At 45.6% G+C, this 71919-nt stretch overlaps 1 protein-coding gene across 1 annotated transcript; it reads right to left on the bottom strand.

Moving 5' to 3' along the window:
• Positions 1-16347: 16347 nt before the first annotated feature.
• ADRA1B (adrenoceptor alpha 1B) lies at positions 16348-68441 on the bottom strand. Its single transcript, XM_039245332.1, has 2 exons — positions 67177-68441; positions 16348-16984 (listed from the first exon to the last, which is right to left on the bottom strand). Exons 1-2 carry the CDS (start codon positions 68123-68125, stop codon positions 16374-16376), a joined length of 1560 nt encoding a protein of 519 aa, XP_039101263.1. The 5' UTR covers positions 68126-68441; the 3' UTR covers positions 16348-16373.
• Positions 68442-71919: the final 3478 nt, after the last annotated feature.

The raw sequence follows: 71919 nt of genomic DNA, 5'->3' as shown, positions 1-71919 counted from the left end.
GGGATTCTCTCTCTCTCACTTTCCCTGCCCCTACTCCTCTCTCTCTCTCTCTCTCTCTCTCTCTCAAAATATATAAATAAGCTTTAAAAAAATAGAGAGAGATTGTTAGGTGTTAGAGGGGTTTTAAGGATTTATTAGCATCAGAGTGAGACTTTTTTTTTTTTTAATATTTTTATTTATTTCTAGGATAGAGAGAGACCGCGTGAACAGGGGAGGGTCAGAGAGAGATACAGACTCTGAAACAGGCTCCAGGCTCTGAGCTGGCAGTCAACACAGAGCCCCACGCGGGGCTCGAACCCACAAACCATGAGATCATGACCTAAGTGAAAGTCGGACGCTTAACCGACTAAGCCACCCAGGCTCCCCTGGAGTGAGACTTTCAACCTGATGTAATCAGAAGTAAAAGAGAGTACTTTCTCATTCTCTGGTTCAGTCTTAATGGCCCATTCAGTGTTTTGGCTCAAAGTATTATGAAGTAGACCCAGTGCAAAGCGCACCACCTGAGCAGTTATGGCATCTTAAAAAGTTAGGACCAGAAGAGCATAATAGGGACGGGCTTCCTTCTTGCACAGCTGAGGGGAGATGAAGACAGACAGTGTATCACTTCTGTTTCTCTCTACTATAGACAATGCCATAGCAACACCCTTGTACATCTTTGTGTGCTTGGAGCACTATCTCTGTGGTCGGAGGCCTCCATGTGCTCTGCTGAAGGGATGTTTGCTTCAACTGTTTTAGACATTAGGGGCGCCTGAGTGGCTCAGTTGGTTAGGCCTCTGGCTTTGGCTCAGGTCATGGTCTCAGGGTTTGTGGGTTCAAGCCGCTCATGGGGCCCTGTGCTGACAGCTCAGAGCCTGGAGCCTGCTTTGGATTCTGTGTCTCCCTCTCTCTCTATCCCTCCCCTGCTCGTGCTCTGTCTCTTTCTCTCTTGAAAGTAAATAAACATTAAAAAAATGTTTTAGACATTGTCAGGTTGCCCTCCAAAATGTTTGCACTGACTCACACCACCCCCTAGCCCTGTATGAGGTTGCCTCTGTCTCTATACTCTCAATAGATAGTCATTGTGAAAAAATATATTTCCTGCTGTGCTTTTAGAACTGTCTAGAACCCAGGCCACTCTGCACATGTTCATTTTTTTCTTTTCTTTTGCTTTCTTTTCTTACTTTGAGAGAGACACACAGAGAGAGGCAGAAAGAGGAGAGAGAGAATCCCAAGCAGGCTCCGCACCGTTAGTGTGGTGCCTGATGTGGGGCTCGAACTCACGAAACACGAGATCTTGACCTGAGCCAAAAGCAAGAATCGGACATTAACCCACTGAGCCACCCAGGCACCCAGCACATGTTTTTTCTAATGACACAGTAGCCAACTAGTGAGGTTGTGCTGTGGGCGTCTCCCTCCAGGAATGCCTTCCCTTCCCCTCCTGTTTGCCTTTTCACAACCTTCGAGGTGGGCTGCAGCTCCCTCTCCTCAGATGCTCCTGCCTCAGCCTCTGCCCGGAGGCTGCTGCTGTGTAGTCGAGATTTATCTAACTGCCCATTCCACCATTTGTTCAACATCACCTGTCCTTAATTTAGAACTTCTTGGATCTTCCCACCAAAATGCCCCTAGCTGCAGGGCAGAGTGAATGCATATCTGGAAGCACGATTTCAAGTGGTTAAAGAAGAGGAAAATTTCTTTGAAGTCCCTTATTTTATCTTAAAATCTAGTTTTATATTAAACATGTTTCAAACCTGGTCTTGTCCAGTAAAATAGCTGCTCTGGGACATGGCCCACGTTTACCCTCCAGCATTGTGGCGTCCCTGGCACGTCTCTGTATAACCCGGGCTGGAAAATGCCGCCTGGGCTTTATCTTCCTCCCTAGTCTCAAAGCTCTCCAGGAAAGGGATTCAGATGTAGACCCAGCTCTCTGTCACAAGGAAGAAGTTCAGTATTTCTGTGTTAACTTATACTTTCTGCCTCTTTCACTTGTCTCCTGGAGAGGGTAAAGACCAGTCATACAGAGACCCTCAGCGTTGTAAGGGACTGTGAGTATGAAGTCTCTATCCGATTTTCCGGTGTGATACCTGCTAATGTGTATGTCTCCTATTACTGCTGTAACAAACCGCTACAAACTTAGCAGCATAGAACAACACAATGTGTTCACTTACATTTTTGGATGTTGGAAGTCTGAAATAAGTTTCACTGGGTTAACGTTAAGGCATCGCAGTTCTTTCTGGAAGCGCTAGAGGAAACTGTTTCCTTGTCCTTTCCAGCTTCCAACGCCGCCTATGTCTTCCGACTCTTGGTCCCTTTTTCTTCATCTTCAAAGTCAGCTGTGCAGCATCTTTTAACGTCTTTCTCTTTCCTAACTCAGACCGGAACACCAGCGCGGGGGTTCAGAAGAAGCGGGCAGAGCAGCGCACACTGAATTGCGGTGTTTGCAAGTCCTTCACACTCCGTCACTTAGGCGCGGTGGACAGCAGGTGGCGCCGGGGTCCGCCTCAACGCCGAACTTGCCCGGTTCGAAGCACCTGCTCAGGGGAAGGGAGAGTGGCGCGGTCGCGGTCACTGCAGTGTCTCAAGAACTGGTTTCCCAGTCTCTGCACGTACGGAGGAAGGATGCCCGGCTCTGGGCCCCGGGAGGCTTCGTCTTCTTTGCTGCGTGCAGCTGGAGAAGTCGGGACTCCAGCGCGCTGCGCCCGCAGGAGAGACCCTCGCATCTGGGCGCGCTGCGCCCCCCGCGGGGCTGGGGGTGGGGTGGGGGTGGGGGGACAGCGGCCAGACCTCCAGGCAGTCACGGAAAACGCAGAAACCCAACGCCAAATATTTGTGAGACTGCAAAAGGAGGAGATTGAAACCTCTCGGTGTGATTAAAACTAAAGTGTCAGAACCACTGCTCTTTGGTTTCTGGAAATGGGCTGGAGCTTCTTAACAACACTGCCCCTTTGACCCCAGGCCTGGCTCCTTCCTTGCTTGGAAGCAGGGGTGAGGAGGTCAACCATTTTAAACTTATGGGTCAGGGTCGCCTGCGTGGCTCAGTCTGTTAAGCCTCCGATTTCCGCTCAGGTCATGAACTCACGGTTTGTGGGTTTGAGCCCAACGTGGGGCTCTATGCTGAAAGCTCGGAGCCTGGAGCCTGGTTTGGATTCTGTGTCTCCCTCCCGCTCCCTTAAAAAACCAAACTTCTGGGTCAGATGAGAGGCTTACTTTCTCTGAATCCATCCTGAGTTTCAGGCAGATGGTTTAAGACAGATAGCAGGCAAGTCACGACTGGAAGTCCTCCTATCAGGCCTTAGGGAGAGAGGTACTGGCTCCTTCAACTCAGTGTTTGCAAGCAGGTCCCAGAAGACAGTAGACCCAATGGGGGATCTTGAGGCAGTAAAACACAGTCCTTTTACTGTCAGGTGCATACAGTGCTTCTCAAAATGACCACCTAGGACATTTGCTAAAAATGCAGATTACTGGGCTGTACCTTCACCTACTAAGTCAGCAGGAGGAGGTCAAGGGTTAGTCTGTGTTCTCATTAAGCCCCTGAGAAGTTCTTCTCCTCGAAGTTTGAGAACCACAGCTCCAGCTCTTGATACCCAAAGCGGGCAGTTTCGCTGCAAGAGCCAGCCTCTGAGCACCTTCCCCCTTGCAAAGTGATTAGCTCTAGTCCCACCTGTGGGAGGGTGCAAATTAGGTCACATGAATGTGAAGAATCATTGTTCTTGTCTGGTCCCCACCTATTAAACCTCAAGCCCTCTTTAAAATTAAAAAAAATTTTTTTTAACATTAAAAAATGTTAGAGAGACACAGTACACGCAGGGAAGGGGCAGGGAAAGATGGAGATACAGAATATAAAGCAGGCTCCAGGCTCTGAGCTGTCAGCACAGGGCCCAATGTGGGGCTTGAACTCACGGACCATGAGATCATGACCTGAGCCAAAGTCAGAAGCCCAACTAACTGAGCCACTCAGGTACCCCCAAATTTTTTGAATTAATTTTTTAATGTCTTATTTATTTTTGAGAGAGAGAGAGAGAGAGAGAGAGAGAGAATGAGTGGGGGAGGTGCAGAGAGAGGGAGACACAGAATCTGAAGCAGGCTCCAGGGTCCGAGCTGTCAGCACAGAGTCCGATGCAGGACTTGAACCCATAACTGCAAGATTATGACCTGAGCTGAAATCAAACGCTTAACCGACTAAACCACCCAGGTGCCCTAAACCCTGGGCCCTCTTAAAAAGTCTCCCCAAATATTTCTGGGGGCTCTTGTGAATTCCTCATCTCCTACCACCCCCTTAACTAGCTGCTTTCTGCAAGCTGCTTGAACAAGGAACCACAAGTGTAACCACCACAGCTCAATCTCCTTCCTGATGTGTCACAAGTGGCTCTCTCCCTTGGGGCAATGTCCCTGTGCTCGCAAAGCTGAGAAACCTCAAGGGCCCACTGGAAGTGTCTTCCCCTCAGGTCTCACAGTGCCCCAGCCATGCTTTGTTCCAAGCAGAATGCTCATTTCTGGCTCAGGATCAGATTTTGTCACTACAGCCTTGTTTGGGTTCCCAGGTGCCCCAAAGTCATTTGAGGAAAGAGTTTCTTCAGAGATGAAAAGTGGTGTGCTGGTAAATTGCCTTCCAAAAAAGAAAACCAAAGCCCTGATTTGTAGTATTTGCTGCTATCTGCGGCATAAATATTCCCATGGCAGCAGACTTTAAGCTACCAGTGTGATGTCACTGAGTGCAGAGTTGGAAAGACATACTGATGATTGGCCTCATAGCTGGTAAAGAGCAACTTTAGCACACCACTACTTGAGGCCTGGCCAGGGACCAGATACCAAGACATCATTTGTCTGATGTGGGGCTCAAACTCACGGACAGTGAGCTCATGACTTGAGCCAATGTTGGGCACTTAACTGACTGAGTCACCCAGGCAGTACTCACTCAACAAATTTTTAATGAGTGCCTACTTAGTGCCAATTGCTACTCTCTGACCTGGGGATCCAGAAGTAAATACAATGGATTGAGTTAGTTCTTGCCTGGGTGGAATTCATATTCTAATGGAGGAGACAAACAAACAAATAAACAGATTAACAGTTCATGACAAGTGCTATAAAAAAAAAAAAAGGGAAAGCCAGGTAAGGACCTACAGGGGTAGGCGATCTATTTTAGAGCAAGTGATGAGGGGAGACCTCTCTGAGGTGGTGACATCTGATCACCAAATGAAATTGGGGGAGAAGCCACTGAGGGAGAGAGAGACAAGACATCAGCTGGAGTCTTGTTAAGTTTGAGAGGCCTATGAAAAGGCCTGGACTGTGACACAGTTTGGGAGTGGTCACCATGTGGATAGAGTTTAATGCTACAGGATGGAGGAGGTCACCTGGGGAGTAAACAGAAAGATCCAAGGACTGAGCTGTAGAGGGCTTCAGCACTGAGGGGTTGGGAGGAGAAGGTTCTCCGCTGAGAAGGAGCAGTCAGCTGGGTTGGAGTCTAAATGAAAGAAGTGCTTAAAAACATAGGGGAGTAGGATCCATTGTGCCGAATGCTGCTGAGAGGTGCCCACAGATGATCACCTGTCCAAGCCCTTCATGACCTTGACAAGCATGGTTCCCAGGGAGCGGTGGGGATGGAAGCTGTTTGCAATGGATGGGAGAGGGAATGGGGGCTCAGAGGGGAGACATGGGTGTAAGCACAAAAGAGGGTTCTGTCAAGGGAAATAATGAAGTAGGTTGGTATCTAGGAGACAGATACCAGATCCGTTGGGGGTCAACAGAGAGAGAAAGGTAAAGACTGAGGGTGCTGGAAAAAAGAGGATCATTGTCCCTCTGCTCCCAGATGTCCACCTACATAACTGGCCTTCTTGCGACTCCTTTGATTCTGTGCATATTAATTTATGCAAGCGGATGCTTGGAGGGCCCCTGGACCACTGGCACAGCTGGCCCAGTCACACCACGAGTCCCAGATTCTGTTTGACTGCAGCTCCTGCCACATTCCATCACCGAGGCTGAGTGGCTGAGTGGTTCTGCCGGGTTCATCACCATACCCTGAGCACATCTGGATTGGAGGAGGCCCTCAGCAGTACATGGCAAAAGCTGTTGAAAGAATGAACACCTGTCCCTCTGAGACCCTTAGGAAGGACGCTGAAGGTCCAGTACAACCGTGCTGGAGTACCTGGAGCTGAGCCTTGCCATGAGGAAGATCCTAAAAGCAAGCACCTGGGGCCCTGACATCTCCCTGCAGGTAGTTCCCGGTGCTGGGGGATGAGGGAAGACCTGCCCAAGGTGTCCCCATACAGGGGTCAGAGTGGGGGGCTGGTCCACTCCTGGGGGTCCCTGGGCGAAGCTCTGCAGACTTTGCTGTGTCAGGGAAGCCACCAGCTTCTCCCTTTGGAGCCCCTCCCTGAGAAATCTGCTTAGCGCATCCTGGGATCAGGTGAGGAGGGAAGGAAGGAGGCTGCTTGCACTCTGGATGCTGCAGCAGACACTGCCTTATGAAACTCTGCTCTGCAGAAGCTCGTGAGCCATGGCCTTGAGCTGGGTTAGTTGTGTGGGCCTAGCCCCTGCACACCTGGCCGAGTCAGCATGCTTCATCTTTCATGTATGTGCGCACACAGAACATCTCAGCTGGCTTCACCAGCCGAGATAGACGGTGGCAATAGCTTGGACGTCCTCTGGCTAGTGAGTGGCTGGATGATAATTGGTGATGTTCATCCGCATCTCTGCCCCGCCTATCCCTTCCTTACATTCAAGCGGGCAGCAGGCTCTGTGCTTCCCTCCCTCACATGAGGCCTGGGGGTGGGGTGGGGGGAGCAGACACAGCATGCAAGGTTTCCTGGCTTTGTTTTCTGAAAGCCCCAGACCAGAGAGAGGGCAGAGCTGGGGGGAAGGAGAAGGGAGCTTGGAGGAGCAGACGGGTGAGAGGCACTTCTTCCCACATACAAAGGGGGTGGGGGTTTCTGCAGGCTGGGCATGTGCGGCGCAAGATCAGTGGCTGCCTGATTCAAATCTGGGAGGCCACATCCTTCTGGACGACTTAAACTTCTCTAAGCCTAAAAATGAGGCAATTACAATGCCCACTTCACTGATGTGTTCTTGTGGCATCACAGCTTTCGTCCTCAGGCTCTGGGTTGCTTGCTGTGAGCTGATTTGTATCCTTCCCACTCCCAATTCCTATGCTGATGCCCTAATTTCCAGCACTTCAGAATGTGACTGTATTTGGACATACGGTCTTTAAAGAGGCTAAACAATGTAAAATGAGGTTATTAGGGTGGACCCTAATCCAGTATGACTGGAGTCCTCATAAGAAGAGGACATTTGGACATAGACCTGCATGAAGGAAGGACCCTTGGAGGACACCGGGAGAGGATGTCTAGCTACAAGACAAGGAGAGAGGCCTCAGAGAAAACTAACCCTGCTGACACCTTGATCTTCGATTTCTAGCCTCTGGCACTCTGGGAAAGAAATTTCCGTATTTAGTTATGGCAGCCCTCGCAAAGTCATGCAATACTAAATAAACTTTGGAGGTCCTTGAGGTTGGGAAGCACAAATCCACCTCCCCTAATTCGGATGGGGAAAAAATGAAACCAGGTAGATTTATACAAAAGAATGTTATTTAGCCTTAAAAAAGAGAGAAATCCTGCCATTTGAGACACCACGGATGAACCTGGATGACATTGTGCCAAGTGAGATAAGCCAGAATAGAAAGACAAATACTTTATGATCTCTTGTGTATGTGGAATCTAAAAAGTTGGAGTCATAAAAATGGAAAATAGAATGGTGGTTGATGGAGGGGGTGGGTAGGGAAAAAGGGAGAAGTTGGTCAAAGGGTATGAAGTTCCAGATATGCAGCATGAGTAAGTTCTGGAGATCTAATATAGAGCATGGTAACTCTAGTTGCTAATACTGGATCTTACACTTGAATTTGCTGAGGGTAGATCTTAAGTGTTCTTGACATGTCCACATAAAAAGTAACTACATGAAGTGATGGGTATGTTAATTAGCTTGAGTGGGGTAATCCCATTTCACAATGTATACATGTATCAACACATCAAGTTGTCCACCTTAAATATACACAATTTTATTTGTTAATTATATCTCAATAAAAGCTGGAGGGAAAAGAATGAAACCACAAAACACTTCTCTTCCTGGCCTAATTTCCTATTCTTCCCTCTCATCCTCTGTCTCCTTGGCAAGTTAAGATCAGAAGGTGCAGATCTCAAATCTTGCTCAGCATTTCATTAGCTCTGTCAAGAGAGCACGAACATGTTTTGGGCACCAGTTAGATGCTAGGGATGATGGTTATGAGCAGAGGTTGAGGGTCAGACGGCCTGAATAGAAATCTGAGGTCTTCTTTCCTTTCTAGTCTCTGTTGCTGTATAAGCAACTCGTGGTGGAAAACAGAAGCAGTGGTTTATTATTATCTGTCATGATTCTGGGGGTTGATAGGGCTCAGTCGAGTGCCTCTTGCTCAAGAATCACTTACAGTCTGGTGGTTGAGGCTGGCTGTTGGCTGGGCCCTCAGTTGGCAGAAGCATCTACACATGGCCTGAGCTTCCTTGCAAAACAGCTGGTGGGGTCCTCTGCTCCTGCTTCTTGCTCACCTCTGCGTAGCCACATCTTTCAGACCCAGTTCAGATGCTGCTTCCTCCATGAAGTCTTTCTGATTCTGTGCACATGGATATGAACCCTTTCTCCCTCAAATTCCTGAAGCCCTCTATTTACTTGGCTCCAATGGCATATTCATAATCAACTTGCCATTTATTGATCAATCACCATGTACTAGGTACTGTACTAAACATACCACATGGCCTATTTAAACTGATCTTCACGACACCCCTTGAAGACAGGATTATCCCCATTTTACAGATTGCTAAAGCTGCCCCTCAGAGATGGTAGTGGATTTGCCCTAGTAGACAAAACTAATAAATGGGTGAATCAAAATTCTCACCAGTTTTGTCTGACTTTGTGGTTCTCATGCTTAACCCTTGTGTTCTGGGGCCTCTTTCTACCTGATATATACATGTTTTGAGTCCAGATTCCTCTTCGAGACTGAAATTTTCATAAGGGTAGAACTGAGTTATTTTCGTCTTTGTATCCTTTGGTGCCTAGCTTCGTGTAGTTGCTCAATGATCATTTGTGGAATAAATGGAAGAATGAATAGGTGAGTGAATGATGTGCAGGAGGCAGGAGCGCATGGAGGGTACAGGTGTATGTGGTTACTGGCTCAGGTGACACTTGATGGAGACATAATATGCTTCCTACAGTAGCGGTTGTCACGACATGTGAGGACAGTCACCAGATTTTAATGCTTTCCTCTTCTCCCAAGCAGTCTTCTTATAAAGATGCTGCTTCTCTGAATGAGGCCATTAGCAAGAACCAAAGCTGTTTGTCTTACTCGTCCCGATAAAGTTGTCTCCCAAACGAGCTTGTCCCTAAGGACTGTGCATTGGGAGAGAACAAAAGCTGAAGGCACAGACTGGCATGGCTTCACCGGCTCATCTCTGTTTCAGTGTTCCTTTTTTTTTTTTTTTTTTAATTTTTTAAGTGTTTTTTATTTATTTCTAGGAGAGAGAGAGAGAGAGACAGCGTGAGCAGGGGGAGGGTCAGAGAGAGAGGGAGTCACAGACTCTGAAACAGGCTCCAGGCTCTGAGCTGGCAGTCAGCACAGAGCCCGACGCGGGGCTCGAACCCACGAACCGCGAGATCATGACCTAAGTGAAAGTCGGACGCTTAACCGACTAAGCCACCCAGGTGCCCCTTTGGTTCAGTGTTCCTGACCAGCAGTCTGAGGACAGAGACCTAGAAAGAAGTGGGGGTCTGGGGCCTGGCCTTCAGGTTCCCCTCTCCACTGAGGGGCATGTGAAAGCACTAACAATGGAAGCACAGTGGGCATTGGGTGGTGGGGGCCCAGCTGACAGTCTTTGGGTGTCACGTCCTGCAGGGGACCTTCCCTGATGTGAACTGCCCTTTCCTCCATCACCAGGTACGGATCCCAGCTGTGAGCTCCCACAGTCCCCTGTTCCATTCCTATTATAGACTTCCATACTCATGTTAGGGACATATGTACTCATTCATTCAAAAATATTTGAGCACCTACTGTGTGTCAGGCACCACTTTAGAGGACAAGACTGCAATGATGAACAAGTTGACAAAAACCTCCACCCCGTGGAGTATGTATCTCTAGTGTGTGTGTGAGGAGACAAATAAACATATAAACAGGTGAAATACATAACATGCTAGGTAGTGACAAGTGCTATGAAGAAAAACACGGTGGGGAGGGGCCGCATTGTGTGCTGGGCGGGGAGGTCAGTTTTCATTAGGACAGTCAGAGAAATCAGGTGGCCATTGGGAAGTGACACTTGAGCACAGATGTGAGGGAGGTGAGGGAGGAAGGGACTCTAGGCAGAGGGACCAGAAGTGCAGAGGCCCTGAGTGAGGAGGTGGGCCCCCTCAAGTTGAGGAATGGCAGAGGCAGCCTGGCTATAGGGGAGGGAGGAATGGGGAGAGGTGCAGGGGAGAAGGGTAGAGGGGGCAGTTGCACCCCTGTGCCCTGTCTCACCTCCCAACACCCATACTTCAGCAAATTAACTTGCAAACTGAGACTGACTGTAGCCAAGGCAGCTAGGAGTAAGCCACCCATTGCTATGTAGGGGAAGGTTTTCTAGGGAAAGCCAAAGTAAACAGTGTCAAATTCTTGGCTTTTAATATTCAGAAGGCAGGGCCAGGTATAAGATGGGAAAACAGTAGAAGGATGCAAGTTCTTCCACGTTGACCGAGACCTCCCCCCATATCCTCCCCTCACCCTCAGCCAGACTAAATAAAGATTCCATGGGCTGGCAAGGTAGAAGGGAGAGGGTCCTGAAGGGACCTGCTGAGAGGAGGTGGGGCGGCTAGAGGCCGCCATGTCTGTCCAGGGCCAGGTGGAAGTTAACCCCGAATCGGAGATGAGGAGTGGTTGCTGTTCTATCTCTTGTCACCAAGAGGCCGACAGCAGCCAGGACAAGGCCTGTTCTTCATCTGGAGGAGTGATGCTCAATGCTTTGCCCAAGTGACATCCACCCTCCTTCTAAGAACCCAGGGCACTTAACCATCACCACCAAGCTCCGGATGGAAAGTGGAGCCAGGCACTTGGGGTCTCACCAAGTGAGGAAGGTGCTGGATCCCTGAATCCTGTTATATGCTCACATGGGACAGCCTGGAGGCCTGCCCACTTCCCATCTGGGCCGACTCCCTGAGAGAGAAGACATTCATCTCTGTGTGTACCTGTCTCTGGATTCAACTACTTCTGTAGGTTGGGGAAGTCGAATCTGTTGAGTTTATAATCTGGGTCCCCTGTGTCCATCGGGAGATTTGGAGCATGAATGGTAGCTGAAGCTTTGGTACACTCACTCTTCTCTAGTTTTCATCAGATTCTTTTTTTAAGTTTATGTGTTTTTTTTTTTTTTTTTTAATTTTCAGAGACAGAGAAGGAGCACACAAGCAGGGGAGGAGCAGAAAGAGAGAGAGAGAGAGAGGGCACACATGAGAGAATCCCAAGCAGGCTCCCCACTGTCAGCGCAGGGCCCTCTGTGGGGCTTGAACTCACAAACTGTGAGTTCATGACCCCAGCTGAAATCAAGAGCCCAACGCTTAACCGACTGAGCCACTCAGGCATCCTAAGTTTCCATTAGATTCTTTTTTTGTTGAGTTTATTTATTTATTTTGAGAGAGAGGGAGAGAGAATCCCAAGCAGACTCCACACTGTCAGTGCAGAGCCAGATGCAGAGTCTGAACCCACGAACCATGAGATCATGATCTGAGCAGAAACCAAGAGTTTGATGCTTAACCGACTGAGCCACCCAGGCACTCCTTCATTAGATTCTTTTTTTTTTATTAATCTGAACAGTAACCCTTTTATTTTGAAAACAAATGTATTTCTCCCCAATCTCTTCTTCCCACTAACCATAGTATTTTCTGGAGGTTCATTTCTTTTTTTTTTTTTTTAAAGTCTTGCCATCTATTTTTTTTTTTTTTACAAATAGTTTATTGTCAAGTTGGTTGGTTTCCATATAACACCCAGTGCTCATCCCCACAAGTGCCCTGCTCCATGCCCATCTCTCCCTCCTCCCCACACCCATCAGTCCTCGGTTTGTTCTCATCATTCAAGAGTCTCTCATGGTTTGCCTCTCTCCCTCTCCCCCACCATTAACCCCCTTCTTCTCCCCCATGGTCATCTGTTAAGTTCCTCCTAATCCTCCTATACATGCAAACATGTGGTATTTGTCCTTCTCTGCCTGATTTATTTCGCTCAGCATAACACCCTCAAGGTCCATCCATATTGCTACACATGGCCACATTTCATTCTTTCTCATTGCCATGTAGTATTCCATCGTATAGATAAACCACATCTTCTTGACCCATTCGTCTGTTGATGGACACTTAGGCTCTTTCCATGTTTTGGCTATTGTGGAGAGTGCTGCTATGAACATTGGGGTACATGTGCTCCTATGCATCAGCATTTCTATATCCCTTGGGTAAATTCCTAGCAGTGGTATTGCTGGGTCATAGGGGAGTTCTATTGTTAATTTTTTGAGGAACCTCCTCACTGTTTTCCAGAAGGGCTGCACCAGTTTACATTCCCTCCTTCATTAGATTCTTAAAGGAGTTGCTGATGTAGGAAAAGGGGAGAACTGCTGGAATGCGAATATATAAGGTCACCCACAGGCACTAAAAATAGTGCCTACTCTGGGCCAAAATCTTTCATGTTTTGTTTTATCCCAAACTTGTGGAGTACTAGCTAGCCATATTCTCAATTTACACACCAGACGGTTAGCCTCTGGGAGGCCAAGGGACCCGGTTCAGGTGGTAGAGCTGAGCCTTGAACCCACATGTGTGCTCAGAGCAGCTCTGTGTGTCCCCAGCCACCCACCATTCCTGTCCCAGCTCCCCATCACAGGATGCACAATCCGGCCTTCTCTCACACACATTCTGGCTCTGTCACCCTGGAATGCTCTATAATTTTTATTAAATTTCATTTTTCCTTTCCAGTTTGGGCTAATCTCTTTGAGTAACATGTTTCTTCCTGCTGTAGCACACAAAATTCTTTTGCTCTATTATAAACTGTGTCTTTCTTCTTCAAGGTGGACCTGGAGTCTTAAAACCCTGGACTCTGATGAATAACATTGAATTTGTTTTCTTTGTCCATGTGTTCAGATTTCTAAATGTCATACATCAAGGTGTTAACTATTTAATACCTCTGCTAATAGTAGCTATGGTTCATCGTATGTTTCCAAGTGACTGACGTAGTGCTGATTTGTACTCATGATCTTATTCCATCTGCCTAATGTCCCTCTGAGGCAGGTACTATTATTATCCTTATTTTATAGTTAAGGAAACTGAGGTTTACACCTGTGACGTGAGCTGCCCAAGGTCACATAGCTACTAAATGGTAGAGGTGGGCTTTAAACCTAGATCTGGAGGATTAATTACTACCCCATCTTGCCAAGCTACTTGCCTCTTTGGTTGGCAGATATATCCTTGTGCGTGTCTCAGTGGTGACAATGACCTAGTCACGTTTGGGTGGCTAGAGAGGATTGAGTAGGAAGGCTTTGTTGCCAGTTGGGAGGTCAAAGTAAAGAGGACCTGTTTTCTTCCCCAAGGGCTCTTGAATTTCAGGCCCTCTCTGGGCAGGATCACAGTGAGATGACCTGAAGAGGTAGCATAATGCAGACTCTGGCTGGGGTCAGATCTGGAACCCAGCACCCTATGAGGATGTGAGCCACTGCTTGGCCAACCTTCCTTCTGGAAGAAGGCAGGAGGCTGCTGCTGAGTCCCTGTGTCACCTGGTGGCCTCCAAATACTAGGGATGTGTGAGGTCATCAGAACCGAGCAGCTCAGGAAATGCCTTTGGTGCTTGTGGCTTTAGATATATGTGGTCCAAATGGTAACTTACACCTGCCCAGTGAGTCACAATTCAGGGTCTACACCACAGTTACCTCATTGAATCCTTTGTGCTTTTTGGTAGGCTGTGATGATCATGGTCATTTGATAGATGGGAAAACAGACCAAAAGAGGCAGGGTGAATTGTTCAAGGTTACACAGAGCCAAGAGCTGAACCCAGGTCCTACTGACTTCAAGTTCCACTCACTTGCACTACACCAGTGATTCCCAGACCTCATTCTGTGGAGCCTTAGGGTGCTTGGTGCAGGCCAGAGGGAGGGGCTCAGGAGGATGGCAGTCAAGGGGCTCAGGTTCTGCTTCCCTTTCCTTCTTCACTCTGGGCCTCAATGATGTCAGGATCTGTGTAAGGCCTGTTTGGAAGATTTATGTTGCTAACAAAATGTTTTCAGAGGACTGCTCCAAACTGTTTCTTCTTCCCTGGAAATTGGGTCCAGGCTCTTCTTTTTTTAGGACTCTTTTATCTGTATTGAGGCAAGAAAAAAAATCTGCTCTCTGTTAGCCGGATGTACTCAACCCCAACATGGCAACACAAGGGAGTATAAGAGGTATGGACACAGAGGCAGCAGACTGGGGTCCTAGTCCTAGTTTAGTGTTGCATAGTCAAGTTTTCTACCTCAGTCTCCCTATCTGTAAAGATGAGGGATTAGTTTAGAGAATTCTAAATGCCAATTTTGCTCAAATAAACTGTGGATCTAGGGTATCATGCTTGGTTCATGACATCTGAAGCAGGGATGAGTCACTTGAAATTGTATAAAAATATTATATATCTATATCTATAGATATATACTTAATTTTTTTCCTGGAAAGGGAAAGTATAGCTTTCATCGGAGTCTCAAAGGTGTCTCTGACATAGAATACCTAGCCTCTCAGGACTTCCTTCCTCCCTCCCTTCCTTCCTTCCTTCCTTCCTCCCTCCTTCCCTCTCACTCTTCCTTCCTTCCTCTTGTCAACTGGTGGGAGATATTTCTCCTTTTGGGGGGAGGGGGTTTAAGTTGTAAGAATGGTGTGAGAAAGCTATTTTTCAGAAGCAGGGAGAGATAAGCATAGCTGAAAATTGAAAGCTAAATAAAAGCATCAGAAACTGTGAACAACTGGACAAGCTTGTTTAAACTTCTGGATGCAGCCATGCCTGATACCCCTACATTTTCAATTACATGAACAATTGCTCCTTTTTCACTAAGCCTTTTCTATTTCAATCACCTACAGAATAAATGATTGATGTGCTAACATTGTAAGAGAAGGTTCTTGCCATTTGCAAAAGTATGAAGCTCAGCATAGAAAAACAAAGTGGGAAGAGAAAGGATTGAGGCGAGTGTGTTCCTGTCATGCTTTTTTTGAATTTCAGGGAAGAAGAATGTTTTCTGCTTTGTTCCCCATCCTTTATTTGTTGTTAGCAAACTGGAGGCTTTCAGAGGCAGGAAAGATGTTAGAATCAATCCCATCATTAGAGATGTGAAACCAAGATTCAGAAAGGGAATGGGACTTTCTCCAACTCCTATGGTAAATCAGTAGAAGGCCTGAGGCTAAAAGGGAGGTTACCTTGTCCCAGGTATGTGCCACCTCTCTGTGTGACTTTCCTCAGTGCTTCTCTCTCAGGCAGGCTCCTCAGCAGAGCTTATGAGGGTTCCTGTGCTCACGTGTGTTGCTTTGGTACACCGATCATATCTTATCCAGAACATTCTTCAGGGTTTCTTTTTTGGTTTCATGGACACAGGTAAACAACGGAGTGTTTGGCCTACAGGGATGTGGGGCAGGAGGATTAGATACTGCTAACGGTCAAAAATAGGCAGGCACAACTTATGGGACAAATCCACGGGGTCACTTTCAGCCACAGCGTCAGATCTGTTTAGCCCTGGAGGGCAGTAATGGCAAAGGTGGAAGTGGGGCCGAGGGGCACAGGCCCAATGGTCCTGGCGGCGACAAACCTCAAGGGGAGGAAGGAGATTCCAGATCCTGCCTACCCCTCGGTTCACAAACTACTCAAAGGCGCACAGGAGAAATGACTTTTAATGTCCGGTTTGTTTGCAACCCCGCCCAGGTGCCATCATTCAGTGAAGTACAAGGAGGGGCTTGAGAGGTACGAAGTCACGGAGACAAGGGACGCCCCCCGCGGCCTCCCGGGCGCGCACTCGCTCCGCCCCCGCAGACGGGCGGCCCCACGCACGCACACATGCAGACCCCACGGACACCGCACAGACACACGCACGTGTACCCACGGTTAAATACATGTACAGAGGAACTCCGTCGGGATATGTACAGAGAGAGAGACGGAAATCCCGGCCCGCGTCGGGTCCCCCAGGCTCTCAGCATGCTCGGCCCAGCTCTCCGCGCCGTGCCTGGCACCCATGCCCCTGCCAGAAAAGCAGCTGCCCCTCTCCCCGCCCCCCGCCCCCCGTGCCCCCCGGGGCCCGCGCCTCCGGGCGCCGGCGCCCCTCCCCCCCCTCCGCCCGCCCTCCCCCCGCGACGGTTTCTCCCCCCTCCCCGGGGCCCTAGAACTGCCCGGGCGCCAGGGGCATGTTGGTTTTGAAGCCGGGCTGCCCGTTGGCCACGTCGGGCGCCGCCTCGCAGCCGCCGTCGCTGGCGCCGCCGTCGGCCCCGGGGCTCTCGGGCTCGGACAGGAGCCTGAAGGTGAAGAGCGGGCCCGACTCGCGGCGGCCGCGGCGGCCGGGGGGCTCGGGCGCGGGCAGGCTCAGGAGCGCGCCGGGCGCCTTCCACTCCGGGAAGGCGCACAGCTCGACGGGCGGCGGCGCGCCGCGGCCCAGGTAGCCGGGGCTGGGCGAGGCCGAGGGCAGGGTCCGCTGGCTGCCGCTGAGGCAGCTGCCGCTGTCGTCCAGCGAGTCCTTGCGCGACTGCGAGCGCTCCAGGGAGCCGCCGCGCGTCCACGGCCGGTAGGTGTAGGCGCGGCCGCCCAGGCGGCGGCGGCGGCGGCGGCGGCGGCGGCGGCCGCGGCACTGGCACCCGAGGATGCGCACGAAGGCGCGCTTGAACTCCTTGCTGGAGCACGGGTAGATGATGGGGTTGAGGCAGCTGTTGAAGTAGCCCAGCCAGAACACCACCTTGAACACGGCGTCGGGGGGCTTCAGGGTGGAGAACAGGGAGCCTGCAGGGGGAGGGGTGGGGCGGGCACGGGCAGAAAGACAGACAGCAGCGTGTGAGTAGTCAGGCCCTTTCCTCCGAGTGCTTCGCCTAGACGCCGCGCCCGGGCAGCGCTCCCGCCGCCACGACTGTGCCCAGGTCCCCTTTCTCTGCCTGGAGTGCTCGCCTTTCCATCTCCAAGAGAGAGAATCCGACATTGTTTTTTAGGGCCAACCTACAATCTTTCCCGGTTTAGCTGACCAGCACCGAAACTCCCATTTCTCTAGATATCCCAGGACAGCGCTTACCACTTTCTATTCCAGTGATAATAATCATCACACGCAGCTGCACAGCTCTTGGGTCAAAGGCATTGGGCTAGGCGCTTTAGCTATATAGTTTTGTCCTACAAAAGGCATTGAAGCCGACGCCGATCTGTTTCCATAGCAAATACGAGAGGTATTAAAGACCTACATGTGAAAGGCAAAAGTTATTTAAGGGTAAAAGGCAAAGTAAAGAACGATCTTTTTGATCTAGGGCTGAAAGAAAAACGTCTTAACACTTCAAAAAGATAAACTTGAGGCAAGGGTGGGAGAAGTTATTTATAATATTTAAGACAGTCAAGCGACCGGTATTTAGAATATATAAGGAACTCCTGCAAATCAACAAGAAAAAGAGCATTCCCAGTAGAAATGTGGGCTAAGAAAATGAACAGGCAATTTACAAAACGGGAAACTCTGGGGGCTAGTGAACCAGGCTACTCAAAATATCAGGGAGTCAAAATAAGTAAGAATGAAAACCATGGAGATATATCTGTTAGGTTTGCAAAAATCAGGGAGCCAGAGAGTGCCAAGTGTGGGCAGGGGTGTGGGACATGGAGAGCCTCCTGCCTGGCTGGCGGGGAGCACAGGCTGTGAAGCCGTACTGGAGAAGGTTCTGGCACCACTTGGTCTAATTAAGTATGTACATATATCGCTTAACCGGGCAGTTCTGCTTCAGGTCATAGATCTCAAAGACTTTTCACACACGTCCACAAGGGAATACGTATGAGTATGCTGAGAGCAGTGTGGCTTGTGGTGATGGAGAGTTGGAGAGAACCTTGCTGTCCCTTGCTGAGAATTATGGAAAGGTAGCCTGGGGTAGGTGCCCAGCACAGAGATCATGTGGCACGTAGATAAGGCCCTGGATCGCATGTCCATACAGAAACGTGGAAAGGCTTAAAAACAGCTTTCCTTTCGAACAAAGTAGGAAACAGAATTGAGATTTACAACATAATACTATTTAAGTAACACCCCAGACCACCCCATGCGTTTTGCAAAAAACACTTTCAAAAAAATGTCGAACACCAAATGGTTGCCTAAGGGGGTAGGTAGAAGGAAATGGGAATAAAAGGCAATAAATCAATGAAATAAGAGAGAGGCCTTACAATGAGGTACTATGATGGAGAAACATGATTAACTCATCCCTGTAATTTGAGGTCCAAAAACATTTTATGGCACTGTTAAATTAAAAACAATTTCCATTTTAAATGCAAGGCAGCTAAGACTTGGAGAGGGTAAATGACTTGCCCCAGGTTACACAGTATGTTTGTAGTATAGCTATGATTCAAACTAAAGTCTGTTTGAATACAAAATATGTGTTTTTAATGCTATTAATAATATCCTTGGTGGAAAAATGAGAAAATACAAAAAGAAAAAAGAAGGAAAGAAAAAACATTTTAAAAGCACGCATAACTCTGCAATGCAGAAGAAATCACATTTGGTGCATATACCTTCAGACTTTTTTCTCTGTTGTATATATATCTTTAAATGTTTTGATATATGGAATTATACTTTATAGGACATTTTGCTATTTCAAACCATGTTCCCTAACCCTGCCACTAAGTACAGTGACTTTCATATTCCTGTCTTATTTCCTCTGTTTAAACTGTGAGCTTCCCAAGGACCTGGTCTTCTGGATCAACTTTGATTCCATTTGGTGAATGAGAAGCACACACTCCTAGAATATCTGAATGGGGGTGGAGGGAGATCTTAGCAATCACAAATCCAAGCTCCTCTTTTGCAGATAGAAACACTGAGACCAGAGAGTGGCTGAAAGTGCCAGGGGCTGTGGCATTGATGCCACAGGATTTCTAGCTCTGATTTTGGGCTACACTTGAGCTTCCCTATTGTTTGCCTGTTGTTATAGGGAGCCTTCTAGGTCGCTGCTTAGCAAGTCAAGAATGGTGGTAGTGGTAGGAGAGGGTGGGGAGATGGCTGGGCTCCTGGTGCAGGGCTAAGCCAGGCAAAGGTTTGCATTATTTGTATCCAGGTGTAAGTGCTAATGTTTTTAAGGTTTATTTGTATATTTTGAGAGAGACAGAGACAGCACAAGTGGGGGGAGGTATAGAGAGAGAGAGGGAGAGAGAGAGAGAGAGAGAGAGAATCCCAAGGAAGCTCTGCACTGGCAGCACAGAGCCTGATGCGGGGCTTGAACTCATGAAACCATGAGACTGTGACCTGAGTAGAAATCAAGAGTCAGATGCTTAACCGGCTGAGCCACCCGGGTGCCCCTAAAAAGTTTATTTATTTATTTTGAGAGAGAGAAAGAGAGAGAGAGAATCCCAAGCAGTCTCTGCACTGTCAGCACAGAGGCCGACTTGGTGCTCAATCCATGAGATCATTATTTGAGCTGAAATCAAGAATCGGAGGCTCAACTGACTAATCCACCCAGGTGTCCCTGATGTAAGTGCTCATTATATGTACACTGATTCTTTTCTTCTTTTTTTAAGTTTATTTATTGACACAATCTCCATACCCAACGTGGGCTCGAACTCATGACCCTGAGATCAAGAGCAGCATGGTCTACTGACTGAGCCAGACAGGCACCCCACTACACTGATTCTTTTCCCAACTCAGGGGGAAATGTGGGAGTGGGTTACATTCTGCATCTGCTTTAGGTGAGGCAGTTGAGGGCGCCACTTCTTGGTCTGATTTGTGACAAGGCCAGCGCCATTAGGTTTTCACCCCACCATCCCACATACCCCTTTGGACTATGATACTATACGGAAGGCCCCAGTTGGAATGCACATACATGGCATGTGAACAGCTAGTATCCATTACAGAATGAGTTGTCTCTGTCCATGCGGAAGGCCTTGTTTCTGTCACTGAGTCTGGAGGGGATAGGCACTGGTCTTGACAACATGGAAACTGGAAAATAAATTTTGGGGAGAAGTGGAGAGAGGGAAGAAAAGCTTGGAAGCCTTGCATGTTACCCTAGAGGGTAAATGCTGATAAGTGTGTGTACGGGTAGGCACCTGGTCTTTTATTTATTTTTTCTTAAATAGTTTATTGTCAAGTTGGTTTCCATATAACACCCAGTGCTCATCCCCACAAGTGCCCTCCTCCATGCCCATCACCCCCCCACCCCCATCAGCCCTCAGTTCTCAGCATTCAAGAGTCTCTCATGGTTTGCCTCCCTCCCTCTCCCCAACTTTTCCCCTCCTTCTCCCCCATGGTCCTCCGTTACGTTCCCCCTAATCCTCCTATACGTGCAAACATATGGTATCTCTCCTTCTCTGCCTGACTTATTTCACTCAGCATAACAGCCTCAAGTTCATTCCATGTTGCTACACATGGCCAGATTTCATTCTTTCTCATTGCCATGTAGTATTCCATCATATAAATAAACCACATCTTGATCCATTCATCTGTTGATGGACACTTAGGCTCTTTCCGTGTTTTGGCTATTGTTGAGAGTGCTGCTATGAACATTGGGGGACATGTGCCCCTATGCATCAGCACTCCTTTATCCCTTGGGTAAATTGCTAGCAGTGGGGTCATAGGGTAGTTCTATTGTTAGTTTTTTGAGGAACCTCCACAGTGTTTTCCAGAGGAGCTGCACCAGTTTATGTTCCTACCAACAGTGTAGGAGGGGCACCCAGTCTTAATGAGGACACGTAGGGTCTAGGATAGAGGCTAGGGATGCACAGAATGTCATGGCAAATGTGAGGAGGATCAAGAACTGGGGAGCATGCTTGCTCAAAACAAACTCACAGCTTTGCTTGCCAGCCCCATCGAAGATGACAGTAAAATAGGCAATAAATGGCTTAATGGGGATGCACCCTTAGGGACTGGCTCTTTTAAAGGGTACACAAAAAACAATAATGCTAACGGCTAATATTCACCAGAACTACTGTTTATATTGTGCGTGTGCTCTGTAAAGGACTTGCGCTAAACTCTTTATACCATTAGTGCATTTAATTATCACAATAATCCCTTGTTGAAGGTACTGTTATTGGTCCCATTTTAGACATTAAGACATCAACATATGATAGTGCCTGCTATTTACATTTTCATACACCTGTTCATCTGTTTGTTCATTCACTCATTCCACAAATACTGAGCTCCTGCTACATGCCAGGCATGAGGCCAAGGTGAGGGGGATACTTAGATGAATTGGGGTGTGGTCTCTGCCCCATGGCAGCCCACAGGCATGTGGGGAGAGAGCTGTGTTAACAGGTCATTGCCACAGAACACACATGGCATTATGATAGAGGCATAAATGTCACTCTATCTCCCTATGCCCAAGTGACATTTCTGTCTGGTTCTTCTTCACCTCCATTGTATTGGAAGCCTCTTATCAAGGACAATGATGGGCTGGATCTCTGCCTTTATTTTCTTACAAAGTACTCTTCAAGCACTATGGCTCTGAGAAGTGTTCAACCAAAAGTAGGGGATGATGCTAGATTTTTTCGTAACATTTATTTACAACCACATTGTGAGTTTGGACTCCCCGAGCCACTTGTTCCTCTGAGAAGAAGATCATTCTTTGCCTTCCATTCTCTGGCTGCCTTTTGTCACCCTTCTGCTGATTTAGGCAGTGTGATTCTGTGGCTTGAGCACAGGGTTTGGGATCACACAAGGTTCCGAACCCCCCCCTTTTTTTTTTTGCATGTACTGGCTGTTTGACATTAGAAAAGTTAATTAGCCCTCTCAGACTCAATGTTCTCGTCCATAAATTGGGGACAATATCTGTTCCTTATTCTGAATACATGAAAATATCCCTATAAAATACTTAGCACAGGGCCTGGCACCTTGAAAATAATAAATAGTGGCCATTTTCCAAAAATACTTTATATCCTGGCACAGGCATGAGCCTCCTCCAAGAACTCTTCTCTGATTAACCCCACCCAACTCAGATTGACTTCCTTATTCTGTACCCCACAGATGGTATACAGACACATCTTATTCTGTTATGGTTTGCCTGTTAATGTTGTTAAGCCTTTCTGGGGCTGGCTGAGTCCTTGCCCACACCCAGAGTTTAAATTATTCCTGCCAAGGGGCACCTGAGTGGCTCAGTTGGTTAAGTATCTGACTCTTGATTTTGGCTCAGGTCATGATCGCATGGTTCATGAGATCAAGCCCTGCATCAGGCTCCAGGCTGATAGCACCAAGCCTACTTGGGATCCTCTCCTTCTCTCTCTGCCCCTTCCTCACTCTCTCTCAAAATAAATAATCTTAAAAAAAATTTCTTCTGGGCAAGAACTGCCTCTTCATTTCTTTTCTTTTCCTCTCCAGATTTGTATATCTTTATTACAAAAAAATAACAGATGGAGGGATGAATAGTGGGAGCACAGAGGATTTTTAAGGCAGTGAAACTACTCTGTATGATATCATGATGGTAGATACATGTCATTACACATTTGTCCAATTCCATAGAATGTACACCACCAAGAGCTAGACCTAATGTAAACTATGGACTTTCAGTGACAATGTTGTGTCAATGTAGGTTCATCCATTGTAACACATGTACCTTTCTCGTGGGGGAATGTTGGTAATTGCAGAGGCTGTGCCTGTGTGGGGGCAGCAGGTGTATGGGAAATCTCAGTACCTTCCTGTCAATTTGGGTGTGAATCTAAAACTGCTCTAAAATAATCCATTAAAAAAACCTCATTTACTTAAAATAAAAGTGACATATGCTGACCTTTAAAACATTACATTACAAAAAAATCTATATATTATAAAGTGAAAATTCTTCTCCATTTAGTTAGAGGGGACAAGAGGTCACAGTTTTATTTTTATCCTTTTTGATTTTTTTAAATGAGGTCATACACATACCTTTCCCCAAATTTCTTTCTTCACTTAGAATATATAGAAGACATTTCCCCATGGTCAGGGCATTATTTCCTACCATCTGGGTATATAGTGGTTTAACTTTCTCCAAACTTAATTCTTTTCTAATGATAGTCAAGTAGTGATTTCCAATTTTTGACTGTTACAGATGGTAGTAATGAAAAGCCTCATGCATTTTGCTTTTTTTTTTTATTTTTAATTTATTTCTGAGAGAGAGAGAGACAGCATGAACAGGGGAGGGTCAGAGAGAGAGGGAGACACAGAATCTGAAACAGGCTCCAGGCTCTGAGCTAGCTGTCAGCACAGAGCCCAACGCGGGGCTTGAACCCATGAACTGTGAGATCATGACCTGAGCCGAAGTCGGACGCTCAACCGACTGAGACACTCAGGTGCCCTGTCATGCATTTTGCTTTTTGCATGTTTGAGTGTTTCTGTGGGATAAAGTCCTACACGAGAGTCACTGAGTCAGTGCCACGTTCAAGTGCTGAAAGCTAGCCAAATTGCCTTCTGAACTAATCGTACCAATTTACCTTCCTGTTGGCTGTATGTTTGTGATGTTTCCTTTACATCTCTGCAACTCTGGGTTTCGTCAGGTTTTAAATCCCCACTTGTCTGAGAGCTGAGTAATGACTTCGTCCTCTTGTTCCCTTTGCATTCTGCTTTATTTTGTTGTCCTGCAGACTGTAGATCGCATGCCCACCAGACCCAAACCCTCAGTTGCTTCTGACAGGGAGTCCCTTTCCTTATTAGAATTGGACTCCTTAGGATAGAATCCAGGCTTTCTCACCAGCAGCCATATGACCTTGGGCAAGTTTCATACTGTCCCTAAGGCTCAGTTTCTCACCAGTAAAATGGGGCTAATAATAGTGCCATGCTTCTGGATTATCTTGAGGATTAAGAAGATGAAACGTGTTAAATCCTTTTTAGCACTCGGGATACCAGGAGCTTGCCACCCAGTCAGCTTTGTATTTATGCTAATTAACCAAATAATTCGTATTCCTGTCAGTTGCTAATTGGACTGGAAATCTAATTACAGAAAATCTATGTGTGGGACCTATGTTTCGTAATTTGATATGCCATTCTGAGTAAGCTACTTCCTTTTCTGAGCCTCAGTTTCCCTCTGTTAGTTGAGTGGTTTCATCTGGGTTGTCTCCAGCCTTAAAATTCAGGGCCTCCTTGAAGCTGGGGATGGAAGCCTGCTTAGCCTTGCTGGGGATGTGCCCTCTTCCCTGGACCTGCCGCAGGGGGGCAGTGAGCATCAGGAACCTGGCCGGCATCTAGGCTTCTCTGCCTCTCCGCATCTCGGATTCCATGCATATTTCTGCCGCTCCCCCTCCACTCACCCCAGCTGCACAGAAGCTCCTGGGATGAGGTGTGTTGTTTGCTACCCAGCAGGCCCTGTTGCATCCAAGAAGTTGTAGTCAATTAGGGAAGGTGCTGAGCCTTGTTGGCATGAAAAAGGATCAGTGACAGGCATCTTTCCCCTGGCCATCCAAACAGACCTCTGGAGGCCAGCAAAGCCATGAAGAGAGGGAAAGGGAACATCAACAGGAAATGTGGGTTCCTGGAAGCCTGCGCTTTCTGCTTCAGGTCAGGGTGGTGCCAGGCTCTCTGACATGGCCACCAGCTTATAGGACATGCCCCCGAGCCTGGCTCCACTTCTCTTGCTCACAAAGTGGTGCGATGCATCTTGCCCTGTATCTTACAATCATGGCTTGACAGCGTGCAGAAACCATACTTCATGGAGGCTCAGTGAGGGTGAGTGACTTGCTCGAGGTCACTCAGCTGTTGCAGAGCAGAATGACTGCCAAAAGCTGCCCAAGTGTCATTCATTTGATTCAACAAACATTTATGGAGGGGGTGGAGCTCAGGCGTTAAGGACCTGCTCAGACATCACAGGTAGGTCGATCTGGGTTCAGGTGCTGCCTCTGGTTTCCCAGCTTGAGCCCGGTGAGGTCCTGTTTCCTGGAAAACGTGGATGGCGATAGTTCTGCCTGGAGGAGAGGAGCTTGGGCCTGGCAAGTGCCTGGCATGTTGAAAGCATCCAATAAGTACAGCTGTTCTGACTGCTTCAAACACAACTACTATTACCACTGCCAACGCTGCAGTCACTGCCTGTACCAGCACTGCAAAGATGAGGAGGGTGACGGAGAGGACAGGATCTACTGCGCTGACCAGGTGTGGGAACACCCACCCTACTACTCTTTCCAATGCAGGCCCAAGGATGGGCACCATGTGGTTCCCGAGCATGCTGAAATTGTACGCATTTTTCTGGGGGAGGATCCATAGCTGTCATCATGGGCTTGAGGGCGTCAGCAACCCTTAAAAGGTTGAGGCTCACCATCTCAAGTCTAAGGCTCCAGGCATCAGTTACTCGATTGCCTGGACCTCCAGCTGCTTAATGCTTTTCTCTAGATCAACTCACTTTTGGTGTCTCAACTACAAATTTCTTAGGAAGCTTTTTATCACTATTTTAAGATCTGTTATAAATTGAATGTCATGGCAGAGAAAAATAAGACGAAAAGAGAATGATATTAGTATCTCTGGATTGCTGCGGACAGTGGTGGGCCTGAGGCCTGGTGTCTTTTTCACAAAGGGAGATTGGCAGGGATTGTGGGTATTAACTACTTGCTAAGCTGAGAGGAATTCCCCTTTGAGGAATCTAAAGGATTGGAGGAAATGTGAACAGGGAACAAGTTTCTCATGGAAGAACCCTGCCCCAGGCACATGGTAGGTGCTAAGTGAATATTTGCTCGCTTGCTGATAGACTGGTTGACTGAGTATGTGATTCAGGGTCTCTGGGGCCGTCTCTCACTCTCTGTCAGGCTGTCTTGCACACTAACTCAAATCCATAGTGAATTTGGCCAGCAGTCTAAGAGCCGCCCTGGGAAACCCTGCCTCTCTACTCTGAAGCCTCTTGGTGGCCTTCCACTGAGGCCTTTTAAGCAGATTCAATGGGACAACACTTCTGAACACTTCCACCTGGCCAGGGAGTGTAGGAGCCGGAGCCTAAGCAGGGAGGGGCAGAGTGGCAAGCAGATGGTGCAGTGAGTCCACCCACGCTACAAGGGCGATTTAGAGGGATTGTGAAGTGTAAGGATCAAAAGCTAAGGCTGAGCAGGATCAGCTCAGGAAGAAGCATTTCTTGGCTGGAGATGTGGTCCCAGCGGGTCATCCTTAAAGTGCCATTCAACAAAACTGAACAGTGAACACAAGGTCTCAACCCTCTGGGAACCTCCAGTCTTCAAAACCATGGGGTGCGTTTGTGGAATAGTAGCTACTGTTTGACAAGCTCTTACTCTATGCCAATCACTGGGTAAATGCTTAACCTTCATTTGCCTTCAGTCTGCACTGTTCCCAAGGCAGCTCCGCATGGTTGTGCCGGACGCAGCGCTAGGGGGAGCCATTGCACAGGAGAGTCTACAGCACTGCTAGGTGACTGTGGCCAACCTGCATGTGCCCCCTGGAGGCCATGATTATTACACTCAGGAGTCCAGGAGGTAAACTGTTGGATGTTGCATAGCTAGTGGGTGATAGAATTTGAACCCAGGCCACCTCTCACGGAAGCTGTCAGTCCCCATCAGTACAGTAAACGGGGAAACAAAAGATGCACGTGGATATGGATAAAGGACTGAAGTCTATATATGGAAGGAGACATCAACAGTATTTACCCTCGGGTGGTAGACTCATGGGTGAATTTTCCCTCTGTGCGTTTTTTTGGTGTTTTCCAAAAATTTTCTCCATAAACATGAATTACTTTTGCAATTGGAAAAAAGTCAGTGAATATTATTTTTATTTATTTTTTATTTTTAAATTTTTTTTCTTTCATAGTTTATTGTCAAGTTGGTCTCCATATAACACTCAGAGCTCACCCCAACAAGTATATGCCCTCATTCATGCCCATCACCCCCCTTCCCCTCTGCCCCACCCGCATCAGCCCTCAGTTTGTTCTCAGCATTCAAGAGTCTCTCATGGTTTGCCTCCCTCACTCTCACCAACTATTTTTCCTTCTCCTTCCCCATGGTCCTCTGTTAAGTTTCTCCTGATCCACTTATAAATGAAAACCTATGGTATCTGTCTTTCTCGGCCTGATTTATTTCACTCAGCATAACACCCTCAAGTTCCATCCACGTTGCTACAAACAGCCAGATTTCATTCTTTCTCATTGCCACGTAGTATTCTATTGTATAGATAAACCACATCTTCTTGATCCATTCATCAGTTGATGGACATTTAGGTTCTTTCCATAATTTGGCTATTGTTGAGAGTGCTGCTATGAACATTGGACACGTGCCCCTATGCATCAGCACTCCTTTATCCCTTGGGTAAATTCCTAGCAGTGCTATTGCTGAGTTCTAGGGGAGTTCTATTGTTAATTTTTGGAGGAACCTCCACACTGTTTTCTAGAGGGGCTGCACCAGTTGACATTCCCACCACAGCGTAAGAGGGTGCCCGTTTTTCCACATCTTCGCCAGCATCTATAATTTCCTGATTTGTTCATTTTACCACTCTGACTGGCGTGAGGTGGTATCTCAGTGTGGTTTTGATTTGTATTTCCCTGATGATGAGGGACACTGAGCATCGTTTCATGTGTCTGTTGGCCATCTGGATGTCCTCTTTGGAGAAGTGTCTGTTCATATCTTCTGCCCATTTCTTCAATGGATTATTTGCTTTTCAGATGTGGAGTTTGGTAAGTTCCTTATAGATTTTGGATACTAGCCCTTTATCTGGTATGTCATTTGCAACTATCTTTTCCTATTCTGTCGGTTGCTTATTAGTTTTATGGATTTTTCCCTTTGCCGGGCAGAAGCTTTTATCTTGATGAGGTTGCAATAGTTCATTTTTGCTCTTGATTCCCTTGCCTTTGGGGATGTGTCAAGTAAGAAATTGCTGAGGCTGAGGTCAAGGAGGTTGTTTCCTGCTTTCTCCTCTAGGGTTTGGGTGGTTTCCTGTCTCACACTCAGGTCCTTTATCCATTTTGAGCTTATTTTTGTGTATGGTGTGAGAAAGTGATCTAGTTTCATTTTTCTGCATGTTGCTGTCCAGTTCTCCCGGCACCATCTGTTAAAGAGGCTGTCTTTTTTCCATTGGATACTCTTTTCTGCTTTGTCAAAGATTAGTTGGCCATACATTTGTGGGTCCAGCTCTGAATTCTCTATTCTATTCCATTGGTCTATGTGTCTGTTTCTGTGTCAATACCATACTGTCTTGATGATGACAGCTTTGTAGTTGAGGCTAAAGTCTGGGATGGTGATGCCTCTCGTTTTGATTTTCTTCTTCAATATTACTTTGGCTATTCGGGGTCTTTTATGGTTCCATACAAATTTTAGGATAGTTTGTTCTAGCTTTGAGAAGAATACTAGTGCAATTTTGATTGGGATTGCATTTTGAATGTGTAGATTGCTTTGGGTAGTAATGACATTTTAACAATATTTATTCTTCTGATCCATGAGCATGGAATGTTTTTCTATCTTTGTGTCTTCTTCAATTTCCTTCATAAGTTTTCTATAGTATTCATCATACAGATCTCTTCTATCTTTGGTTAAGTTTATTCCTAGGTATTTTATGGTTTTTTTTGTGCAATTGTGTATGGGTTCAGTTTCTTGATTTCTCTTTCTGTTGCTTCAAATTATTTTTAAAATAAGAAGTAAACCAAAAGATACTGTGTTTATTGGGTCCTTGTTATGTGTCAGCCAAGTGTCCTTGCTGTTTCATTTAATTCCCATAATAGCCAGTGAGCAAAGGGGGATTATCCCTGCTTTGCAGATGAAGAACTGGAGGTACAGGTGGAGGAGGCACTTGCCCAAGGCTCCCCCTGGGTAATAGGAAGAAAGAGGTGTGAAACGAGATTTTTTGTGGTTGAGCCCAGCAGCCTCCTCTGTTAGTTCCTGGTGTACCTGTGGGCGCCCTGCCCTTATCCCCTTACTGCAGGGCAGAAAAGGGGGCCCTTTTAATTTTTTATGTGTTCCTACATCCGTAGGCTTCATTAAACACTGGTTGGAGGAATGACCAAGCGGCAGCCTCAGAGACTGCCCCAGGGCATGGGGACCTACTGTAGCATGTATCTGGTCCACCAAGGGCTGGGTGGCTTGTAACATCCCCCAGGGTGCTGACATTCTGGGACTTGAGGATTATAGATTTGATTTGACTTCTTTCACAGGGAGCATCAGACAAGCAGATGACCTCAGGGGAGCCAATGGGTGGTAAAACCATTTTGATCAGCTTGTAAATGGAGTGGAACTCCTTTTCAACATGGCTCTTTTTAGGAGCATTTAGCTACACCCACAGCCAAGCCACATCTTCCCAGCTGAAACAGTTTGGCTCAATAAAAACTTGAAACATTTGAAATAGTTGCTAATTCTTTCAGCACTAATTTTATAAAGGATGTTTCCTTGGATGTGGAAATTCCTTTTGAGGTTTTTCCATTTTCATTGGACACTTAACCCTGGAATGAAACTGTCCAATAAATATGGTATCTTTGGGGCCACCAGACCCATGTTAAGTTTTAAAGCAAATGAGGAGAACAATAATAGTCACCAGAGCCCCCATTTACAGTGACCTAAGAACCAGCTTAAAAACACTTGCTCAGGGGCGCCTGGGTGGCTCAGTCGGTTAAGCGTCCAACTTCGGCTCAGGTCATGATCTCACGGTTCGTTGGTTTGAGCCCCGTGTAGGGCTCTGTGCTGACAGCCAGCTCAGAGCCTGGAGCCTGTTTCAGATTCTGTGTCTCCCTCTCTCTCTGACCCTCCCCTGCTCATGCTGTCTCTCTCTCTTAGCAATAAATTAAAAAAAAACAAACTTGCTCATGCAACCCTTCCAGCAGCTCTGCTGTTACTGTATCTCATTTATTTTATAGATGAAACAACTGAGGTTTAAGAGATTAACAAAGTCACGTGTCTGGTAAGGATGAAAATCCAACTTTGAAGTCTGGGTTCTTACTCAGATTGTTTAATAATAAGACAAAGAAGCTTCTATTCATTTCCTTAAGCACCCAGCAATTTTTCCCTCAACTGAGAACAATCTCTCTCTTTGCCGAATTGTCAAAGCACTTTATCTGAACCTAAAATATGGCATTTATCACTTCCTACCTTGAATTACTGTCTCCCCTGGTTAGACTGTGAGCTTCTAGAAAAAAGAGTTCATGTCTGATTTTTCTCTTTTCCCCCAGGGCCCAGCACTGTGCCTGACACATGACAGGCACTCAGCCAACGTATGTTATAGGAATGATAATAGCAATACAAATAATACAACTGAAATGTGTTAGCCCTGGCTACTCAAAATGAGGTTTATGGATAAAGAGCATCCATATCATCTGGGTGCATTTTAGACATGCAGAACCCCGGTGAACTGGTGAATCAAAATCTGCTTTTAACAAGATCCTGAGGTGAAAAGCATTGTCTTAGTTTATGTTACAATTTTATTTTAAAAATTGTTTTCCTAGGTATCTTGGGATTCATGGATGAACAGATACTGGGCTGAAAGCCACCTCACCATGGGGATGACAGTCTTGCCCCAAACCCTCCAGCAGCTCCTATGGTTTATAGGATAAAGTTCAAACTGCTTAGGCTGGAATTTAAGACCTTCTCAACTTGGCTGCAATGGACTGCATCTTCACAACATGACTTGACTTTTCTGGCTTCTTTCCCTTTATTCACACTGTCCACTGGTCTGAGATGCCTTTCTCTTTCCCTTCCTCCTCTCCATCCTTTCCAAGCCAGGCTGAGAATCCTCCTACACACAACCACAGCCTACACTGCATCACTTCCTTAGAAGTATGAAAGCAAGAGGAGGGAATGAGCAGTCCATGAAGACCTGCTAAGATCCAGGTGACCTGCACACCTTCCCTCATTTCACCCTCACAACAGGCAAGAGGGAGAGGTGGGTTCTCTAATTTTATTTTTTTAAAGCTTTTTTTTTAAATGTTTATTTTTGTGAGACAGAGAGAGTCAGACGCAGGTAGGAGACGGGCAGGGAGAGAGGGAGACACAGAATCCTAAGCAAGCTCCAAGCTCTGAGCTGTCAGCACAGAGCCTGACTCAGGGCTCAAACCCATGAACCATGAGATCATGACCTGAACCAAAGTTGGACACTTAAATGACTGAGCCATTCAGGCGCCCCTCTAATTTTCAATTCTCAATTATAGATGTGGAAATGAAGCCTCTGAGGGTACAGAACACACCCAATGTCACCACAGCCATTAAATGGTAGAGTTGGGATTCAAACCCAAATCTTCCTGGTCCCAATGCTGGGCTGTTTCCACAAGACAGTACTGCCTCTGAACTCTTAGAGCACTTCTGGGGGAGGGGGAAGTCTAGAACTGTTTACCTTTTATTGTAATGGTGTCTTTACATATATTTTATCTGGCTATTAAGACTCCAGGATCTAGAAACCAAGATTTTTGTGTCGGTCTACCCAAGTGGTTCTTCACCTGCCAATGCTGGTTACACAGATAACCTAGCACCATATAATTTGAGGGGCTCACAGACCCACTGAATCCCATCCATGGGTACCTAGGAGGTGCACAATCACCAGATTAAGAGTCTTTGCTCTTCACTCCACAGATTTCTATCATAATAGTTGTTGGACTTAGCTTGTGAATCTGTCTCCCTTATTTACAGGATCCTTGAAACCAGGGTCAATCCTTGTCATCTTGGTTTTTCTAGCACCTAACACTGAGCTTGCCTTATAGTGAATGTGTAAAAACACATTTGTTGGGCACATAATCTCCTCTTCATGTGCCTAGGCCAGTTTCAGATTCACAGCAAGTGCTGACTAAGTGACTGTGGGGTGATTCCCTTGCTTATACGTTGCTTCCTTCCTTTTCTTTATTTAAATGGTAACCACATTCCAACACCCAGTTCAGTTCCCATCTCCTTCCTGGAGCCTTCCCTGACTGCTCCAGGCCTCCTCTTTATTTCCCAGCAGAACAGAGTCTGCAACACATGGGTTAGTACAGAATGCCATTCTTAAGGGGTATGCCTTGTCTCCTCCTCAGGCAGCACCAAAGATGGGGTCTGTGTCCTATACTTCTAGTACAGGGCTTACCCACCAAATAATTGATTGATGCATTTAGTCTTCCAGGAAGGGAGCTACCCCCTGGTTTAGGCCCAGAGTTGAGAGCAGATGGGATGGTGTGGTTTTCACAGCACTTAAGGGGCCATCTTTGATGTCTTACTGAGTATAATCCATGCTTTGACCTCACTGGAAAGAGCAATTTCCCTGAAGAGCACTTTTAGAAACTGAGTGTTAGGCGACCTATGTGAAGGAAGCCATAAAACTTTATAAAGGGGCATAAAAAGGAGACGTGTATAAATGGGGAGACATAGCTTGCTTTAGTACGGGAAGTCTTTTCTGAAGACAACTTTAGTTCTCTCCAAATTAATCTGTAAATTGAAGACAGTTTCATTAAAATGCCAACAGGAGGTTTGTTTGTTTGTTTTGGGGGGGGTACTAAATAATCCAAACATATAGAGGCATTATGGAATATGGAAGAATAACCATGAAAATCGGCCATTTCAATGTTTATGGGAAAGAGGAGATGATTGTACAGGCAGGACCAGGCTAGCTAGTTAGAGACAAATAAAACTAGATTCCTACTTTATTTCTTACATCTAAGTAATGAGCTGGACCCAAGATTTTAAAAATAAAAGTTATTAAAATATTAGAAGATATAAGTAAATATTTTTATAATATTGAAATAGGAAAGAAACTCTTGAAAGAACTTTTGAAGCAGGACAGAATTCCAAGACCTGCAAAGAAAAGCATTGATGAGTCTGCCTGGACACCTCTATAAGGTTGCAAACTTCGAGAACAAAGCCAAAGGAAGAACTGAGAGAAATATTTGTAATTCAAGTGGCAGTAAAAGAAATAGTATGTCTAACACACAAAGCTCTCTTTCAAATCAAGCACAGAAAAAGCAACTCAAGAGAAAACAAAGCAAAGCATTACAGATAAGCAAATAACAAGGGTAAGTACAACAGTCAGCCAGTGAATTAATGAAAACATAGTAAAATTCCTTCACAAAATAAATAATGTAAGGTAAACAGCAGCAAAGTATTTCAGGTCTATTAGTTTGGAATATAGTTAAAATATTGCTTATGCTCAATTTGGCAAAGGTGTAGGAAAAGAGATGTTTTTGTATATTCTGGGTGGGAGTGTAGATTTTGGGTGGAAAATTGGCATTACCTAATAAAACTAAAATGAGCATAGCTTTTGATCTAAGTACTCCACGTCCAGGAATTTATCCTACAGAAGAACTCTTAAAAGGGAGGAAAGATAAACAACTGTAGTAAAGTCCCCCCAGATTGGAAATTATCTAAATTTCTAACAATACGAGTTTGGAAAATAAGCCATGTATCATCACACAATGAAAAATCATACATTATTAAAATGATAAGCTAAGTCTACAAGGAATGATATCTATGAAAGAATTAACTAAAAAACCAGCAAATTTCAGGAGACAATGCCTATTATGGTCTCATTCTTTTTAAATAAAATTTTAAAAAAATTTATGTTCATTTATTTTTGAGAGAGAGAGAGAGAACAAGCAGGAGAAGGGGCAGAGAGAGAGAGGGAGACACAGAATTTGAAGCAGACTCCAGGTTCTGAGCTGTCAGCACAGAGCCCAATGTGGGGCATGAACTCACAAACTATGAGATCATGAACTGAGCTGAAGTCGGTGCTTAACCAACTGAGACTGGGAAAAAGAGCCAACATAGGGCAAGTAGCTGGCAGACCTTTAGGCCAGATCATCACCTTTCTGGGCTTGTATTTCTTCATGCATGAAACGAGGGGGTTGCATTAGCTAAGAGGCCCCCTCCTTCTCTTTGTGTTCACTTGGTTTTAGAGGTGGAATGAAAATTGGGGGAGAACGTACAAATATATACCTGCAGCCACAGTGTCTTTGAGCCCAGAACAGGCCATGCACACTTAATTCTTCCTTCTGAGGCACATGTGAACCTGCTGCTTGGTGGAGGGGCCTGGTGTGTTTGGATGAAAGGCTCCACGAGAGAACAGGGACAATTACTGGCCTTGGGGAATCAGATGGGGAAATGGCGAGATTGGGCCACTTAGGCTATTAGGCTCCGTGTGACGCCTTTCATCCCTTCCCTCGGCAGCTGTCTGCGGACTTCCCTGCCTTCCTCTCTGACTCATCCCTCTGTTCTGTCCTTTGGCTGGTGGTGATCAAAACTTTTCCCTGTTTCCTAACTGGTTTTGCAGGCTCCGGTTGGGCTGGGACGCATGGACAGTGCCGTGTATCCTTTCTACTTGTATAGGCTGGTCTCGGACATTCTCCTCCCTGTGGGGACCTGCAGCCCTCAGAGCTTCTCCACTGATGATGCTACTCCACTGTCTGTAGGGTTGTCCTGTCCTCTCGTCAGAGCCCTCCCCTGCCTTTGTGCATCCTGGGAGCCAGGCACATCGCTGGTCTCATAAATGTTGTATAATAAAGTGATTAGTCTTTGCTGCTGGATGCATGCCACTCTCCAGATTTTAGCAAAACAGGGCTTTATCTTGCTTCCTGATCTAGGTTCACGGAGATGCCACACAATGACCCTGAAATTCCATCCCTTTCTCAGGGTTCAAAAAAGCCTCCTTACTGCTAGGAAACTTTCCAGGTAGAAGCACCTGGAGGACAGAGAGCTGGCTGGGTTTACTGAGGCCACGTGAGAATGTTTTCTGAGAAGTGTCATGAAGACAGGACTGGGTGGGTTTAATATTTACTGCCTGTGCTGTTTATATATGTGTAGCCCAGATATCGGCTGGGAGTCTTACTGCCCTTTGAAAGCTAGATGGGATTATTTTGAGGGTCCCTTTTCCTTAAGTCCAAAATCCTCCCTCAAAGTCTCTGGGTTCCTAGAGTGGAACACGGGGCTAACTTCATTCCTTCCTCTCCTGCTTCTTGGGCTCCATTTCCTTTGATAGCCCGCACTGCATATACCTTGAGGCAATGATCCCACAAGAAGAAAGTCACACATACCAAGCATTTGAAGCACTGTTCAATGCTGTGCTCTCCACTGCCCTCCTTGGTCCCTCCTGTCTCAGCCCTTCTCCTCCCAGATGGCTCCAAGAGTTCCAAATTCTCTTTTTCTTTTCTTTCTTTCTTGTTTAAGGTGAGCATTTCTCTTCTTTCTTCTGGTTGCTCTGGCCTCAGCAGGGAGGGTACAGCTGGGGACAGTGACTGGGGGAGATGGGTTTCACTTTCCACCTTCAGCTCTAATTAAGATATCTTCCCAAAGACAGTTCCTTTCCTCACAGAAAATCTAGATTTTCAGAAATACAATTTTCTCCATCTATTCCCACATAAATAACTGCTCCATTGGGTTTGATGTAGGTTTTTAGATTATTGCCCCTGCTTTGCTCCACTTCGTAGCCAAGTCTTTACTGAGCACTTCCCAAGTGTCTGGAACCTGCTGAGAATTTAATCCGGGAGATTAGCACTGTCTAGGGAAGCAAGGGGAGTCCAACGGTTATTTTATTCAGTCCCCACAAGCCTATGAGGTGAATAAAATTACTATGCCCATTTTATGGGTGAAAAACCATGGCTTAGAGTGACTGAGGAAATTGCTCAAGGTTACAGAGTTGGGAAGACAGGATGCAGGTCCAGGCGGGACACCAGAGCAACTGATCTTTCTGCTACCTCAGCGCTGATTGCCAAAACTGGAGATCTGTTATTTCCCTGGGACATTCGGCGTGAAGGTGCCTAGAAGAAAAGCAGGAGGTGCTGTTTACACGTAGGGACAGAGAGATGTGGCTGGGTGATAGTTTGGGAAGGGGGTGTTATTTGACTTTGCTACTTTCAGAGAACTTTCCTGCAAAACAGTTCCATCCTCACATGTTTCAAGGAGACAGGAGCTGGGGGGATAGTGCATCTTCTTTGTGGGAAGGGTGCAATGAGGTTGCAACGGCTACAGAACAAGTGTGTTTTAGAGAGCTCGTGACGTAAGGTTGTTTAGTCCTTGAGAGGAGGCCTGACTTCCGACACGGTGTCCTGATCACAAGGAAGGCAGAGAATGCATGCTGACTCTCACGATGGTTAGAAACAGACTCAGTCTTTATAATGGCTCCAAAGAAAAGACAGAAGATGGTGGTGACCTGAATTTAACCACAACAATGACAACGGCAGGTGCCACCTATAAGCTCTCAGCAGGTGCCACCTGCTGAGAGCTTATAGGTGGCAAGCGCTGCATCTATCCCCTGACGTACATTATTATAGGTGGCAAGCGCTGCATCTATCCCCTGACGTACATTATTTCATTCAGCACCCAAAACGATTCAGTGTGGGAATTACAGTGATTGTCCCCGTTTTACAGGTGTTGAAATTGAGGCTTGGAAGAGAAGTAACTTGCTCAGAGTCACAGAGCTATTAGATAGTAGAGTTTTACTACAACCCATGAGCTGTTGCTCTCCCCTCATCTGCTGGTTGGACTTTGTGAGGCAGGCCACTAAGAAGCTAAGGACTAAAAGAAAAAGTGGAGCAGATTCCACAGGGGAGCATGGGGTGCAGGTGAAGGGGGTACAGAAGATTCATGTTTGGGTGTGAATATACTAGTTTTCAGATGACTCATCTTCCCCGCCAAATCCCAGAGGAGCTGTAATTATTTAGAATTGAAAAGTCATCCTTCTGTCATTTCCTGGATTTGTAAAAAATAAGTCCCAGGACCTGACAAAGGCTGTTTAAATCCCAGACTCCTCTATCATCTGCAGAAAGGGCAACGCCAAGAGCCAAAGGGGGAGAATAGGGCCAAGTTTTCATAGGAGGAGAAAAATAAATAGAGACCGAAAGACGGAACGAAGCCAAGGCAGTAAAGGGCAGAACAGCCCCCTTTTCCATCTGCCCCATATTTCTGACAACAATGTGGTGGTCCTGTGCACAATGAGAGCCCCGAGCTGGCAGTGGCTGGGCGGGAGGCCAGGGCAGCTCAGCTGTCAGCCCGCGGAGCTGCCTGCATTCTCTGTGTGCATCCCACGGCGGTCTGGCCGTCCCACCTGTCCATCCAGATGGAGCTCAATTTTCCACGGGGTCGCCCAAAAGGGCAATTCACTTAAGGGTGCCACTTCCTCTGTCCAGCTCCTTCCTTGCAGGCTGGGGCCAGCTGTTCCCTCCCGCGTCTGGATATGTCACTGAACTTCAATGGATCCTGATGAAAAAAGCTCCCATTACTTCCAGAAACACGTGCTCAGGCCAAGGAGGGCTCCTAGAAAAATCTGCCTGGCCAAGCGGCATAAACAGCAGATGGAGGGGCAGGCCGGGGCCTTGTTGTCTCCTCCCGCCTTGTGCTAATCCGCGGCCTGTGACAGGAGAGGGTGGGTAGGGTTGCTGGAGGTTTGACTGATCTGGGACGAAGCTTTCCAAAGCACAGAGGAGCAGGATGTGAGGGGAGATCACGGAAAACACCAGCGTGTGTGCAGAAGCTTTTTTGGCAGCCGGGTCCCGCCTTGTCGTTCGGAGGCGGCAGAAGTGCGTGGTGGCAGCAGCCCGGTGCTGGCCCGTCCGTCTGCTCTGTGGTCTTGTTGCTTTGGCCGAAGACAGCATAACCTCAGGAGAGAGTCTTGACCTCCATGCCTCCCCCCACCCACCCCCTGGACATGTCAAATACACCACTGTAGTGCCTGGGCATTTTATTTCGGCCTCTTTTGATCTGGTTCTGTTTTCTGCAGGATGGTTAAAAAGAACAATCTGGTTAAGCCTGGGTCTTAAGCCTGCATTTGCCTGGGTCTATTTGTCCTGTGGTTGGTTTTAATTTCAGTGCTGTTGATGCATCAAGCCTCTAGCAGGCAGAGCACTGCTTAATGGTGTCTGCGAATCCCTGTAAAATCAGTGGTTATTTGATGAGCACATGTGCATTTTCTGTGTGGCTGCTTCCTCGACTCTGTCAGATACGCAAGGGTTCCATGTGCCAAAAAAAGATAAGAGACATTGATTTAAAGAAAATCAATCAGGAATCAGCTTGCATGAATGCTTTAAAGAGGGAAGTCTGGGCTTCATTTCTCTAATGAACAGTAAAAGTTAGTAGAGCCTGGGGTTGGCGATGATGCCAGTGCATGGGCACTCAGACCTGATGCTGGGAGTGTCAACTGGGGCATGCTTGTTAGAGGGCCTTTGGGCCATAGGACTCACAGACCTTATAATGTTATGGATTGAGTTACCCTGAAATTACAGTTTTAGGAATTTATCTTAGGGCTAAGGCGGCTGGCTCTGGAGTCATTATCTATGTCATTGTCGGCCAGTTACTTAACCTCTCTAGGCCTCAGTTTCCTCGTCTGTAAAATGGAAGTAATGTTATATATCCATCTAGGTCATAATACACATAAAGCCCTTAGTACAATGCCTGAGACACAATAAATATCAGTGATTGTTATTTAGATACAAGGATTTTATTGTCATATTATTTATCATAACTGATAATTAGAGACACCCCAAATATCCAACATAAGTGACTAGTTTTGTGATCCATACAACTCAACTGTTAAAGATTAGAGAATATCATTGTAAAAATGTTCATAATATATGAAAAGACAAAGAAGGTTACAAAATAGTATTTAATATGCCATCCCATAGAAGATTGGCTGAATAAATATGCATTAAATATTTCAATGATTATGTTTGAAGGGTGGCTTTTGGAAAAATGATTAATGCTTTTATTTATTTATTTTGGGGGGGAGAGAGGGAGAGAGAGAGAGGTAGGGGGTGACAGAGAGAGAGAGGGAGAGAGAGAATCTGAAGCAGGCTCCACACCACCAGCCAGAGCTCAGCATGGAACTCGAACCCACAAACCCTGAGATCATGATCTGAGCCAAAATCAAGAGTCAGACGCTTAGCCCACTGAGCCACCCAGGAGACCCTGGAGGGTGTCTTTTTATTGTCTGTTTGGTATTTTATGTCTTCTAGATTTTCTTCAACAAGCATTATAACATCTTGCAATAAAGACAAAACTAACCTCAATAAAAGTTACCTTTTATTTTTTAATTAAAAAAATTTTTTTAAATTTATTTTCTGAGAGAGAGAGAGAGTGTGTGAGCAGGGGAGAAGCAGAGAGAGAGGGAGACACAGAATCTGAAACAGGTTCCAGCCTCTGAGTTGTCAGCATAGAGCCTGACGTGGGGCCTGAACCCATGAACCGTGAGCTGAAGTCAGATGCATAATCGACTGAGCCACTCAGCCACCCCAATAAAAGATACCTTTAAAAAAAGGATGGCTAGGGGCGCCTGGGTGGCTTAGTCGGTTGAGCGTCCGACTTTCGCTTAGGTCATGATCTCGCGGTTCGTGGGTTCGAGCCCCGCGTCGGGCTCTGTGCTGACTGCCAGCTCAGAGCCTGGAGCCTGTTTCAGTCTGTGACTCCCTCTCTCTCTGACCCTCCCCTGCTCACGCTGTCTCTCTCTCTCTCTCCTAGAAATAAATAAAAAACATTAAAAAAAAAGGATGACTAATCTGAGTTCAGAAACTCTGTGATCTTGAGGAACCATATGTGTGAAAGTTCCTTTCTTCATGTCTGAAATGAAAGTTGTACCTTCCTTCCTTCTTGAGGGAGGGGCAACTCAAACGACAAGGCGAAGGTGAGTGTGCTTTGTGAAGGGGGACCCTTGATGTAAGCAGGAAAGCAGGGGTTCCTAACCATAGCATCTTTCTCCAAACATCGTGCCTTGTCATGCAGGAGCCCATAGGCCCAGCTCTCTGGACTTTGAAAACCTGCCTCTGGCTCTGGGCTCAAGTCCTGTTATGATTAACTCTGGGGAACTTGATATGGATTGAAGATGAAAGGTGCAGTGACTTTCAGCTACGAAAATTAGTCTGCAGTCAGGATCCCAAGTTTAATCTCTGTGAAACCGATGGGCAAGTGTGGCCATGCTTACTAATTAGGCAACAGCAATGTAAATTGATCAAATCAATTCCCTTCGTGACGCAAAGCCTAAGAACCCAGGGACAGCTGGAGCTTGGGAGAGCTTCCAGAAAGCCAGAGAACATGAATCGCATCTCCCAGAGATGTTAACATGGTTAATCTAGATTGCTTTGTTAATTGTTGGCTCCCTTATTCAATAATGGATGATATGGTGACGCGGTGTGGCTCCCATGTCCCTTGCGTGGGCAGACTCTGGGTTGGGCGATTTACATTGTGCTCATTCATTTCTTTCCTGGATTTACAGCAAGCATTAAACTTGTTCAGGCTTAAAGAGCCCTTGCTTTCTGGAAGGAAGCAGAGTAATAGCCAGGGTTCCCATTTCATTTACGAATAGCTTCACTGTTAATTTGAAAGTCAATGTATTAAAAAGGAATGGAAAAAGGAAATCATTAGAAGAAATGAGGCTTATTGCAGCAACCAAGTGTTGAGACCAGCATTTTCAATTTATTTTGTACAGATCAAAGGAAGAAAAGCAAGAGAGAAGCTGCCGGGGTTGAGTAAAATGAGCGTGGAATACAGGAGCAGAGAGCTGGTTCCAAGCCCAGCTCTTGTCACTTACAAGCCCTGAGAACTTGGGCCAATTGTTTTACTTTTCCAAGCCTTGATTTTCTTATTTACACACTGGAAACAATGATACCATCCTCAAAGAGGTGTGAAGGTTAAATAAGATAACATATTGAAATACCTCGCTCAGTGCCAGAGACAAAATGAGCACTCAGTAAATATTAGTTCTCTGTTGGCGTTTCATCCCCTGAACACACGCCTGAAATCATGTCTTCATTCTGTATCCTAGGCCTATTGTCTGTGCTCCTGGACGTCCGGACTATTCTTTTTGACAAGGCAACTTGCAGTCTTTCCAGAATTTGAACTATGTGATTCTTAAGAGGGGGCTTAACGGAACATGGGATTGGGAATTTATGTCAAGTTTGAAAAAAGCATATTCAATATTGCACTATACTTTTTTTAATGTGAAATCCTATTGTTTTTATAACACACAACACAAAACGCAAAGCACAAATCTTGGCTGATGGTATATGAATCTCTAATTGCAGAGGGCATGTGTCTTTCAGTTTAGAAAAAGGGGTCATTGGTTAAGCAAGACTGAGAAAATTGATGTATAGAATATCATTCTGGCAAAACACACTTGGAATGGCAGCGGCTGACTGGAAGGGAGCATTCGAGGAGCTTCCAGGGTGTGAATAATCTTTTCCTTCTTGTCCTGCGTGCTGCTTACAGGATGCGGTCGCTTTGTGAAAGCAGAGAGGACGTTGCCCTTATGATTGGTGCACTTTACTGTGTGTGTGTCACATCACGCCTGGCTACAAAAGTTTAAAGAAAAGTAAGTGGGGGGCGCCTGGGTGTCTCAGTTGGTTGGGCGTCCGACTTCAGCTCAGATCATGATCTCACAGTTCATGGGTTCAGGCCCCGCATCGGGCTTTGTACTGACAGCTAGCTCAGAGCCTGGAGCCTCCTTCGGATTCTGTGTCTCACTCTGCCTCTATCTCTCTCTCAAAAATAAATAAAATATTTAAAAAAAAAAAGAAAAGTAAATGGTACACTCTTGGATGGAGAATTCTTTATAAATTCTGGATGACGCTTCTTTCTCTAGGTTTTACATGTGAGAACAGAGCACAGTCCCAAGCGGCATTCACCTCTCTCCTTGACCACTGCTACAGCCTCCCAAGTGGCCTCCCCACATCCATTCTGGAGCCTCTACAATGCATTTTCCACGTCTCCACAGAAATCTTTAAAAGACCTACACCTGATTATATTATTTCCCTTTCCAAAATCCTCCCATGACTTTCTTTTGCATGTAGTAAAAACTCTGAGCTCTTTATCATGACCTACAGGGCCTTAGGAGATGTCTGTGCTAGCTTTCTCTTAGGCGTCACCGTCGCCTCTCTCCTCCTCTCTCTCTCTTCATCCCAGCATTCTGGCTGCCATGGTCCCTGCTCAGCCATGCCAAGCACGTTTTTACATCAAGGCCTTTGCATCTCTGGTCTCTTCTGCCTGAAGTGCTTCCCCCAAGGTCCTGCAGGGCTGGCTCCTTCTTGTCACTCAGCTTTCCATCCACGGGCTTCACCAGCCCTCCCTCTCAGTGTTCTCAGGCTTTCTCCTGATATTCGCTGCCCTGCCCCTCCCTAGCACACCACCTCATTTAATTCCCTCTATGGTACTTACAATGACTGGATACCATATGGCTCATTTATATTTGTATTATTTGTCCATGTGCACCCCTGAAGTGTTTACTCTGGAGCCTCATGAAGGTGGGGACCTTGTTGTCTGGTTCACTCTTCTAGCTACAGTGATTAATGTCTGGCTTGGGCTCAGATCATGATCTGGCAGTTCATGAGTTCGAGTCCCGTGTCGGGCTCTGTGCTGACAGCTAAGAGCTTGGGACTTGCTTCGCATTCTGTGTCTCCCTCTCTTTGTTGCTACCCTGCTCATACTCTGTCTCTGTTAAGTGGCTTAACAGTGCCTGACACAGAGTAGGTACTTAATAGAATCTGGCTGTGTGATTTTTATAAGCCTCTCAATCTCTCAGTCTGAACTTCAATTTCCACATCTGTAAAATTAGGGTACTATTAAGCCTCTCCTCCCATTGCTGGAGCTGTTGTAAAGATTATAGGAGATAACGTATGGGGGACATGTAGCACAGTACTTGGCACATCATAGAAACAGTGCTACGCTCCCTGGGTGCTAATTGCAAGGCTTTGTGAATATTATACTCATTAGAGGCCTCCGACTTATTTATCGTGAGCAAACAAGCATCTTTTATTAGGGGCACTTTGACAAAATTCTAATATGGTATGTTGATAGAGCAGCTTTCCCAACATTACTCTGATGTTTCTTTGGCAGTGAGTGATTCTCTCTATGTCATACAATTATTGACTGATTAATAGAGCCCTACTTTGATCATCCTTTCAAAAGACAGGACAGATGGAATTTGTGTCTAGAATAATGAGCAGACTGCAGGGGCCTGCCTATGGCCAGATCTGTAAGCAATGAAAACACAGGGGCACGACACCCAGGCCAGGACAAGGTGGTTGGAGAGAAAGCAGATTACCAGGGCTCTCCACTGGGAAGAATGGGGCCTCCCAAGGAAACTGGTGTCTTTAGAAGTGTTTTGTCACAACAAACAAACCACCACCAACAACCTGTTTGAAATGTTGCGAGGGATGAGGTCCTGTGTACCTTAAGAAGTTCACCCAGGTAAATTAAAAGTGGCCTCTAGAAGATGCTGATGTAAATAAATGGGCAAATCTTGGGTGGAGAACCTCATTGAATGATAAAAGCTACCAATCTTCAAGGAAGAGAGAACCCAGGAAAATAAAATTGGGGTGAAAGGGTCCGACAGAGAGAGAGAATGAATAAAAATGAGAGCCAATTGTGGTAGGAAGTCAGCCACCCAGGTAATAATATACTGATTAGAAGAAAAATCATCACAGAATTTTAGCTGCAAAATGAGAAAGTGTTCTATTGTGTTCTTTTTCATTTTATCTTTTTTCCCCTTATGATCTAAGGAAGAAGAGATTGAAAAAAAATGGGGAAAATCAAATGAAAAGGAAATCTCTTCTTTTCCCGACCCCCTGGAAAAAAAAATCGCCGGAAGTAGGTCACATGCAGCATCCTCAGTTATCTCTGCAGAGGCCCCAGCTACAGGAAGCATAAAAGAATTTCCAGGCATTACTTAGATAGATCTGGTTAGTGAGAGATGATGACAGGTGACAGAGACGAGGTCATCCTACTAACAACTTTTAATCAGGTCGGAGCTAGAGAGTTAGCGACCTTTAGATCTGGAGCTCTTTCAGCAGGGAAACCAGAGGAAACCAGCCCTGTGTGGGTTTTCTCAGCGCTAGACAAAGTTTAAAAGTCGTTTTCCCCTGGGAGAATACAAAAGCTCGATTAACAAAGTATTTGATTATACTTAGGTAGTTTATTTCTTCAGAACTTGCTCTTTATTATATTTCTCTTTATCCCCCACAGAGATTACCTAATTTATGTTATTGTTTTAATAAAGAGGGCTTTAAAATTGTTAATTACACACATAGTAAATGAATGCTTTTTCTTTGTAAAAATTGAGAACATACCTTTTGACCACTACCCGTAATTCTAAGCTCTTCCTTCAGTGGAAGCTATTGTTGTCTTTCTGGTGCATAACCTTCTAGGTTTTCTCCTATATATTTTCATACATATATATTCACAGAAAATAGAATATTTGGAACTTTTAATTTTTTGGTAGCATTTCGTGCTATATGCAATACTCTGAAACTTGCTTCCCCCTTTCCCGAGCAATTGGTTTGGAAGATATTTCTTAATTAGTATATACATTTAATTCATTCTTTCTAACTACTGCATCGAAGTCCAATGTACAGGTATATCTGGGCTAATTTCCTCATTTGCCTATACATGGACATTAGGTTGTTTCCCAATTAGTAGAGTATATATATTTTACGACATAACATCTGGGATTAAAAAAAAATATTTTTGAGAGAGAGAAAGAGAGAGAGCAAGCGCCTGCACTAGTGGGAGGGGCAATGAGAGAGGGGGTCACAGAGGATCCAGAGCAGGCTCTGTGGCGATAGCCGAGAGCCTGATGCACAGGTTGAACTTATGAACCATGAGATCATGACATGAGCCGAGGTTGGACTCTTAACCGACTGAGCCACCCAGGCCCTCCTAGATTATTTTTTTAAATAACAATTTTATTGAGACATATCACATACCATAAAATTCACCACTTTAAAGTATACAATTAGTGGTTTTTAGTGCACAATGATCACCACTATCTGATTCCAGAACATTCTCATCAGTCTCAAAAGAAATCCAGTACCCACGAGCAATCATTATTACCATGCCTCCTCTTCTCAGCTTCCAGCAACCACTAATTTACTTTTCTCTCTCTGTGGATTTGTCTGTTCTTGACATTTCATATAATGGAATCATACAATACATGACCTTCTTGTTTGGCTTCTTTCCTTCGCATCTTTTTTTCAAGCTTTATCCATGTGGTAGCATGAGTCAGTACTTCTTTCCCTTTTTTTTTTTTTTGCGCTGAATAATATTCTATTGTATGTATATATGAAATTTGTTTATCCATTTTTCTGTTGACAGACATTTGGTTTCTTTCCACTTTTGGGCTATTACGAACAATATTTCTGTAAACATTTGTGTACAAATTTCTGGGTGAGCATATGTTTTCTTTTTTAGTTTTCTTTAATGTTTATTTTTGAGAGACTGCGTGAGCGCTCACACACAGGTGCACAAGCAGGGGAGGGGCAGAGAGAGAGAGGGGCAGAGGATCTGAAGCGGGCTCTGTGCTGACAGCAGAGGCCAATGCACTGCTCAAACTCATGAACTGTGAGATCATAACCTGAACCCAAGTTGGATGCTCACCCGACTGAGGCACCCAGGTGCCCCAAGCATACATTTTCAATTCTCTTGGGTATATATATCAGGAGTGGGATTGCCAGGTATAAGGCAGCTCTATGTTTCACTTGGTGAGGAAGTGCAAAACTGTTTCCCAAAGTTGCTGCATCATTTTACATTGTCACACATTTACATATTTAAACAAGGAAGAACATAAACATGGGGCAAATGGACGTGTTAATTAACTTGAGACATTGTTGGCCACGTGTGCAGCAAGCTGAGACACATACTAACTCAGGACCGCCTGGCAGAACTTTCTGTAATGATGAATGTGTTCCCAGTCTGCGCTGTCCAGTGTAGCAGCCGGCAGACATGTGTGGTTATGGAACTCTTGAAATGTGACTACTGTGCCCAAGGAACTGAAGTTTTAGTTTGATTTAATTTTAACAAATTTAAATTTGATTCACCTCACGTGGCCAGTGTGCGGCTACTGTGTTGGTCACCAGAGTACTTATTCTCTGCCGTCTGGAAAAACTCATAGTTCTCAAAAGAGTTGCCTTAAGGATATGGGGAAAATGACGTGTGTTCTGGTTGGCAAGCTAGCTCCTGTCACAGAATTACAAAGGATAAAATCGGAGACTATGATCCCTTAACTTACAGCTGCACCACATTGAAATTCATGTAATTCCCAACGTTTTCAGGGATGTGTGCAGGAAATCGGTGTTTCAAGTATTTCCTTTATGCCTTCCACTCACTCAGTTTAAAGAACTGGCTCTATTGTTTTGTTTCTTACTACAAGAGGGATACATATTCACTGTAGAGAAGCATGAGAAGAAAATAAAAATGACTGCAGGCAACTACTGTTAATATCTTGGGGTGTGTGTGTGTGTGTGTGTGTGTGTGTCTAGAGTTTGTTTTTAATTCAGCTTTGGGGACAAAAGCAGAAGTGATAGAAGCTGGAACCAATATTCCTCCTCACAGTTCCTGTGAGGGGATTTCATCCACTTACTGAGTTCTCACTGTGTGCCACGCATGTGCTTGGTGCGTCAAAGTCTCCTGGGGAGGCTGGACATCACACGCCCGTTCCAGCCCAGCTTGACCAGGTTCTGATGGGGGGAAGTGAGGGCAGAGAGAGCCCAGGAAAGGAGGAGCTTCTGCCTGGGGAGTTGTGGAAGTCCACAGAGGGGAAGTGACATTTGAGCCGGACAATTGAATTGGAAGAATTTATGACACAGAGAAGATGGTGAGGGGTGTTGGCAGGCAGAGGAAACAGCATGTGCAAAGGTGTAAGGTAGGGATAAGCCAGGAATGTTCAAGGGAAGGAGACTGCTCCTGTGTGGTTGGATGGGTAGTAGCATGAGTCACGTATGGCTTCTCTGCTTTAGTGTCATTTAATTCTCCTACTCGCCTGATGAAATAAGTAAAATGGCATTTCCATTTTATAGGCAGAAGGTGGAGAGACCAGGTAATTTGCTAGTGAGGCACAGAGCTGGAATTCTGGTTTGTTGAGCACCAAGCTCAGTCTTGAGAAATGAGGTAGGTTGGAGCCCAGTTGTGGAGAGACTTTTCTGTCGAAGTTACCTCATGGGTTGTTCAGCAGCATCCTGGCATGACTGGGTCTGTGTTTTAGGGAGAGCATTGTGGCTGCAACGCAAAGACAGTTTTGGAGAGAACTCCACCCACACTATAAGCATGTCAACAATTTACCTGGGATTGAACCCCTTTTAACACACACACACACACACACACCCGCTTCAGTGACAGCAGCCTCTGAGAATCCAGCACATTCTGTTTCCCTCTCCTTTCCCCAGTGAAAATCTGTACCAGCAGTCCGAGTTCTGTGTTGATTCCAGACCATGGTGGAATACCATGGACTGGAGGTGGTGGCACACGGACACTGTTCGTTGCTGGGGAACCTTGAACAAATCACTTTCCAGTTTCCTATTCTGTAAAATGAAATTGTTGGAATTTCTGTGTTTAAATGCCCTTTTCATCTTTAAAATTGTCTGGCTCCTAAAAGCAATGAGACCTATTAAAGGATTTCACTGTGGCCATACACGATGATTTTTGGAGAACAGAGATAGTTGGAGACTGGCTGCCCCCAGATTTTAGAGCCTCTTACCATTTCCTGCATGAGGCCAGAGATCTGGCTTTCTAGGCATCACTGAAGATATAACTGAATCTTCTTTTGTTTGCAGGGTAGGCCAATGGAAGCAAATAACCTAATTAGGACCTCACAAGCAGCTTGCCCAGTTAAAGCTAATTTAATTAGGGTCTTATTAGTTGTTATAACTACTTTTTAATGAAGCTTTATTACATTCAACTACGTAGATCCCAAGCAATTGTATTAAATGTTGGCAAATGACCCATTAGTCTTTGATTTCATTTCTTTTTTGCATGGTTCCCACCTATCCTGATATTCAGATGCCTAGGGTTGATTTTTTTTTTCTTAAGGCCAGGTGTAAACATGAAGCCATATTTCCCTTCTGAAAATCTAATTTCCCATTTCTCTGGGATTCCTGGGACACTGGAGTTGTATTGGTAGGATGGTATGAAAGATGGTAAAGGGCTCCCCGCTGTCCATCCATATCTCCTAATATTTCCACCATTAATCACTTCCAAACTGCAGGATTTTAGAGACTAAGGGCCTCTGGTTGAAATGCCAATGGTATTGTGGAGACAAACACAGAAAACCATTATTATTATGGTTTAACATCTTAGTGAACATCTTATTAACACCTTAGTGAAGATTAGCTCATAATATTAGCTAATTGGCCAATAAATGAGACTCAAGAAAATCAGTCCTGGGAGTGAGCAGTTTTGATAGTTGGTCTGTAGAGCTGGATGAGGAGAAAACCAAGAATTAACTAGTTTCTACATGCACCAGGCATGGGGCTAGATATTTCTACATTTATTATCCCCTTTAATCCTCTTAACAACCTTGACATAGATGCATTATTATAACGGATTTACAGATGAGAAAGGGGAGCACAGAGAGGTTCAGTCAGTGTCAAAGCTGCACAGCTTGTTAGAAGAAGAATGGGGATTTTAAGTCCCAGGACATCAGGCAAAGGCTTGAAGTTTGCAGTGTGGGGAGCCTTGGCCACTAGGGGGCAGTATCAGGACACTGGGGATTAAATTAAGTCGGGGTGGGGGAGGGTGGAAAGGGTGGGAAGGTGGTGCAGGTATCACCTGTGGGCAGGTAAACCCCAGGACAGGTGACTGAGGGGCACTAAAATAAACCTGGCAGGGCTCAAAGTTTGGCCCTGGCAGGGCTGATGCGTTAGTGTTCTGTCTCTCCTCGTCAACAATGGGCAGTGTGCTGGCATCATTAAGAGCATGGGACTGGCATGAGACTGACACAGACACAGAGCCCAGTTCCAGCCCTTTTCTGTAGGTATGAACCTCGGCAAGCTGTTTACACTCTCTCGGCCATGGTTTTCTCACCTGGAAAAAGGGATACTGGTATCTTCCTCATATTGTTTTTGCAAAAGTTACAGGCTGTGTTTCAAGCATCCAGCCCAAGGAAAGTGCCAATAAGTAGCAGCTCCTCCACTTCTGAATTGATGAGCTGTGTGAATACAGTGGGAGGGCCACAGGCAACAGGAGATAGATCCACGGGGGGAGGGGGAGTCCAGTCTTATGAGGTTTGTGGTTCTCGAACATGAGTACGCGCCAGAATCATCTGTAGGGCTCAGGAGACCTCCATGTCACCTGGGCTGCAACCCTAGTCTCTGACTCAGTAGGTCTGGGGCAGGGTCCAAGAACTGTCATCTCTAACAAGTTCCTGGGCAATGCTGGTGCTGTCGGGCTGGGGGCCACACTTGGAAACCCATTGGATAAGGTCACTTATAATGGATGCTTTCTGACCAACACAGACAGTTGCCCCCATCCCTGGGATGGCCACAGGCATAATATTCTGAGTCCTCCAGAGTCTGAGGTGAAACAGAGAAGCAGAGCTCTTGCTCAGTTTTTACTCAGCTTCTGTGGTTTTCTGAACCATTGGGAGGCAGTTCTTGTAAGCAGGGGCCAAAAATGTTTGCTTTATTTATTGTCTGCCATGCCAGTTCCTGGGCCTGCTTAGATTGAAGGGATATTTGTGGTTCGAATGAAACAATTTTGTGGCTGAATGTGCTGATACAAATTGTTCTTCAAAGAGACCAAGGGGGCGTTAGGGTCTAAGTAACAACTTCTAATCTATTAGCCTGAAAATTTACATTCTTAAATAAGCTGGTCACTGGCTTAGTAGGATAAATATTCTCAGACATGCAGGAACAGCACTGCTTGCCTTCTATCATTCTTTTCACCAAGAAGGGGCAACCCACTACGCCAGTGGGCAAGGTATGTGAAAGTGTCCAGCATAATGTCTTTTTTCCCCCAGCACAATGTCTTACAAATAAAAAATTATGGTTTGTTAACAAATGTTTTTTGAGCCCTTATAAAATAGTGGCAGCGTGCTCTACGTTGTGAGTATTGACATCCTGGGCCAGAGAGTTCTCTGTCCTGCGCATTATAGGGTGTTTAGCTGTATCCCTGGCCTCTCCCACTAGATGCCAGTAGCACACTCCAGTTGTGACAGTCAAAAATGTCTTCTGACAGTGCCTAATGTCCCATGGGGGGAGGGGTGGTGGTGAGGAGAATCATCCTTGGTAAAGAACAGTTGCTTTAAATGAATAATCTTATTTTGTCCTCACAAGGACCCACTGAAGGACCTGTTGTTTGTCCCATTTTAGAGTGGAAAGGAGGAACAGAGAGGCTGAGCAATTTGCCAAAGGCCACACAGCTAGCAAAGGAGCAGGAACAGAATTTGAACTCAGGAGGGACATAATCCGGAGCCCCATTCTGAATGCTCTTCTTGCTTCTGAGAGTACACATTTAAGAGAGTGTAGGAGAATCTGTTTAATCATATACACGGTTCTTGGAGGATCTCTGAGAAGGAGAGAGGTGAACATGAAGAGGAGTGGCGCTTTTATTTATTTTTTATCTTTATTTTTAAGAAAGAGAGAGACAAAGAGTGAGCGTGGGAGGGGCAGAGAGAGAGGGAGACACAGAATCCAAAGCAGGCTCCAGCCGCTGAGCTGTCAGCAGTGAGCCCAATGCAGGACTCGAACTCAGGAATTGTGAGACCATGACCTGAACTGAAGTAGGAGGCTTAACCAACTGAGCCACCCAGGCGCCCCAAGGAGTGGGGCTTTTTAGATATATTTGTAACATTTTATTTCTTAAAAGAAGAAAAAAGTTATGTAGCAAATTCAGCAACATGTTAACATTTGTTAAATCTGGGTGGAGGAGTATAAAAAATTATTTTTTGTACTTTTTGGAATGATTGAGATAGCTCATAATTAAATATCAAAACAATATTAAAAAGAGTGAAACATGAGTAGAAATGTAAACGTCTTCTAATATTTTCTGAGCACTTGACCATCACACTTGGCACTCTATTTACTTAGTTTTTTATTCCTTTCCTCTTAACAGAGGAATCACCCAACCTTTTAATGTGAAGGAACCAATCCCATTTTTGTTTTCCCAGAAGGCATAGCTCCTTCGTAGAACCAGTCATAATCACGATAATATCGGATACGTAATATATTATCACGATAATAAAAGGAACTTATTAAATACCTCCTCCAAAGTGGAGAGTATAGTAGAGACTTCACATACATTAGTGGCTGATGCTTATGAAATATTTACTAGTGTTTGGCACTCAGCTGAGTCCCTTCATCCTTTCTTATTTATTCCTCACTTACAATCCTATGAGCATATGATTTCAGTCACATTTTACAGATGAATTCATTGAGGCTTAGAGAGATGAGCTGCAGAGCCAGGACTCCAGACCTGCATTTGTCTGATTTCAATATCCCTGTTCTTCCTAGTATTGCAAGCTGCCACTCAAACGGAGTCACGAAGGGCTACGAGGCTGTCCCAGAGAATGGAAGGTGCCAGCCATCTCCACTTTCTGAGAATCACTGGTTGGTCTCAGACACCTGGCTTTGCCCTTCCTTCGTCTCCAGCCCTGTGGCAGTAGGTCAAAGTTCGCCCTATCCCTGCCCTGTCCTACATGCTGGTTCCAACACCTCTAGATTTAGTACTGTCTGAAAATAACCCTGCCTCTCCTTCCAGATCAGCAGTTCAAGGTTAGCATGAAATTTCACCCCTAGCTGACCATTGACTGCCTTTCGAAAAGCCTCCTTTCCTGGCAGAATCTGCTCCACAGGCCACCTCCTTGCCTCTTGAGCAGTGCTCAATTCAATTTCCAATTCGAGAGGCTGGCATCTTCCAGAGCCAATTTGAATTTTGCAACTAAAATGTGGTGCATTTGCCATGCTTTGGTCTAAATGTAGACTGTCCACTGCATTCCCTGGATCTTCACAGGCCCCAATGGTGGAGTGGGGCAAGCGTGGATGCCCGGAGGAATCCTTCCTTATTAACTCATCTTCCAAATGCCTCAAACTCGAGTGTTTTCCTGGAGGGAGGGGGGCAGTGTTTTCTTTTATATTGTTATGGATTTAAATCAGGAGCCCCAGAGCCTAGAACAACTGATGTGGATAGCGGTGGGCCTGGCAACCTTGCGAAAGGTCAAATCCGTTTACACACTGTGGGTGACTGCTTTTTGTTCTCAGATTCTGGGTAAGATACACACATTCCAAGGCCACTGCCTGTTCTGGCTCCGCTGATGGATGCGGTGTTGCATTCCAGGAGGGCAGCGTGCTAGTCCTGAACTTGGGAAGCGGACACCAAATTTATGGGTAGGATTTGAAGCTTTTAAGCCATCTTATCACCTCTGAGGGGAAGCTGATTTGTCATGCAGATGCCTGAAACTTCTCCACTGGCAAAGAGACCTTATCAGGATAAAAAACAGTGTCTTCAGCTGTGCGGAAACACACTTAGTGGGAGTGCCAATTGCCACACCCTGCCCATAGGGTAATACATGACTGAAGCCTTTCATCTGAATTTACCTTTCGGTCCAGCCATTCAAAGTGGGCTTTATCCTAAGGAAATCCTAAAGGCAGATACAAAAAAGATCTTTAAGGGAAAATGTGGATAGAAGAATATTTCTTATGGCTAAAAACTCAAAAGCAATGTATATCTGGGGAGGATGGGTTATTCTTTAATTTTTTAAAGTGTTTTATTTATTTTTGAGAGAGAGAGACAGAGACAGCATGAGTAGGGGAGGGTCAGAGAGAGAGGGAGACACAGAATCTGAAACAGGTTCCAAGCTCCGAGCTAGCTGTCAGCACAGAGCCCAATGTGGGGCTCGAACCGATGAACTGTGAGATCATGACCTGAGCCGAAACTGGATCCTCAACCGACTGAGCCACCCAGGCACCCTGGGTTATTCTAAACATACAAAAAGTTGCTTAGCCTCATTCCCCCTGATTTTCCTTATCCAGGTGGCAAAGATCAGGAAGTTTGATAACACACTGTTGGCAAATATTTGGGCATTCTCAAATATCAGTTATGGAAATGCAAATTGGTACAATCTCTATGGAGGATGACTTGGCAATATTTATAAAAATATAAAAATTTACTCAGAAGAGTCCACTTCCAGGACTTTACCTTACAGATGATATAGAAAATAACGAGGTGTGTACAAAAATATTTACTCTAGTGTTTGTGATATCAAAAATGTCCTTCTGTAGAGAACTACTAGAGGGAAAAAAAAGTACAATGGAATACTATGCAGCTATTAAGAAGAATGAAGTTATTGTATTTCTATCAAAGTGAGAAGAGTTCTGAGGTACCTTATTTAGTGAAAAAAACCAAAGTGCTAAATAATGTTTTGAGTATATGATTTCCATTAAAAAGAACATACACACATATTTTTGTATGCATGGAATATCTCTGAAAGGCTATGCAGGAAATTGACAACAGCTGCTTCCAGGGAGAGGTAGTAGATGGCTGGGGCCAGAGAGGCCAGAGGGACGCACTTTTCACTCTATACCTTTTGAATGTGATACCTTGTGTGAGTCTCCCCTACTTACATAAATGAGTTGTCATAAGTGGATTGGTTAAGTACGTTATGGTATCACCCATTATGAAATGCAATGCAGCCTTAAAAGATGTGACAAATAAATTAAAAAAATGAAAAGATTCAGATTTATTGAAATGGCAAGAAGTCAACACTTGATGCTTAGTGATTAAAGTACTAGGTGATCCAATTTATGTGTACACACACACACACACACACACACACACACACGCTCATATGGAAAGTTCTGGAAAGTTTTGTGGGAAAAATATTAAAGCATAATGATATATGGAGAAGGATTATGGGCGACTTTTCTTTTCTTTTTTATATCTTGCTGTTGTGTCTAAATTATTTTTTGCTGCCAAGAGTGACAGATTCTTCTCACTTTGAAAAAACCCCCACAAAACCAAAAATCAACAAGGAATTTGACAGCATGTTTTTGAACTACAGGACTAGGCAGGGCTGTATCCAACAGAGAAAGGGGACAAAGTGATTTTTAAGTGTTCTAGAGCTGGTGATAACATAACAGGATTATACACACACACACACACACATATATGTACACGCATATATGTATATATGTTTATCAAGAAAAAATATAGTAAATGTATGTAAAGTAAAATTAGATTGAAAATGACAGGGGTGCCTGGGTGGCTCGGTTGGTTAAGCATGAGTTTGAGCTCCACATTGGGCTCTGTGCTGACAGCTCAGAGCCTGGAGCCTGCTTCTGATTCTGTGTCTCCCTCTGGCTCTGCCCCTCTCCTGCTCATGTTCTGTCTCTCTCATTCTCAAAAATGAATAAATGTTTTAAAAAAATGACAAAGAACATTTTTTTTGCCCATTGGTACTTTTTCTCTTAAAATCACAAAAAATTAAATAGCACCATGATAACAATTGAAACTCAGTTTACATACTATCACAATTTCTTAATCGCAAATAGAGTATTTCCTCATTGCGACATGTGAAATAATACAGAGGTATATAAAAGAATTAATAATTCACTCTTCCTCCCATTATTCTACTCCTCGAGGTGACTAGATTAATGGCTTTAAAAAATGGGATTACATGTTATTCTATGAGTTACTTTTTTAAATTTAAATATTGTGAACAACTCTCCTAAATAATAGATTAGCAGACATAGATCTAAAGTATTTGTTTTAATAATGCTTTACATTTTATTATATTTTAAATTCTTTATTTATGTAAAACTGAACATAATCAGGCTAAACCTAAAATACCTAACATTCCTTGCCTGTTAAACATGACTCCATTCCTAGGAATTTATCGCAAATATGTGGGCACAGACGTACATGCAAAAATATTCATTGCAACAGTGTTTGTAGTAGTGAAAGGCCAAAACCTACCTAAATGTCAATCACTGGGGAAACTGGTAAGTAAAATAGGATGCTCCAGAAACTGGATTACTATACAGCATGAAAGGAAAGCAGTAACTCTGTACACTGACATGTCCAGGACACCCTGTTGAGTATAAAACATAACCTTCCTTATGTGATAGTTTTTACAAAATGGTATCATTCATAAAACTAAACAGGGTAGAAACACACATTCCATACACATATACACTCACATGCATGCACATACACATGTACACAAATGTAAGCTTAGAAATAAATAGAACATTTCTGGAAGCACACACAACCTGGGGCAATAGTGTTTGCTTCTGGGAAAACAATGGAGGGTCCAGGATAGAGTCAGACCTGGGTCTGGTGAGGGCAAAAGGGTTTTGCTCACTGCTTTTTTTTTTTTTTTCTTTCTGATTTAAATGTTTATGTGTCATTTTTTAAATAAAGAAATTAGCTCGTAAAAAGTTGCTGCAAGTCATTATGCAAAATAGTTACAAAGCATGATGGCTTAGTCCATGTTCTCTTAAATTGATACAGAAAAATGTATAGGGAGCCTAACATCCTGAAGTACATCTTCATAATATTGTGTAGCAGGGTTCTTATTCTGAGGTTAAGGGAGAGTCTATGAACTTGAATGGGAAAAGTCACTTTTTAAATTTTCTTAAACTAACCTTCGGCTGAAAGTTAGCGCTTCCTTCAGTAAGAATGCGGGCAGCGAACCATAGGAGAGTTAGCAGGATTTGTCACCAACAGAGATCAGATTTATGCTATCATATTACATTTGTTACAGATATCATGAAATATTTCCACTTGTCACTACTTCAGAATTATAGTAGTTATTTATTTGACTTGCTGCTAGAGCTTGTTTATTTAATATGTTAATAAAGAAGGACATTTTTTATCCTATCATAAATTTGTTTTTTTCCAACACTATAATAACTATTTCAACATAATTGGTTTTCTTTGCATTCCTGTCTCTTATTTTATGTGTCTAAGGTGAGAGGGGGCTTCACCAGATTGCCAAAAGGGGCCCACGGGGCAAGAAAGGTAGGAACCAAGAACCATTGTGTTAAGTAAGGTTAACTTCTGAAGGGCTGGGGACAAGGACTCACAAATGGGTACCGTGTGGGTGCACTTGGAAACAGGGAAAGGGGCTCTACTACTTCTCTTGATGCCAGGGGGCAGTTTATGGCCTGAATATATAAATTGGAGATGTAATTTTGTAGTTGTTGTTCTTCCAGTTGGTGGAACTTCCTTCCCCCCACCAGCTGCCTCTCTGGATCTCTGCCCGGCTGTGCTGGTGGTGTGAGCCCTGGGGCCCATGCCTGCAAATGACAGTAAGCCCGGCTTGCCCTTGGTCCCATTTTAACCTCCTTCTGGGGCATAGCCAGGGTGCTGAGCGCAGCCTCTAAGCAGTGCATGTTAGCCTGGCAAAAAACTCTATCTTAAAAAGAATTTCAAAAATCATGCGAAACCAGTCCCAAATGTATCCCAGCTTTGAGGGAGCAAGGCGCTGTGAGCAGGTACCCCTGGTAAAAGTTAAAAGTGGCTCTGTGAGGAATGGTCCCCTTGTGTGTGCTAGAACATTCTGTGTCTGAACATTTTGGCCTTATCTGTTCACTGGTGAAATCTTTATAGTATAATTGGTGTGCTGACACCAGAGGGGCATTTGAGTGTTCAAAGGGGGCTCAGATGTGCTGATGGGGGGTGTGGTCAGAGGCCCTGCTGACACAGGCCTGCCAGGGAGGGCCATACGCTGGGTGACCCACGCTCTGTCGCGCAGGAGTGGGGGTGATGGATGGAGTGAAGAGGGCCCTCCATCTCAGATATTCCAGCCTTAGGAGTCCTTCAGACACAGCTCACTCTCCCCCCTCTCCCCAAATCTTATCATTTCAACCTATCCCTTCTCGTCTCTGCATTCCGGAGATGCATGCCCTCCAGATCCCATCACTCTTCTTGGGTGAGATCCATTCCTTCATTTGCTAAGTATTTAGGGTCAGCCAGCCGTGGTTTCAGACCCCACCCCCATCACTAGTGTAAGTCGGCTGAATGAAGATTTAAAAATTGCAAATCAACATTTACAGTAACTCCCGTTTCTCCACAAAAAATACACATGAGAATTTATGTCTTTCCTCCGTAAACTGTGGCTCACATCATTGCCATTATCCATCTTTCTCCAGATGGCTGAGGCTGTGGGTGCCAGAGTCTCTCTTCTCCCCACCTCAGGCTCCTCAGCGACCTGGAGGCAAACACACTCTTACTCTGGAGTTTCACAGAGGGAGGTACTTTCATCACTCAAATCGAGGCACTTTTGAGAATAAGAGGGGGTTATGATAATAATAGCCGCCATCATGTTTTGGTAACAGGCATAATGGGGACAGGGTCGTCTGGTGGCTCCATTATAGAGCGATGCCATACTACCCAACAAGCAGACCCGGTGAGTCTTTAGAGCATTAGCAAACCTGTGACATCTCTACTTTTTTGGGAAGTAATTTGATATTCAAGAAATCAAAGTAGTCTTCATGGAGTACATGTGGGCCCTGCTTGTATGTGCGTGTGCGTGCATGCATGTATGTATGTGTTTTAATTTGGAATTACAGTTGGAGGTAAGAACAGCATTCACTTCTCATCACCTCGGGACTCCCTAAAGTCTTAATCTGGCCCTGCTATGAAGTCACCAGAATCATCTCCTCATCCCCCTGTGGGGGCCAACGCTGATCATAGCCCTCCAAGAAGTGAGAGGAACTTGACAAGGGCTAGTAAGGTGAGGGGAATTGGGGGCCGATTGGCAATAGACAGGTCTCCCCCCAACGTGAGTGGAATGATAACCTTTTAATAAAGGATGAAGATGCTGTTCAATTTTCAAGCTCCTGTCTGTGTCCACTCTGGTCTTCATATATCCAATCTTTCTCCATTGACCCCATGGCTGGGCCCATATTGGTATCTTGGTTTTACAAGAGCATTCACAACAGTCTCCTTTCAATGTGCTTGTAATAGTTTCTGGGAATGAGATAAGTCATTTAACCCCTCTAAGCCTATTTCCTTATTTATGAAATGGGTAAAACTCTAATACCTGTCTGATGGGAAAATGGTAGATAGAGTCTAGAAGGCACTGTGTGAATGGTAGCTGCAATTGCTATTTTTACAGAGAGTCTGCTAGGTACCTGTCTTTTGACATGGAGGATGAGATGTGTCAAACCTGGCTTCTGTCCTCCAGGGGTTCGTAGCCTGATAACGATGCCAAAGGTGTGCACAAAAGTCCTTATCCCCATGGACACATGTGGCAGGCATCATAAACAAGGTAGGGAGGGAGAGATCACTGCCAAGAAAGAGTCCATGAGAGAGAGGTCCACAGAGTTAGGGTCTTGTGGGTGGGCAGGATTTGGATATTCAGAGGGTATGGGAAGAGCATTTCTAGTAGAGGGAAACAGTCTGAGCAAATGCACAGGGGAAGGAAGATGCAAGGTGTATTTGGGAAATGACAACTAATTCTATCTGAGTTATAGGACTCTCCTTATTCTCCTGCTAAACTCATAGTGCTGCTCATTTACTTGTTCACTTAGATTTGTGAGCACCTGTGTTAGGCGGAGAGGAAAGATGTGGTCACTGCTTACAAGATGTTCACAGTTCGTAGAGGAGAGAGAAGTCGATCAGTCACTAGGTTGCTAGGGAGAGCCATGCCTGCAGTGCTTGGGGTAGATGAAGATCACCTGCTTAGCCTCAGGGGTCCTCTCTTTATGGGACTCTTCAAAGCTCTGGGAGGGGCCCCAGGAATTTTTCTTTTATTGTATGATTTTGTGAAGTTTTCAAAAGTAAGATCTATTAACTGCAATTGATGAGGGCTGCTGTCTGTTTCCACTCTGACTTCCCTCCATCATATTTCCCCTCACACAGGGAGGCCATGGAGTACAGGGGCCATGAGCATTTTGGGGAGCTACTAAGAGTTAAGATATATTTCATTTGCTTTGAATGTTTATAGTGAATATATATATGTGGCTTGCAGACTTTTCTTTCTAGCTAGCTTGGTCATCACTAGCCAGTAACTGCAAGGTGGAAAAACAGCTTCTAGAAATACTCTCTTGTTCATGATGCTGACTCACCTGGATGTGTGACATCAAGAGGTAGGGCCAGAGGCTGAGCTACGATATGAGAAATCCTACGGTGTGGGACCACATGTGTGTGGGTGGCAGAGGCGAATCACGTTCTGAAGTAGATCCAAGCCAGAAACTAAACCATGAAAAAAATATGTTTTTTAATATTGAAAAATATATTTCAAATTTTATGTTTTCCCCAATTTGATAAAAATCTTAAAAAAGTATGTGGAGTTACTGGGGTGCCTGGTGGCTCAGTCATTTGAGCGTCCAACTCTTGATTTGGGCTCAAGTCATAATCTCAGTGTTGTGGGATTGAGTCCCATATCACAGTGTGGGGTCTCAGTGGGGAGCCTGCTTAAGATTCTCTCTCTCTGGGGCACGTGGGTGGCTCAATTGGTTAAGCATCTAACTTTGGCTCAGGTCATGAACTCGCATTTCGAGAGTTCAAGTTCCATGTCGGGTTCCGTGCTGACAGATCAGAACCTGGAGCCTGCTTCAGATCCTGTGTCTTCCTCTCTCTGCCCCTCCCCTGCTCATGCTTTGTCTCTCTCTTTCTCTTTCGAAAATAAATAAACACTAAAAAAAAAAAAGAGATTCTCTCTTTCTTTGTCTCTCTGTCCCTCTACCCAGCTTGTGCTTGCTCTCTCTCTCAAAAAAAAAAGTATGGGAAATTATCAGTCATAAGTTGTGAGGCTGCAAAATGTCTGAAATACCCGTAAAATAGAAATAAAAGAGAAATTTTGACATCTTTCTAGGGGAAAGACCCAATTATTTTTAGATTTCTTTACTTTTCTCTCCAGGACACGATGCCTCTCAGTTGCTGAATGACAGGCAGTTACTTGCTTCCTTTCCTCTTTGTCTGAATAGACTCTGGTTTCCCCAACTCCTTTTTGGGGTTCCATAAATCAAAGCTCAGAGCTCCACACTTAGGGTACCCCCAGTGATAACTCTTTAGCATTATCTGATTGTCTCGATGTGAATCCAGGTTCTGTCCCTAATCAGCTGTGTGGCCTGAGGCAAATCACTCAACCTCTCTGAGCTTCAGTTTCCTTATTGGTAAAATGAGGACAAAGTAGTGCCCACTTTGTAAGCCTTTGGAGAGGAGTCGATGAGACAACACACAGAAGTACCCCCAGCCCAGAGTAGCACAGTGAGCCTGGCACACAGCAAGATCCAATAAATGGGATCTATTAGTAGTAGTATTATCACACATGGTCCAGAGCACAGTGACTGTGGAAACATCCTGCAGATATCGGAGAAAGCAATTTCCCAGTGTGGCCCAGCGGCCATCAGTTATTTTTATGAGCCATACACACACACTCAGGTAAAGGCATTTCCTGCATTACAGATCTGAACGTGCCCATCTGTAATGGCAATGCAGCTACATGTGCCCCTGCTGGCATTTCTGTGGCCTATTTTGCCCCAGCAGGATTCGGTGCCTCCACAAATGGCCCCCCATTCTGTCGTTACCTGATAAGCATGACCCTTCACACATAATTCTTCCCCCTGCCCACCCTTCTGACAGTCATTTGAATGTTACTGCAAAGATGAGGCTAACTCACTATCCATCCCCTCCCTCCCTTCTGCCCTTCTTCCCTCCTTTACTGCTTGCTTTCTCCCACAAATATTTCTTGAGTCCAACCACCGTGGTATTTCCCATGATTCCGAGACTTTAGGACACTCACAGTAAAATTTCAAAAAAAAATTTGGTGGGGACAGGCATAGGGTTACCAACTTGTTTTTTTGCCAAGTAGGTCATTAAACACACACGCGTGCGTGCACACACACACACACACACAGCATCATCACTATCATCATCACTATTTATTACCATCATTCCATCAAAGAAATGCTATTTCAGTGTCCCAAAATAGAAAGGACATAGTCTTTAGAATAAAAGGACAGTCATTTATTTTGAATACATTTGGAAAAACACAGAATTTTTCTAATTTTTTTCTCATCTTGTCATGAGCCAGTAAAAATTTTATACCCTTGGGCACCAGACCCCAGACGATTGTTCAGAAAGAACTGTAGTAACAACAGGGATAATAGAATAAATGGTTATTGAGTGCCAAATGTGGAGTTTGATAGACTCTACCATTTACTCGCTGTGTGACCTTGGGCAAAGTACCAAACCCCTCTGAATTCTTGTTCCCTAACTTATAAACACAAGGATGATGATGCTTGCTCTGCAGAGGAGTTAGTGAGAATTATGAACAATATATAGCATCCAGTGTGGAGCAGTGTACCCATTATACTGAAGAGCTGCTTCTACGGTGCTCATTCTCTTCCTCTTTTCCAGGAGGCTCTAGTTTAAAGATTTCACTTTCCTTCTTGCCAGCTGTCTGCCTTCCTCCATGTGGACTAGCCCAAGGCACTGGGCAGGATTGGCGATGCTTCTGACTGCAACGGGGGAAGCATAACCAAATTTTCTTGGCTCTCCACGGGGTGCTCACTCCAGGGGTTCCCAGGCATGGGTGTGAGGGAGGGATCTGGTGCTATGCTGGCTGTATAGGAATCACCTGGAAACTTGTTCAGAATTGAACTTCTCTGCCCCATCATGAGAAATTCTGATACAATAGATCTGTGGTGGAGCCCAAGAATCTAGGCTTTTGGAAAGAGCCCCCTGCCAGATGTTTCCTGTGAATGGTTGGTTAGCTGTTTGTCACAGCTCCCAGCTTTTGGTTGGGACATTTTGTCTACTCAACTCATAAGAGTGTCCGGCAGATCACTCCCAGCATGCTGTCCTATGGACCTTGACGAACAGGGTCTGAGGAAGATCCCAGGAGGAATTCCCTTGACTATGTTTTGCTGTCATCTCACCAATGATAACCTCCGTCACCCAGAAACTTTCAGTTATTCCAGCCATATTTCTTGTTCTCACGAACCTCCTAAATCACGTAACAACCCATCCCCAAGTCCTTGAATCTGTCCACTTCTTTCCACCTTCACTGCCCCCAGGCTGGTCTAAATTCCCATCAGCTCTCAATGGCCTCCGGCCTGTCCCACCTCTGCTTTGTGCTCCATATGGAGGCCTGAGTCATCTTTTCAAGGCATAACTCAGATGGTATCTCTTGTCTGCTTCAAACCCTTCAGTAGTGGCTTTAAGATAAAATCTAAAGTCCTTGACGTGGCCTGAAATCTCTGCTTAAGATAAAATCTAGAGTACTTGATGTGGCCTGAGACCCCTGTGTGGCCTGGCCTCTGTCCACACCTCCAGCCCTGACTTGTACCTGGTCCCCCTACTCTCCAGGCTTGCTACTTCCCCACCATTTCCTGCCTCAGGACTCTTGGACGTGCCCTTCCTTCTGCCCGGACCCTCTTCTATCTGCTGCCTTCACTGACTTAGTTCCTCCACACTTTTCAGGTTCCACCTATATGTCACTCAGGGACTCCTGTGATATGCTGACTCCTGTTATTTACTTCTAATAGCATCTCTCCCCTTTATTTCAAGTTGCTTGTTGCAATTTGTGATCATATGTATTTGTGTGCATGTGTTTTTCAAATAGTCTGCATTCTCCTCTAGAACTAAATCCTATGAGAACATGAACATAGCTATTTTGCTCACTATTGTATCTCCAGCACAAAACACAGTAGGCATCAAAAAAATATATACTTATTCAATAAATGAATGAATGAATGAATGAATGATTGAAGACATAGAGCTAGATTCTCAGATAAAGGGCAAGGTCCAACCTTTTCCTCTGGCTGGAGTGACTGAAGTCCCAGAGACTGGGAGACCAACATCCTACACAGGGCAGGAGGTATGGAGAAAATCTAGCCCTGAGCTAGAGTGTGGATGACCTCCCCTAACGTTTTCTGGATGAGTCTTTTTGCAGAGGCGAGTGGGGAGTGGAAGAAAGGCAGGGTTTTGTAACAGAAGTACAAATCCCAGCTTTTGACATGGTGGCTCTGGAGTTTTTGAGCACATTTGCTATGAGAGGAGATTGGGACTGGGGAGCAAGAAGACCAGATGTTTCCTAGGTGTGTGCCTGTCCTGACAGACTGGGATTCAATGCTTGGCTCTATCGTTCACTTGCTTGCTATGTGACCTGGGGCAAGAAGGCTAACCTCTCTGAGCTCAGCTCTGGCTCTGAGCTCCTCCCACATACTCATCTGTAGAGAGGGAGCAGTTACTCTCTCCTGTCAGGGTAGCTGTGAGGATTAATGAGATAATGTCTGTAGAGGGCCTAGAAGAATGTCTGGCATATAGTACTTGTTTCATAAAAATAAGATCTCACGAGGTGGTAAACATCCTGCAGGCAGGGGCCATGTAGCACAGAGGAGATGCATTAGGAAGTCTTTATTAAGGATTTCACAAATGGTCGAATGTATTTTCCCTCAGAAAGATTTTCCTTTTCCAGGAAGGATTCCCTGTGTGTAAAAATTTCTCCCTCACTCAAACCAATTGCTTTCTTGGTGAGCAACTCAAATCCCTGTGTTTTGAAACCTCAGAGCTGGAGGGTTAGTGTGTATATTTGTGGGGGTGGCCCTGTCCTGAGTTATCTCTGAGACCCTCCTCCTCCCCTGTGCTCTTGCGGGAGGCAGGAATTCATCAGCCCCAATTTGAATGAGAGGAGTAGAGAATCAAATCAATGGAGAGAGAGATTCCTATTTGGTCCCAGTACTATGAGAACACAACTGTTTCTTTGAAATTGACCTTCATTTATTTGGAGGGGAAAGCAGTTAGTTCAATAATGGCTTCCTGGTGCCTTTCAGCATTTTAAAAGACGGAAGAAAGATTTGGAGCGAGGCAAGATTCCAGTGTTTTCTAAACAACGCAGTAAGCCCAGCTACCAGTTGGCTGCCCCATACTTCCTGCTACCCTCCCCCGACCCCCCAATCTATCCCCACAATGCAATGCACATCCCTCAGTAGCCCAGCCACTTCTCAAGACCCTCACCAGGTCTTCCCTAGGTAGGTGGGAGCGAGCCTTCATTATAATGCCTGGGAGCCGAAGATTCCTTGGACATTTGCACATGGCCTATGGAGTGGAAATGCTACTATATTATATTCCAATTATTTCCTGTCCCTCCATGGCCTGATTCCAGGGGCTGAATAAAGAGGTCCTTGTGTGGTGGTGTCCATCCCTGCTCCCTAGTAAGAGCTGGTCCTCGGCCCAACTTAGTCTGAGGCCACAGAAGGACAGGGAGGAGGTAGGGAGGGTGTTACAGGTGGGGAGAGCTCCACAGGAGATGAGAGACCCAGCCCTGCAGGCAGCCCAACCCTGCTCCCAAAAATAAAAATAAGCAAGGAAGGAAAACAAATGGGGCCCCTCACTAGGACCCTGCAGAGGGCATGACTATTTTCCCTCTTTCCCAGGGGGGATCCCAACCCTTCTCTCCCACAGAGAAGACAAACACAGCTATGGAAATCTCATGCCAGCCAGGCACCTGGAAGTCTGTTGCTAATGAGAAGTTACTCCTACCTGCACTTCACTGTTTGCCAATGATTGTCTTCCCCTAGATCTGCTTTCTCTCCTTGTGAGTGAAAAGCATTTCATGGAAAATTTCGAATTTGGAACCTTCTTCAGATTCCAAAAGAGTTATTGTTCTACATCATGCTTGTTTTGTTTGGGTGTTATTTGAACTCAGGGGAAGTAGCAATCCACATCTCCATGTTGCTGGGATGCTCTTAAATTAGGAAGAGCACGTTGACGAAGCACCTTTTCTGTTTGAAGCTCTTGAGTACCTTTCAGAGTCCATCCCAAACCCAAGGCCTGGAGTCCGTATTTCTTACCTGCCAAGGCCAGCCAGCCAGGGGAGAAGGTGTGGGTGGAGTAGCTTAGGGACAGCACACCGGGAGACCTCTGGGAGATAGCGGCAGGGATGTGTGGAAAGGTTCCATGGCAAGGACAGGAGAAACAAGTTCTGAGAGCATGCCATGGAATCCAGGGTTAAGGTCTCAGAAAGTCATGAACAGAAAGGGAGGAAAGGTGGGGGTAGTGTGAGTGACATGAAACCGAGGATGAGTTTGAAGAGCAGGACCCACAGAGAAGTCACATCAATCTGCACCACCATGTGTCTGGGGGAAGGGCTAAGCTTTGCAACATTTAAACCTTGGTGTCCAGGAAGCTGGAGCCTGAAGGGAGCTGAGATCCTCTGATTAGTGATTCTCCAAAGCCTGGTCTGTAGACTACCTCTTCAGAATCAACTGGTGGGCTTGTTAAACATGAGGATTCCTGAGACCTGTCTGATTTACTGAATCAGATTCTCTGTGGGTTATCTAAGAAGCTGAAGGTTTATCAAGTTCCACAGATGATTCTGATCTTTATTAAAGTTTGAGAGCCCTTGATTTAGTCCAACCCTCTTGTTCCCTGGAAGTGAGTTCTGAAGCCCAGAGAGGTAAAACAAGCCTAGGATAACTGAGCTGATTGATGGCAAAGTTCACGTTAGTAATCTAGTGCTCTAGAATCCCAGGGCAGTGCTCTTCCTATATCAGCATGCGGACAGCCTCTTCCCCTGTTTGGACTGGTTTCTCTTGCCCCCTTGAGTGAAAGTTTACACTTTTGATCCATTCCCTGTATACTTCTGGGGCCTTCTTCCTGAGGATGCTCTGGTCCTAGCCTCTATAGGCTTGGGGTATGGAGGAAGAAGGAAGAAAGGAGAAGGACTCAGTTCTCTCCTGAGCCTTTTATAACAAGTGTGGGATTGTCAAGTGAGTAGAGAAAGAGAATACACAGCTGTAATTGAGGGGCGAATGGGATCTCGTTTGTAGCACTAAGCTAACTTCCACTGAGCTTTTGCTGTGCACCAGACACTGTATTAAGTCCTTTTCATGCATTAGTGCAAATCCCATGGAGCAAATAGTAATTAGTTCTATTTTGCAGTTGGAGAAACTGAGGCTCACAGGTGAGCAGACATTTGCCCAAGGTCACATAGCTAATACATGACCAAATCACTTCTGTGTACAACCATGATCTAAAGCAGTGTGAACTGTTACCCACTTTAACCCAACAAGCCTACAAAAGGACCCCAAGACCTTGGAGGAAAAAAAAAGCTTCTCTGCAGTGAGATGTGACCACTTCTGGGTGGTGGTGGATGTGTGTGTGTGTAGTACAGCTTCAAACGCTTTTCACGTAATGCACTAAAAATATTTCCGAAAGGCATTAACTTGCAAGCCTGCCTTAGAAATGACAACATGGAGAGTAGGTTAAAAAGCTTTTTTTGTTTATCTTTTAAAAATGGAAACTCCTGATATCAGTTTGCTTTCTTTCCATTCGCCCATTTCTCTTGAAAGTAGTGTGCCTTCAGAATTTTAGTTATTTGAGGGATTATGTTCAGTTCTAACTGAGCCCTGGGTGTGATTGCAGGCATTTATATGGTCCATGGCACGTAGCAGCCGTTACCTCTTCTGATATCATGGCACATGACTTTGCAATGATCACCTCCCTCCATTCATTTTCTGGAGTGTCCCCCAGGGATAGGAGAGGAAACCAAAGCAGGTCAGTGCCTTAGAGAAGGGACAAGTGTTTCCCAAGCCATGTAGACAGCACGTCACAGTACCTTCCTGTAGATTTACCTATGTACCAGACCTTGTCTTCTTGGAAAAAATCAGGAAGCTTTTTGAACAACTTAGACCATTAACCAAAAGAAGATGGACATATGTTTATAGGAGAGGAAGAGCTCAGTTTCATTCTAGCAGGATTTGGTGTTTGGTAGCTGAAGGTGAGGGACCACTGCAATTTAGATCTGGGTGTTCCATGAATCACCAGAGTTAGAACATTTCTGGGTAAAAACCGAAAGCATGTGACCCCCTGGTTGTCTTCCTTCTCTTTCAAATCTCAAGCTTTAGATAACTCAAAGGCTGGATGGGGCCGTGCAGCTGTTAAAATGCTCTTATTAACTCATAATGAACGGAGGGCATTGAGGTGATAGCAAGCGGTAAAGGGAGGAGGGGAGAACGCAGCCTCTGCAAAGCTCATGGGGAGCGTGGGTCTCTGCAAGAGCCCTGGAAATGCTGAATGAAAACTGCCTTTCTGCGTACGAGCCGCCTGCCTGCTTCCCAAATGCTGCGTCTGCGGTAACTACAAACTATTTTGTATGCTGCATTTGTGACGCTGCCTTAGCCCGCACATCATTACTACTGAGATAACGCTGGTGTGATGTTCAAGTCCAGTGTCCTTGTCCTTTTTTAATTATTAAACCGATGCTGTTGAATGAGTCATTCCACATACCAGATTTTCCTCCTGTGGTTCTTTCGAGAGACTAGCACCTTACTTAGTGTGTTCCACTAACACCTGAGTTGGTTCTTAGCCAGCTACCCAAACCGCAAAGCCTTTGCAGAACAAACAGTATTCCCCAATCTCCAAACACACACAGGCAGCATAAAAAACAAACCCCGCGAAAAACTTTACGGTAAGCTCGTCAGTAAACCCAAGATCCGAAAATGCCCTGTTCCCCAACTTACCAAGTGGTAGAGCGATGAAGAAGGGTAGCCAGCACAAGATGAACATACCGACCACAATGCCCAAGGTCTTGGCTGCTTTCTTTTCCCTGGAGAACTTAAAAAGTTTGACAGCTATGGAACTCCTGGGGTTGTGGCCCTTGGCCTTGGTACTGCTGAGGGCATCCTCATGAAAGTTCTTGGAGTGGATCCTCAGGGTCAGCTCCTTGGAATTGGACATCTCCTTCATGACTCCCGCCTCCAGGTTCTTGGTGGTCCTCTTGGCAACGATGTAGACGCGACAGTACATGACCAGAATGACCGCCAGAGGGATGTAGAAGGAGCCCAGGGAGGAGAAGAGGGCGTAGAAGGGTTCTTCGGTGACCCCACATTCTTTGTCATCATTGGGCGCGGGCTCCTTCCACCCAAGGAGAGGCCCGATGGAGATGACTGTGGACAAGACCCAGACGCTGAGCAGCGCCAAGATGGCCTTCCTGCGGGTGACCAGTGTGGGGTACTGCAGAGAGTAGCGCACCCCAATGTAGCGATCGATGGAGATGGCGCACAGGCTCAGAATGGAGGCCGTGCAGCACAGGACGTCCACGGCGGCCCAGATGTCACAGAAGACCCGTCCCAGCACCCAGTAGCCAAGCACTTCCAGGGCGGCCGAGAACGGCAGCACGGTGAAGCTCAGCAGCAGGTCGGCAATGGCCAGGTTGACGATGAAGTAGTTGGTGGGCGTCCGTAGGTGACGGTTGCAGGCCACCGACAAGATGACCACGATGTTGCCCACGATGGCGAAGAGGATGAAGGCGCCCAGCACCAGGCCCACGGAGATGGCCCTGGTGATGTCCAGCTGGGGCAGTGTGGAGTTGCTCGAGGTCTGGTTGGGGCCAGTGAAGTTGGCATTTTTCAACTCTCCCCAGTGGGCAGGTGCTGATGTGTTGTGGCCGGTGTCCAGATCGGGATTCATTTTAGAGTCGGCCCTCCATAGCCTGGGGTGAGCGGGCTGGAAGGGCTGCGGCCGAGCTCCTCAGCTGCCCTGCAACTTTGCTTCGCCCTCGGTCTTCTTCCCGGAGGCGCCCTCCCGGCGAGGACTCATCTCCCCCGCGGGCAGCCCAGCCCGGCGGCGCGTCTCCTGCCTGCACCGAGCCGCCCGCTCGCCCGGCTGTCAGAGGGAGGCGGAGGCGAGAGAGGGGCCGAGGCGGCAGCTCCAAGTTTAATGGTCCGCGTCAGGCGCGCCGGGCCGGCCAGGCGGGGAGCGGCGCGGGTGGGGCGGCGGGCAGGGGGCCGCGCAGCTTCGCCGGGCCGGCGGCGAGGGCGCGGGCAGCGGCGCCCAGCCCAGCCAGCGCCGAGGAGGGTCTGCTCGCAACCAGCCGCCTCTGGGCTGACTGCACGGCGGTGACATCAGGCGGGGGAGCCCGGCGCCCTGACTCCGCGCGGCACTAGGGGGCAATGCGGGTCTGGCGAAGGAGCCCGCAGCCCCGACGCCGCCACCCTGGGCAGCCCTGGGCCGGCCGCGCTGCGCACCACCCTCCCCCATCAACCAGCGTCGTGAAGGGGAAGGGTGACCTGAGCGTGGGGACCCCCGTCCCCCACCCTGAGGTGGCCCGCTGCGATTCTTGCTCCTCCTGTTCACGCTTAGGTCTCAAAAGTGGCGTGGGGCGCTTACCCCTCATGGGGGGTGGGTTGCGTCTGGAATCAGCACCCAGATTTAGGGGGATGTGCAGCTTGTGTGGAGCCTAAAATTCACAGGTTAGGCAGGTAAGAGGGACTTGAGTCAGATGTGAGATCAACCCCCAGCCGTTACCTCCTTGGTAAGCCCAGAGGCTTCTCTTCATTCATTCGTTTATTCACTCACTGACTCACTCATTCACTTATTCATTCAACAAAATTGTTAACTGGGTGCCTACTGCCTATGCTGGGGGCATAGCAATTGAAGCAAGTGGACAAGGCCCTGAGCTCCAGGAGCTTACATTCTACTGGAAGGAGACAGACAATAAACAAATTAGTAAGCAAATCATGAGGTGTGCCCTATGCTGACAGGTATAACAGAAAATAAAACAAAGGGGGAAATGGAATGGTGTGTGTGTGTGTTTGTGTGTGTGTGTGTGTGTGTATGTATGTGTATGTGTGTGTGTGTGTGTTTGTGTGTGTGTGTTTGTGTGTGTGTGTGTGTGTGTGTGTTGGGGGTAGGGGTATTTGAAATTATAAATGGGTTCTCTGGATGTCACTTAAGTGATGTTTGAGTCAAGACCTGAAATAAATGAGGAACAAGCAAATGGGCTATTTGGGGGTGAGGGTGACGGGGGTGGGGGGCAGTGGCAGCATTGAGACCTCCAGGCATCTGAGGAAGGGACTTGGGAAATCCAGATTATTTATTGATTTTTTTCCTTTTCTGCCTGATATCCATGTTAGACATTCAGTTATAGGGACACACTTCCAAAGGTGGGCATATGGTATTCAGGAGAGAAGAAATGTACAGAGGAGAGGCTTTCATTAGTTAACATTTGTTCCACACTTATTAGGTCCCAGACAGTGTGCTAAGTTCATTTGCATGTTCCCATAATCCTAAGAAAGGAGGGCTGTTCTCATTATCATTTCCATTTTGTGGAAGGGACAGGGTACCGTGAAGTTCAACTCTTTGCCTGAGTCCACACAACCATCGTGGGAGAGGAGCTAGGAATTGAACTCAACTACAGTCTATTGAGAGTTGAGCACTTAGGAGCTGTGTCTCACTTTTCCTCTGGAACCACTGTAGGGGGTGGATTTATTCCCCTAGGTTTATTGAGATGTAACTGACATCACATTGTGTGAGTTGATATCATCATAGTGTTAGCAAACATCTTCATCATGTCCCATAAATATCATTTTTTGTGTGTGTGATGAGAACATTTAAGATCTTCTCTTGTAGCAACTTTCAAGTATTGTATACTTGAAACTATAATCACCATGCTGTACCTTAGTTTCCCAGAACTTAGTCATCTTATAAATGGAAGTTTGTACCCTTTGATCAACATCTTCCCATTCCGCTGTCCCCAACCCCTGGCAACCACCACTCGACTCTGTTTCTATCAGTTTGGCTTTCAGATTCCACATATAAGTGATGTCATAGTATTTGTTTCTCTCTGTCTATCTTATTTCACTTAGCATAATGCTCTCAAGTTTCATCCATGTTGTAGCAAATGGCAGGATTTCCTTCTTTCTCTTGGCTGAATAATATTCCACTGTATATGTATACTCTGTATTTTTTATTCATCCACCAGTTGATGGACACTTAGATGGCTTCCTTATCTTGGCTATTGTGAATAATGCTGCAATGAACATGGGAGTGCAGATATCTCTTTGAGCTCTGGTTTCTTCTTCTTCTTCTTTTTTAAATGTTTATTTATTTTTGAGAGAAAAAGAGAGTGTGAGCTGAGGAGGGGCAGAGAGAGAGGGAGACAGAGGATCTGGAGCAGGATCTGTGCTGTCAGCACAGAAACCGATGTGGGGCTCAAACTCACAAACTGTGATCATGACCTGAGCTGAAGTCAGACGCTTAACCAACTGAGCCACCCAGGCACCCCAAGATTCTATTTTCATTTACTGTGGATATACATCTAGAAGTGGAATTGTTGGATCATGTGGTAGTTCTATTTTTAATTTCAGGGGAAGCCTCCATATTGTTTTCCAAAGTGACTCTACCAATTTACATTTGAGGAAGAGGGTGGATTGATTGTTGTAGAGAGAGCTGTCTTCCAAGCAGAAAATTTTGAGAACTGAGTGACTAGTACTAGAAGGGAAGTCACATTTATTGAGCTCCTACTGAGAGCCAAGCATTTACTTATTTTTGTTTATTCTTCACAACAATCCTTTGAGAGTGGTGTAACGATTGTCCATTGACAGATAAGAAAACCGTGGTTCCAAGAGATTTGGTACATTCCTGAGGTCATGTGGCTAGTAGACATATGGCAGAGCAAAGTAGTAAAAGTAAAGCTTGATGCCCTCTTTCACTCTGGTCCAGAAGCCTGCATCTAGGGCTTCCTACTGTCTACCTTTGATAATCACTATAACCTGATATTCAGGGGTGGGGAACCAGAAGTTCGCTTAGGGTGATTTACATTTAAGTCCTCAACCTAGAGGTAGAATCTTAACCTCTGTTTTTAAAATTATATAAACATATAATAAAACTCTATAAATACATATGGGTATGTATTTGGGGAGCAGGAGGTTAGCGCACACCTATCCAAGGTTTTAATCTAAGGCTTTAACCTTCTCCTTCCACCAAAATGCAGAGATACCCAAATGCACAAAATACACGATTTTAAGACATTCCCTGAAATTAAGAAGTGTGTGGGAGGGACAGCCCTGAAAACAGATTTTTCCCCCTATTTTAGTTAAATTTGCTGAAGTCGTATCTGAAGATTCTAAAATCTGAGAAGCACAGGTTTGAGGTGATTTAGCTCTTCAAGATCTATCAGAACTTTCCCTTGTCCATCTTCACATTGTGGTGGTCTAGGAGGCAGAGGGAACTGGTGAACTCCCATAGATAGTCATGTGCTGAGCTGGTTATCAAACTCCTATTCCCCAGCCCACAGAGCAGTGTTCCTTCCTCTGCCCCAGAGGGCAGCCACACGTGATAGCCACTTATAACTTGGTTTGGGTATCAGACATAATGTCATTTGTCGGAGTCTTTCATGAAGGCAAAACAAACATCCCATCCTAAGGCAAACAGGTACTAGCCTTGAGAGCAGCCTTGTATCAGGACCCCACTAAGCAACCTTT

Source organism: Hyaena hyaena, unplaced genomic scaffold (assembly GCF_003009895.1).
Source record: "Hyaena hyaena isolate Hyena2069 unplaced genomic scaffold, ASM300989v1 scaffold_253, whole genome shotgun sequence".
Lineage (NCBI taxonomy): Eukaryota > Metazoa > Chordata > Mammalia > Carnivora > Hyaenidae > Hyaena > Hyaena hyaena.
This window is presented reverse-complemented; position numbering and strand designations above follow the sequence as displayed.

Excerpts from the sequence above, each read along its gene's own strand:
- ADRA1B (XM_039245332.1), bottom strand. The coding sequence starts at position 68,125 with ATGAATCCCGATCTGGACACCGGCCACAACACATCAGCACCTGCCCAC. Across the intron at positions 16,985-67,176 it reads CTTCATCGCTCTACCACTTG|GCTCCCTGTTCTCCACCCTG; the intron begins GTAAGTTGGGGA and ends CTCCCCCTGCAG.